The sequence below is a fragment of the Callospermophilus lateralis genome, chromosome 2, assembly GCF_048772815.1.
Source record: "Callospermophilus lateralis isolate mCalLat2 chromosome 2, mCalLat2.hap1, whole genome shotgun sequence".
Classification (NCBI taxonomy): Eukaryota; Metazoa; Chordata; class Mammalia; order Rodentia; family Sciuridae; genus Callospermophilus; species Callospermophilus lateralis.
This window is the reverse complement of record NC_135306.1, coordinates 32,534,857-32,595,804: the sequence shown is the minus strand read 5'-3', so window position 1 is coordinate 32,595,804 and position 60,948 is coordinate 32,534,857. Positions and strand designations below refer to the sequence as shown.

The 60,948-nt window shown below is 48.3% G+C and overlaps 1 protein-coding gene and 1 pseudogene across 1 annotated transcript; both read left to right on the top strand.

The window, feature by feature from the left end:
• Positions 1–416: 416 nt before the first annotated feature.
• On the top strand, positions 417–30,817 carry Galnt12 (polypeptide N-acetylgalactosaminyltransferase 12). The gene is made up of 10 exons (XM_076843250.2): positions 417–799; positions 10,608–10,777; positions 14,288–14,477; positions 17,806–17,991; positions 18,809–18,926; positions 20,143–20,319; positions 22,748–22,879; positions 26,163–26,276; positions 27,990–28,136; positions 30,166–30,817. The coding sequence occupies exons 1-10, from the start codon at positions 417–419 to the stop codon at positions 30,304–30,306; spliced, it is 1,758 nt and encodes a 585-aa protein (XP_076699365.1). The 3' UTR covers positions 30,307–30,817.
• A 17,283-nt stretch (positions 30,818–48,100) lies between these two features.
• On the top strand, positions 48,101–48,555 carry LOC143385610 (oligosaccharyltransferase complex subunit OSTC pseudogene; annotated as a pseudogene).
• The last annotated feature ends 12,393 nt before the right edge of the window (positions 48,556–60,948 follow it).

Genomic DNA, 60,948 nt, shown 5'->3' with positions numbered 1-60,948 from the left:
AAACAGGGTGGTATTGGGCTGGCCCTGCGGGAGTCAGCGAGACAGCCTCACTGCGCCTCAAGTGTCCTTCTCATCTGTAAATGGAGTTGACAATCCGGGTGACCCTCTTAAATGGATAGTGTAAAGAGCAGATGAGATAAGGGCAGTAAAATCTTCAGCGCTTTGCGACTGCGGAGAGCAAAGCTAGGTCTTCTTCGCCGACCACCCTAATTACGAACCCCAGCGGGAGAAGGAAGCGCAAGTTCGCCCACGTGGGGGCCCATTCAGGTGGGGGTGCAGCATTGGCTGCCGCCGGGAAGGGGCGGTGCGCAGGTGGGGCGGGCCGGGGGCGGGGCGGCTCGCGGTTCCGGGATCCGGGTCCGGCCTCCGGCCGCCGGCTCGGGGCGCGCCGACCGCTGGCCGCAGCTGGCGGGCGCATGTTGGGGCGCGCAGCGCGGCGGCGCTGCCCGCGGGGGCTGCGGCGCGGCCGGGAGGCGCTGCTGGCCGTGCTGGTGTTGCTAGCATTGGCCGGGCTGGGCTGGGAACTGCGGGAACGACGTGGGCCCGTGGCTGGAGCCGGGGCCAGGGACACCCAGCTGGGACCCCAGCGCATCCCGCGCACGGGGCGGCGCGAACCGGTGCTGCCGCGGCCGCCGGTGCCCGATGACGCGCTGGGCGCGCGTGGCGAGGCGGTGCGGTTGCAGCTGGAGGGCGAAGAACTGCGGCTGCAGGAGGAGAGCGTGCGGCTGCACCAGATCAACACCTACCTCAGCGACCGCATCTCGCTGCACCGCCGCCTGCCCGAGCGCTGGAACCCGCTGTGAGTCCAGCGGGCCGCGGATGCGGAACCTGGGAAGTGGCTGCGGGAACCGGCGCGCGTCCTATCGAGTCATCCTAGACCGAAGGCAGTGGAAGGAGTCAGATGGGGTGCGGTTAGGCGGGAAATTGAAAGACACGGACGTGGGAAAGTCTCAGAAATTGACGAGTCTGTTATTAGCTGGTGCCTTGGCTCCCTGCTCCTGGAAAGTTGTCATTCTGCTCTGCAAAGGGTGGGGATCGGGGTTAAGCGGACAGGTTTAAGGTGAGTACAGCTGGGCCCCGAAGGATGGCCGCACCTCTGCACACGTAGCCGCTCCTGGGGCAAGCCTGGCTCCATTCATTTCTGTGGGTCTCACCCACAAGAATCTGGAGAGAGGAACACGGCAGGGGAAGTGAAAGTGGCTGAAAGACGGAGTCTGAAAGCCTCCTTCCCTCTCCTTGGGAGTTGGACTCCTGAGCTTTGGGTGTAGGCAGGTGGAAAGGAGCGCTTGATGGGAAGGGCACCTTTGGCCTTGGTCCAACCCTTGCTTGTTCTTGTGGGTGGTGCGGTGTGGCCAGTGTGATCAGAGGCCTAGTTCCTGTTGGAGCCGCTGACCCAGCTAGTTGTGCCCCTTTGTAAATGGGGGAGGGAGGCAAGAGAACACGCCGGAGGAAAGCCAGGGGGCTGTCGCCACTTGGCCTCTGTACTTTGAGTCGTCAAGGATCTCCAGTTCCCACTTGAACCTCCTCCTTTCAGACTTTACTGAAAGAGGGCCCTGGAGGTTTCCTGTTGGAGCCAGAGGGGGCAGACTGGAAAACAGACAGAGAGGGTCGGTGACCCTCTTAGCTGGAAGATGGGGTAACTAGGCCTGGGGGACTGTGACCCTAGGGCCCTCTTGGCACTGTGCTGACCTCAGGCAGTTTTGATGGGCTTGAATTTCATGTCCTCCCTGTTTTTCAGAATCTGCTCACACCTAGCCCCCTGCTTCTGCTGAAGTCATTTTTTTTTTTTTTTAAACTGTTGATTTTGTTGTTGTTTTTGAGTAAAATGCTCTTGGTCTTGATAGCTGCTCCCCTCCTTTGGCAAAGCTGCTTAATACATGCTTAGCTCCTTGAAACCCCAAAGGTGCTCACAGAAACCAGGTCAAGGGGAAACTTCGGGTCACACCCAGGGTTTAACCCTGGCACCTGTGAGATAAAATCCTGGCTTCTTTTGCTTACCAGCTCTGTGATCTTAGACAAGTTATTTAGGCTCTCCAAGCCTCAGTTTCCCCATCTGCAAAAGAGGAAACTCATTAAAGTCAGTATCCACACACTGAACATAAAAGTGGGCAGAAAGAACATAACCTTGAACTTAATAAGATTAACATCTGGGAACACACTGTGTACTCATTCATAATTTTTTCCTCCTTTCCGTATTGCTTAGAACATACTCAGGAGGTTGCTTTTGAGAATTATCCGGAAACTGCTCATAAAGTTTTTCTTGTATGGGTCTAACTTCCTTTATTGTTTAAGGTTGGTTGTGAATGTGGATGACCTGTGGGGCTTATGGTGTCCTGTCTCCATGGTGATGCAGCTGCCCCGTGTGTTCAGGATTGGCGAATAGATCCTGCTGTTGTATTGACCCTGGGAAGTTAATCCAAACCCAGCATGATGGGCCTGTGAGTGTCCCTGCCTGTAATTCCTGCTGCAGAACCTGTTTCCTTATTCTCACCTAGCCTGAGAGAGGGGTGGACTTGAGTTGTCTGAGTCTCAGCTGGGCCAGACTTTGAGGCAGTTTCTGAGTGGTCACTAGGTTCAGGGCCTTGAATAAAGTCTCACTTTTATTATATAGTAATTCCTCACTTATTCTCAGGAGTAGGTTTCCAGATCCTCAGTAAATGCCTGGAACTGAGGATAATAGTGAACCTATATACTAAGCACTGTGATACCCAAGAACTGTAATGGAGATGGCTGCTAAGTGACTAATGGGTGGGTAGTATATACAGTGTGGATGCACTGGAGGAAGAGATGATTCATGTTCCAGGTGGAATGGGTTTTCATCAGGGTACTCAGGAGGGCATGCATGCAGTTCGAAACATGAATTGCTTATTTCTGGTATTTTTCATTTAATATGTTTGGACTGTGGTTGACTGGCTAACTGAAAATGAGACCACAGATAAGAGTAGACTCCAGTCAATGAAATAGTGAGAAGCGACTCAGAGTGTTGCTGTTAAGCCTGAGAAACTAGCATGGCAGATTGTTAGTTAACAGTGCAGGGGTGAGATCCTTGGTTGTCAGTGGAGGGAGGGTCCTAAGGGGACATCCAGTCAAACCAAAGGAAAAGCCATACCCCTAAGGTCACAAAGCAGGTCCGAGATAGAGCTGTCCTACAATCCAGATCTTTTGTCCATTTTCCCCTTTTTGGGTGAGGACAATTATTTATCTGTTTAATTATAATGTCAATATTTGCTCTAGAAATTTTAGTATACATAAAGAAACAAAAAGAAAAAAAAATCATCAATCAATTCACAATTCAGGGGGTCTGCCCCCTTGGATGGGGCCAGACCAAGAAAGAGATATCTTAGAGGTTGGCTATACTCAGACCCATGTAGAATCTGATCATTCACATGCCTTTGGATTAGAGCACAGTTTTATTTCTATCTGTCACAGTACTGACTTGAGAGGGTAATGATGGACTCCTTGAATGATCATGTAGTAAATATGGGGTTTGTACCACTGTCACAAATATCCTCTCCTCTGATCCTAGTGAGGAGGGGGAACTTGTGCTCTGAGATGATAGCAAGCCAAAGTGGATGCCTGATAGCTGGGGGAACTTTTTAAAGACATTGATGCCAGGAAACTTGGCTGGAACAATTAAATCAGAATTTAGGCTGCATGTGATGTGCAGCGAGGTCGAAAGCTGCTGATCTAGTGTCTGTGGATTTCTGACTCGGAAGATTCAGGGTGGTGCTTTGGCTGGTGTGGGCAACACGAAAGTTAGAGGGAGCAGGGATTAATAATAAGTCAAGTGCCATTGAAACTAGTGGTAACAACTCCGTCATTCAGGAAGTAGGCCACAAGCAAGGGATTATAAATGATGTTGTACCTAAATTTAAAACATTTTTAGTTTTCATAAAATACAGGAGCATTGAGATGATCACTGAGATAGTGCCATTGCCCATAGCACTCTGACCCATGTAGCCAAAGAACAAGTGGAGAGGCAGTGGGCCTGTAGCTGTGCATTTCACCCTGTGCAACTCCAGGAGCACAATGTGTGTGAACACCAGTCTTCTCTTCTGTGCACCATTGGCCAGGAACGCATGTGCTTTGTGGTTCTTGACTGCTTGCTCTGATTTTAATCTTGTTAATGTTACAACTGTGGTTGTGTGCCTGAGATCAGGGATTGAGATTTTGGATGACAGAGTCTCAGAGTCGCTCTACATAAGTCATTCAGCAAAACCAAGTGTCCTGCTGGAATCAGCAGGAGGGACTTGGACAGGATTTCTCTTTCTGCAGAGAGTTAGCCTGCTTGTCTGTTCTCCTAACAAAATTATCTTTGTAAAACATCTCACATGGTATGGATGTCACTTTTGCTTCTCCAATGAGGATGTAAACCGCAGGGTGTTTTGTTAATTCTTAGTAGACGCATCCCATGATATCAGAGAAGCTTGCTTTCTCTGAGTCAGTACTTTAGATCCAAAGAACCGGTCCAGTTTTGGTCAGCGTTTTCATTATAACTTTTCCCTTCCCTGTTCTTCCCCTCTATCCACCTACTTGAGGAGTGTTTTTGAAAAAAATGTTGCTCCACTTTGTGTTGTCATTAAAAAAAAAAAGTTCTAGACTGACAGTCTTTGACTTTTAATTAGATATTTATGTCTATTTGTATTTATTGTGCTTACAGATATCTTTGGATGCCATTTTAGTTTATGCTATTTGTTATGCTCTTCTTAATGTCTTTCCCTCTCTTTTTTCTTATCCCTTTTTGAATTAATGGGGCTTTCCCCCATCTCATTCCATTTTCTTCACTACTAATTTAGCAGTTCCATTATCTATTTCTGATCTTTTCCTAAAATCCTCTATTCATTTAAAAAAAAATACTTATCCTGTATATTAGTCAGGATTCTTTTGGTTGACAGTGACCCAATTAAATATAAAGAAAAGAATACTGGCTTCTAGCCCAGAAAAAGACAAGGGTCAGAGGCAGGTTTATGTTATGCTGTGCCTTGGATTCAGGGATGCAAATGCTGTCAGCTGGAAAATATTAATTGGACAGGTTTGAGGTAGGAGTGTGTGTGTGTGCGCAAGATCATGCACTGGTGTCTGTCCAGCCTACTGAAACCACATAGACTGAGAGTCAGGAGGTCTGATTCCTGAAAGAAATCAAGGTACAGCGTCATGAAGAAAGGAGAAAGAATTCAGGGCAGGTAAAATGCATTGTTAGCTGTCTCCGGCCTGTTCTGCAGAGGATGTGAGTTTCTGTTATTTTTCTGGAAGACAGTTATGTGATAACCTTAATATAAAGATAAACGATATGGAGACACAGTAATACCAGAGACAGTGACAGAATGGCTTGTGATTTCACATGGAATTCAGCTCCGAGCTTCCTCTTGTCTCAAGGCAAAAGCAGAACCCTCACGCGATGCCTGGCTGTCCCTGTCTCATGGAAGGATGCACAGCTTTTTACCAAAATGCAGCTTCTATCAGTCAGGAAACAGAAAAAGTGTTTTCCTTCTGAAAGCAATTTTGGAGACATTTGTAATGGTGAGTGGCTTTAGGGGATGTTTTGCTTTTACTTATTTATTTATTTACTTATTTATGTTTTGATAGTGGGGATTGAACCTGGGGCCTCGGGCATGCTTGGCTGGCACTCCACCCTGAGCCACATCCGCAGCCTCTCAGGAGATGTTTTAGAGAAAGACCCAGAAACTATACCAGGCCAAGGAAAAAGGAGAGAGCAGAGTATTAAATTACTGCTCAATGAAGGCATTTGACAAAAAATAACTTAGCTTTTAACAAATAAACTTTCTGTGTGATTATAAAAATAGTACATGTTTATTGTAGAACAACTTTAGAATGCAGAAAAAGAAAAGAATTAAGTAAGAACCAGTGGTCATCCCACTTTTCAGAAATCACCATTGATGACATTTTGGTCTTGGTCTTTCTACTCTTTATTGTTTTTATGTGAGTGCACACACATGCACCCATTGTTTATAGAATGGGCTATTTACAGACCTGCACCCTGATTTTTTTTTTCTTAAGTGCTTGAGCAATTTTTATTTGTTTCTTGTAGATGGACTCAATGCTTTTAATTTAATTTAATTTTATTTTTTATATTTATTTTTTAGTTTTCAGCGGACACAACATCTTTGTTTGGTGCTGAGGATCGAACCCGGGCCACACGCATGCCAGGCGAGCGCGCTACCGCTTGAGCCACATCCCCATCCCCAATGCTTTTTATTTTATTTATTTATGTGGTGCTGAGGACCTAACCCAGTGCCTCACACGTGCAAGGCAGGCACTCCACTTCTGAGCTACAACCCCAGCACCCCCTACTCTTTTGATTTAACATAATGTCATAATTTTCTTTTTTGTGGGGAGGACGACCAGGGATTGAACTCAGGAGCACTCGACCATGGAACCGCGTCCCCAGCCCTATTTTGTATTTTATTTAGAGACAGGGTCTCACTGAATTGTTTAGCCCCCTGCTTTTGCAGAGGCTGTCTTTGAACTCGTGATCCTCCTACCTCAGCCTCCCAAGCTGCTGGGATTACAGGTATATGCCACTGCACCTGGCGATCATTTTCTTTTATCATTAAATAATCTCTGAAAAAGTCATTAAAAAATTTTTGTAGTTGTAGATGGACAGAATGCCTTTATTTTATTTGCTTTTTATTTTTATGTAGTGCTGAGGATTGAACCCAGTGCCTCATGCATGCTAGGTAAGCGCTGGGGCACTAAGCTACAGCCCTAGCCCTGAAAAAGTCATTTTTGATGGATGTATAGCATTTCTTCATGCAGCCCTTTCTCTGCTTCTTTCCTGCTGGACACTGAGACTGCTTACAGCTTCTTGCTGTTATAAATCATGTTATAAAGAATTTTTTTTTTTAAACAATGAACCTACTTGATATCAGATTGTTTCCTTCCGCAAGACATTCTAAAATATAGTGATACCAGATCCAAGAGAAGAGGAACATTTTGTAGATCTAGATATGTACTGCCAAGTTGGCACCCAACCTGCTTGTGATTTGGGTGACACAGAGTCCAGCTAGACATTCTAGGATGGTGGCATTACATCTTTGATTTTCAGTAAGCAGTGAAAACCCAAACAAAAAACTGAAGAGAGCTGACAGTCAGTTCTGACTTTTATTTGTCCAAGCTGAGAAGAAATAAATTTTAATCCAAAAGAGTAAAGATGCAATATCAGACTAAAGGACGGTTCTTGACATTGAATAAACTTTACTTGAAGAACCTCACTTCACTATCTTTCTTTTCACCCATTTCTCTTTGAAACTGAGCATGTTCAAAACTAAGTTTTTTTTTTAAGAATCTGTATTTTTTTTAATATTTATTTTTTAGTTGTAGTTGGACATGATATCTTTATTTTATTTATTTATCTGTATCTTTTTTATAAAGATTAGAACACATCCTTAGATTTCACAAAACACTTTTTTTTTTCCATGCAATGTATTAAGCAGCTTTCCATTGCTGTAACAAATAACCTGACATAAATAAACTTACACAAAGAAAAGGTTTATTTTGGCTCACAGTTTAGTCCAAGATTGATTGGCTCCATTGCTTCAGGCCTGTGGTGGCACATGTGGCAGAGCAAACTCCTTACCTCATGACTGGGAATGAGAGATGAAGAGACTGGGCCCCACAATCTTCTTTGAGAGTGCTGTCTCAGTGACCCAAAACCTTCCATTAGGCCCCAACTCCTAAAGGCTCCATCACCTCTCAGATAGCACCAAGCTAGGGATGAAGCCTTTAACACATGGGCCTTTGGAGGACAGTCTGGATCCAGACTATAGCAGTAAGCAATTAATTCACTCCAAGGCGCCTTGTGTGCTGCACCTCGGCACTACACAGATATTCTGTGCGTCTTATCGAGTACCCAGGGTCTTAATAATCCAGATACACTTGTTAACGTTTTTGAACTTCCACACGTTTTCCACTTGCTATGACATGTGTATGGAGCAGGGGAGTGTTTTGGTAGATTCAGGAAAGAATGAGATTAAGGAGAGCTTTGTAAGGACCACTAAGGTTGAGGTACCGATCTATAGGCCAGAACTGACTTAGAGCTTGGATACGCTCTTTGCAGTGCTCCAACTTTTTTCTTTATTTTTATATTAAGCTTTTAACTTTGAAAAATTCATTATTGGAAAAATTGACAAGAGTAGCACAATGAAGTCCTGCAAATTCTTCACCTAGATTCCCTTATCATTGTTATAATTTTTCTCTTCCAACATGTTTACTAACATACTGTACTCATTTGGGCGTAAGTTGCAAAGATGACAACCCTCACTTATTATTTCTTTGGCATGTCTTTTCCAGGAACAAGGACAATCTCTCATGATACTATGATGTAGTTGTCAAAGTCAGGAAAGTTATATAATATCAGGTTTCAAATTTTTTTTCTTTGAGGTCTTGGGGATTGAACCCAGGACCTTGTGCAAGCTAGTAAGCCTTCTACCACTGAGCTGTATTCCCAGCCCTTTTTATTTTATTTTGAGACAGGATCTTGCTAAGCTGCTGAGACTGGCCTTTAACTTGCTATCCTTCTGCCTCAGCCTCCTGAATTATTGGAATTAATCTGACCCAGAGGTTCCAACTTTTATAGCAGCTTTTTTTCAAAGTGAGAATCAGGTGTGACCCCGATGTTATTATGTCTCTTTGGTCTCCTTTAGACTGCAATAGTTCCTCAGCCTTTGTCTCTTATGGCATTGAGAATTTTAGAATAGATAGCACCATTGGTTTATTAAATGTCTCAGTTTGAGTCTCTCCGATAGTTTCTTGTTTTATTTAAAGGTGTGTATTATCACAAAGCTTAATGACTTAAAACAACAATAAGCAGTTATTATCCTACATAGTTTCCATGGGCTAGGGATTTGGTCTGGGTGGAACTGGCTTGGAGTCTCTTAGGAGGTCACAGCCAAATGGTGCCTGCGTCTTTTATCATCTGGAGGCTTGACTGGGACCACAGGTTCTGCCTACTCTCATGGCTGGAAAGTTTGTCCTGGGTATTGGCAGGAAGCCCTGGTTCCATGCCCCTCAATTCCTCCACTTAGCTGCTTGAGTGTCCTCACAACATGGCAGCTGGCTTTCCCCAGAATGAATGGAACATTCCACTGAAGGAACAAGAAGGAAACATTGATATCTTCTGACCCACTCCTGGAAGTCACATGTCTCTGCTGCCTTCTTGAGTGGTGGTTTTAAACATGTCTACAGATTCTTCAATGTCCTTCCTTCCAAAAGTGGAGCTGAATTCTTCTCCCCTTGAGTGGGGACCAGACCTCCCCTATGTGGAGCACAAAGCCTTCCTCTGGGTCCACGCTATTTAACGTTTCCATGGTGTTCGAGGACCTGGCTCCCTCTGCCTAGGTGCCCTCTGCCTTCATGACACCAGAATGTCCCCTGAAGGTAAGCTCCATGGGAGCCGGGACCTTGTCACACTGACACATGGTAGGTGATGGGGAAGTACTTGGTGACCGACTGATTCAGTACAGGTCCCCTGGTGCAGTGCTTGGCACGTAGCACAGTCAACAGACGTTAGCGTCACACCTTGTCCCCTCTAGCTCTGCCTCTCCTCTCCTGTCCTCAGCTTGTCCAGTGAGGTCTTGCCTTAGCTGCCCAGGTAGCCCGGCTCACCTTCAGCATTGATCCCCTTCTCTTCTCGATACCTTGCTGATCCCCCGGCCAACCCCCATATTTTAAACCCTGGTTCTTCTGGTGACCCATGGTGTCTCCCTATCTTGCCATCAGGCACTTCCTGCTGGTAATTGCCAACACTGCCCTTGGTCAGTCCCATGGCACTGGGAGTTTGTTGTCCGTCATCCATGACAGGATAGAGTTCTGTCAATCAGGGAACCTTCAGTGCAGAGTGACAGCAGAGGCTACCCCACAAAGAAGGAGCTTATTGGTTCCCATGACTGCCCATCAGGGTGCAGTGGGAGGGCTTGGACCCTGGGGAGGTAGTTGTGCCCTCTGCAGAGCCCTTCTCGGGATGTTCGTGTGTTCTGACCACGATTCTCATTTGTGCCCATGTGACACACGGTCACTGCTGGGGGCTGGCGAAGGTAGGGAGGGGCACAGCATGCAAGCAGGAATACTGTGAGCGGCTTGTGGAGCGGAGAGGAGCTGGGTGCTGGAGGAGCACAGGGCCCAGCATCTGCCCCAGACAGGGTTCCCAGAGAACAGGGCCGAGCTGCTCTGGAAGGAGGGGGAGTTTACCAGGTAGAGAGGAAGGAAAGGGAATTCCAGGCCAAGGGAACAGGCTGAGCAAAGGCCTGGCAGTGGACAGATAGGAGAGCTGAGGAGTCGGGGGAGAAGTGACAGTCTGGTTCCCTTCTGGTTCTGCCTGGTTTGTATGTTGCTCAGATCTGTAAATTGCTTTCCAACTTGAAAAGCAGTATCCCACAGGCCAAGGTTGCTGGGTGTCATGGTGAGAAGCTTTCTTAGGATCTCCTGGGATTCCTTGTGGCTCGTGGTGGGCTGCGGGTCATCCTCCAGATTATTTCCCATTCCCCAGAGGGAAGCCCAGAGACATGTCCCGTGTCCCCTGAATAACCGCATTCCCCAAACCAGCCTGGGCTGGGCTCTTGATTCCTAAAGTTGGATTTTTTTCTTTGCAGATGCAAAGAGAAGACATACGATTATGAAAACTTGCCCAGGACATCCGTTGTCATAGCGTTTTATAATGAAGCCTGGTCAACACTCCTTCGGACAGTTTACAGTGTCCTCGAGACATCCCCGGACATCCTGCTAGAAGAAGTTATCCTGGTGGATGACTACAGCGATCGAGGTAAGCCCCCACATGGGCTTCCGGAAGGGTCTGGCCTGCTGTGGCAGTGGTGGGGGCGAGAGTGTGACAAAGGAGGGGTGGATAGGCTTCCTGTGTTCCCTGTGCCTATTGAAGACCTCAGAGAGAGCAGGCCTGGCCCAGAAACAGCTAGAACAGGAGCAGCTGGAGTGAGCATGGGAGGTGACATGGGAGAAGAGGCTGCAGGAGGGTTGGCCACATCAGGTTAGGGCCTTGGAGGTCACCCGAAGGCATTCAAACTTAAAGGTGAGCCCAGCAGGGAGCCACCAGCAGGTCTTAGGGGGACAGGAAGGCCCGGGTCAGTCTGAAGAGCCTGCTGTGTGGAGAATGGCCAATGGTGGGGGTGGATCCAGGCTACCAGAGAAACTGGGAGCAGGGAGGGGCTTCTGCGGCCCCTGTGCAGCCCCAGCCTTGACTTGGCAGGGACTCTTGGGTGACTAGCTGCAATAGAAGCAGCTGAGCATAATCGTGGGGAAGTGTCAAGGTCTCAGCGAAGGTAGAATCCTGGGCTTAGAGGTTTGAGCCTGTTTCAAGCCACACTACCCTCCCTGGACCCCCCATGAGGGTTAGCAGTCCCTGCTTGTTGGTATGGGCCCCGGCAGGTGCTGTGTCTAGCCCGTCTGACTTCAGAGCTGGCACATATACGTTCTAATTGGCATGTGTGTTGGGCTGTCAACACAGAGACTCAAAATAACAGTGATTCACGCAAGGTAGAAATAGCTCTCCCTCGCACACCCCAATCTGAGGCAGTCTAGGGTGGCGTTCGGGCTTGGTGCTGCTCCAGGTTCCCACCTTTTCCTTGGCTCCTCACCCCCTACTCACTCTGCTCAGCCCTGGGGTCTGAAGGGGCAGAGGGAACACCCTCTCTGTCAGCGCACTGCCTGGAAGTTCCCAACGTCCCATGGAGCAGAATGTGGCTGCCTGGCCACATCGAGCTGCAAGGGAGGCTGGGAAATGTCGTCTTTATCCTGCTGGTCATGTGCTCAACTAAAAGTCATGGGGAGAAGCCTTAGGGGACAAGCCGCGGTATCCATGCCAGCCAGGAGTCTAGTAGGCACTGAGCTCCGGGCTGCTAGGTCTGAGGTGACCTTTGCCTTGATCCAGCCATGGCACCTGTGTGTGTCCACCACACCTAACTCAGGGAGCTGTGGTGAGGAATAAACAAGGTCATGTGAAGGATAGAACCTCATGTACCCACCAGCACACAGTAGGTGCTCATGTAGTAGCCCCCACACAGTAGGTGCTCACCTCCATTTCCTTTGTCTTTTCCTCTGGGATTGTTTCATGTCTACCTGTGTAGACACTGGTGCTGGGCCACACTGTGAGGGCTTGAATCCCTCTTCAGCACCTAGTGACCACACGATATTGAGCGATGATCTTACCTGGTGTCCACCTTGGCCCCATCTGAGCTTCAGCCCCTATAAAAGGGGAATAATCCTACCTTCCTACCTCCTAGGGTCATTGGGAGGATTAAATGAGATAAGATGGGTCATGTGTTGGGTCAGTGCCTGGCAGATAGTTAGCTCTTGTTAAATGATAACTTCTAATTTGATGAAATAATATGAAAATTATAAAGTGAAAAAACCCCTACCCTTTCTAATAGCAATAGCAGATTATTTTATTTATTTTTTATACCTTATTTTATTTATTCATTTTTATATGGTGCTGAGGATCAAACCCAGGGCTTTGCACAAACTAGGCAAGCACTCTACCGCTGAGCCACAACCTCAGCCCCACATTATTTTATTTTTACGGGACTAAATGGCTGCTCAGTGGCAAGAGCAAGGTGTGGTTCACGCTCCCTCCACACAGATGTTGTACTCTGGGAGGGCGGCGAGGGGACTTTTAGAGTCGCTGCCCTGGAGGAGTTAAGCAGCTGCCTCGACCCTGTTTCTGCAGCGACCCTGTTTCTGCAGCGTCAGGAAGAGCCTGCCGCAGGGCGCCAGCCTCTTGCAGACCTAGGAGACTGGCTCAGGCAGACGTGAGCTCAGCGCCGACGCAGCCCACCGAGAGTGCTGGGGCAACCGTGCATGTGCGCATGCGTCTGCTGGCTCTGCCCCCCCCTCCCCAAATCACTTTGCTTGCAAATCACTCCCTCATTCCTGCCATCGGCTTATTTGCATCATATTTAGGATTTAAAAATAAAACCAACCAATGAATTTTTTTAAGTGTCAAGGATATTTGGAGAAACATTTTCATAAATTACAAAGCAACCTAGAACAGTTTTCTCCTTGGCAGATGGTGGAGGACCTGGGGCCAAAGCCCACGTGGATGGGGAAGCCCTCTCATTTTTCCTTTGTCTGCGTGGGTTCCCACCTGCCCCACCTGACCCACTGAGGGTTGTGAATCAGCCTCTAGTCCCAGAGTCCTGTCTGTAGATTCAGGAGACCCTGGGGGCCAGCACTACCCGAGGGCGTGTCCTTTCCACGGTTTGCCTTTTCTGCAGATGGGCATGAGCATATCTTTTGACAAGTTTTTGACTTTTAATAAAGATGAGAAATTGCAGGAGAGAGTTCTGGTAGGCAGTGTTAAGCCTGTGGCATCTAGAACACATTCCCTGGGTTTAAATTATGGCTCTTTGGCTTGCTTGCTGTATGACCTTTGGCAAGTTACATAGCCACTCTGACCCCAATGTCTTCCTCTATGGGATGGGAAGAGTACTAGTATTTACCTCATAGGATTGTTAAGGGGTCAGATGAGTTATTGATGAATCATTTGGGAGAGCATAGCACAGCAGCTCTCTTTAATGCTAGCTGCCATTACTCCTGCTCCTGCTATATAAACTATAAAGTGCTCCTCAGAAAAATTTTAGTAATATAATTACTGTTTTAATAACAAAAAACTCATGTATATTTGTCAGCTTTTAGTCACTCTAACAAAGTACCTGACACAGGCTACTAATGAAGAAGAGATTACTTTAGTTCACCGTGCTGGAGGTTCAAGGGCATGGTACAGGCTTGGACCCAGTTCTTGACTTCATCATATCATGGCAAGATGGTCTTGTCAATAGCACATACAGAAGCAAGTGACTTTATCTCCAATTAGTAGCAGAGAGAGAGGCTAGGGTCCCACCAGTCCCTCTGAGGACGGTATCCAGTGACTTAGTAAGGACTTCCCATTGGGGACCCCCTCCCAAAAGTCCCACCCTTCCCAACACACCACCCCAGGGACCAAGCTTTAATCACAATGCTCCCTTGGGGGACACAATGGTTCTTGTATGTGTTTATTTTTTAATGTTCTCAAGTCAAGCTGTGAAGTTCCTTTCCGTACAGTTTTACTGAGCTATACTCAGTACCAGGCCATTCACCCCTGCAGAGCAGAGCATTTGACAGGCGTGGGTATCCTTGGCCGTGCAAATGGTGCCGCGGAACCTCCCCCGCCCTGACCTCCTTCAGAACCTTCCACCCCTGGTTCTGGGCATCCCATAGCAAAGCAGAGCAGGGAGGCCGCGGGCGGGTCCCAGTGACCCTTGCTGCTCTGCTTGCCTCCCAGAGCACCTGAAGGAGCGCTTGGCCCAGGAGCTGTCGGGCCTGCCCAGGGTGCGCCTGATCCGCGCCACCAAGAGAGAGGGCCTCGTGCGAGCCCGGCTGCTGGGGGCGTCTGTGGCGAAGGGCGAAGTGTTGACCTTCCTGGACTGTCACTGCGAGTGCCACGAGGGGTGGCTGGAGCCACTGCTGCAGAGGTGTGTGAGCTGCCCGCATGGGGAGGGGTGTGGCCGCGGGTGACATGGGGACAGGCTCCGATTAGGGGCCTCCAGCAAGTTCCCCGTAACAGGGGCACAGTTACGCGGTGAAATGCCCGGGAACCGCGGGAACACACCCGCTGTTATGGGTGAATCACTTGGGGGAGCATAGCACAGCAGGGAGGTCCTGCACGGTTTGCTTTTATGGTTACTTCCCATCCAGGTTTATGGTAGGTGACCCAGGAAGTACCATCAAGAAACAACTTTTAAAAGGTTGTCATTACACAGAATCACAATTTCTACAGAACATATATTTTAACATTTTTAAAAATATATATATATTTTTTAGTTGGACACAATAACTTTTTTTATGTATTTATTTTTATTTGATGTTGGGGATCAAACCCAGCTCGCCAGGCGAGTGCTCTACCTCTGAGCCACAGCCCAACCCCTTGACATATTTTTTTCAGGCAAGACTCACTTCTCCATTATCTCAGTGAGTGTGATGCTTAGGGCCATTGAAACCCAAAGACACCCAAAAAGTGTTTTCTGACTTTTTTTTTTGCAGTGCTGGGGACTGAAGCCAAGTCTCTTGCATTCTAGGCAAGTGGTCTATCACAGAACTGCAACTCCAAGCCCCCCAAAAAGGTTTTTTATGTTCATTTATTTTAAAATCAGAAGGAAAAAAATAAGTATTTTAAGTATATAATAACGAGTCTAGCCTGGATTATATTTGTCTTTTTGCCAATGTAAAAGATCCTTTTTTTTGAGTCAAGGTCTCACTAAGTTGCCAAGGCTGGCCTCAAAATCATGATCCTCCTGCCTCAGCCTCCTGAGTAGCTGGCATTACAGGCATGTACCACCATGCCTAGATCTACAACATAAACACACACAGACACACACATGCATATATATATATATATATATATATATATATATATATATATATTTATGGAGGAAGGGAATCATAAACCATTGTGCATCCCTGTCGTCACGGTCTTTCCTTCTGCTGCCCCACAGCCTCAGGCCCCTTTGTCCCCCGACCCCCACCATCCCTGCCTCCAGTCTCTCTGTAGGTCCTCTCGATTCTGCGTCACAGAAGGCAGGAGCTGGGCTGAACAACCAGGAGCTCCCCTGGGAGGCAGGGGAAGGTGTGGGGGTCTGTCTGGTCCCCCTCTGTGAGTCAGGGTAACTTGCAGTTGAACATCCTCCCACCCACAGCCTCCAGCAGCTGGTTGACCATGTTAATCTGCTAGTGTCTCGCGTTCCTTTCCAGGTGAGACCAAGTGCTACTCTGCTACTTTTTGCTGTCCTGGCTCTTTGTCCCCTGGGGTATCATCGCTATCTCTTTCTCCTCCTCCCCTCTAGGAGCTTCACCAGTAAAGATTCAGGGCTTCTCAGACGGAGTCTGGGGCTGTTTATCTGGTGGTGTCTGAACCTGGACTGGTGGGTTCCTCACTGTGTGCACAGGGGCTGCCTCCAGACGTCTGGAGTCCAGGTCTGAAGAGGCCACTCTTCCTTTTTAGCTAACCTCAGAGCCCTCTGCAGCCCACCCTCCCCACAGCCAAGGCCTTGCTCTGTCTACACCTGTGGGTGAGGGGATTGTCCACCTGTGTGTCCACTGGGAATACCCTAGGAACTGTGAACACCAGTCCCTGTGGTACAACATCTGGACTGTACCACGGTACTCTTAGGAGCAGGACTTAGCTTTTGGATGTTTCCAGGGGCTCCGGAGTGCAACAGAGCTGAGGTACATTGAGCTGTATAGACTGTGGCCTCGGTGACCCCAGCTGGGAGCCTTCCCCTTTTCCTTCAGTGGCTTTGGGGAAGGAGTTTTTGATTGTCATGTCCACCAGGGAGTGCTTCTGGTATTTTGGGTGCTAAGATGCCAACTATCTTGCCTTGCATAGGTCAGGATGGTTCTGCCCAGGTGCTGGGCACATCCCTGTGGGCACACACACACTCTCCCCATGAGTCAGAGTCCTGTGCTCCTGTGATGGCCACCAGCCCCCAGTCAGACTCCCGATCTGTACAGACCAGCTGCCTGTGGTTCAGTAGCTTGATTGCAATCATGAGTTTCCGGCTTTGCAAAGCCAGGCAGCGTCTCCGAACCTGCCCCGCAGATCTGTTTGGGCCTGCTCAACTCTTCTACCAATATCGTTGATTTATTTGAAGAAGTGCTTGCGGGTGGATCCCCAGTCTCCAGCTTTCTCAGTTTGGTGACCTCACGGGTCTTATCAAACTGTCGTGAATGGTTCAAGCTCCCCTAAAATTGTAAATCTTACTGTGGTACTTAAAATCCCCTTCTGTCTGGCTTTCTGGTGTTAGGCTAGAGCCCTTCTAGCTCAAGGCTGGTTGGTGTCTGTGACTCCCAGGACTTTGAGGTCTCAAACTTGAGATAATAGCCCCAAAATTGTAACTCAAAGAAATCTAGTCTTCACTCGCGGTCCTGTCTCGGTTCATCTTTGCTGTGGGGTATCAACCAGATGCCAAGAAACCAGAGCGTGTGGGCATTCTGAGGATGGTTTGTGATAGTGTTTGTGGAGACCGTGTGACACACTCACACAGCAGGAAACACACACAGGCTGATACCCGCAACAGGAAATTACAGCATTTTTTACCCAACAACAACTTTTAAAAGAAAAGAATAGTAGTTCCATTTTTTTTTGGCCAGGCATTTTACAGACCGTCCCTCAGGGAATCCTCACCTGAGCCCTGAGCTCTCACTTCACTTTACCAATAGGTAGCAGGCTCTAAGAGGTTAGGTAACTTGGCTCATGTCACCCAGCAAATAAGGAGCAGGATTAAAATTTGTAATCTAATTGCAAAGCTGACTCTTCACTCTTCTGGGTGCCTCTCTTTCATCTTTGATTTTTTTTTTTCAAATATTCTTTTAGTTGTAGATGGACACAATACCTTTATTTATTTCTTATGTGATGCTGAGGATGGAACCCAGGGCCTCACACATGCAAGGTGCATGCTCTACCACTGAGCCCCAGCCCCAGCCCCTCATCTTTGATTTTTACACGTCTTAATTTTCATTAGAGGGATTCAAGTTTAGCCAGAATGTCCATCGATGGAATCAGGGAATTATTAAAGTGATGGGACTTTTCCTATTAAAGTCTCCTCCTGGCCTCTTCAGTGTCCCCCTGTGGTGATCACCTGTGGGGGCTCCCATCTGGCTGTGGGCCCCTGAATAAGGGAAGCAGGCTTCCTCACACGGGTGTCCTCCTTCCTGTGAGAAAGACGAGAGTTCATTCTTGAACTTGGTAATTGTCCTTGGGCCACCTGCGACAGAGGAGAGATGAGATGTCCGGGGTGTTGGCAGGATCCACGAGAAGGAGTCTGCGGTGGTGTGCCCCGTGATCGACGTGATCGACTGGAACACCTTCGAGTACTTGGGCAACTCCGGGGAGCCCCAGATTGGTGGCTTCGACTGGCGGCTGGTGTTCACGTGGCACGTGGTTCCTGAGAGGGAGAGGATGCAGATGCAGTCCCCGATCGATGTCATCAGGTCAGGGCCTGCCTGCTGGGGGAGTGTTCCTCATTGCCTGTGGCCTGGTTAGGGTCACTTAGCTCCTGGCTTCCTTCCCGGCTCCCTACTTATCCCTAGGGCATTTGTTTCTTTTTATTAAATATCTTTGTCATACGAATAGATTGTATATTGGTGTATTTTAATTAATTAATTTAATTTTAATATTGGTGATAAAATATGTGCAACTTAAAATTTGCCTCATTTTTTTTTTGCACCAGGGGTCAGGGTCAAGTCCAGGGCCTCACACATGCTAAGCCAGCACTTGTTCCTCAGCCCTTATTCTCTGTGATTCTGAGAGGTCTAGAGGGCTGGGGGTGTGACTCAGGGGTACGTGCTCAGTGGCAGTGCCTAGCATGTGCAAGGCCCTGAATTTGAGCCCCAGCACTAGGTGCATGCATGCATCAATCACCAGTCAATCAAAGGGCCAGGGTTTCTCCCGCAATTGGCTCTTCTTGGCCAGCTCCCCTGGTCCCAGAGACTTAACCTCCTTCAGGAAACCCAGCCCTATCCTCCCTACCCGCTGCCCTCTTTGTGTCCCCCACAGCCCTGGCTGACCTTAGCTGACACGTGTGTCACAGCCAGAGGACTTCTTTGTTGGGATGTCCATGAGCTTTCTCCAGACGGGAACGATGAGGTGCATCTGTGCCTTCAGACCCAGCTTGGAGCCGGGCACAGAGTGTGAGCTCAGGGTTGACATGGATGAATGGATGGAAGGGCTCAAGGCAGGAAGGAGTTCCACCAGCTGTAATGGTTTCCTGCTCTTTATATTGAAATATGGCTATCCCTCTTTTTCTAGGTCTCCAACGATGGCTGGTGGGCTGTTTGCAGTGAGTAAGAAATATTTTGAATATCTGGGGTCTTATGATACAGGAATGGAAGTCTGGGGAGGAGAAAACCTCGAATTTTCTTTTAGGGTAAGTATTCCAGTCTTCTTTGTGGACTTGTTCTGAACCTGGTCTCCCCTGCCCACCCCCACCTGGAGTTGTGACGAGAGCCAGAGGTTTGGCTCCGTGTTGGCAGTGTATCCATGATCCTGCGCCTTGTACATCCTGTAAACATGCCTGCCTTCTTTTTTGACTTTCAGAAATGTAATTTTAAAGACGTGAGGCTGGGAAGTCACCTAGTTCTTCTCTTCCCTTCTGCAGAGGGGGGGAACTGAGGCCAGGAGAGGGGAGGGGACTTGTTCAAGGTCCCTCAGAGTTGGTGGCAGAGATTGGACTAAAACTCAGATCCTGCCTCTGGGAGCCTTTATTCACTAACTAGGAAGCAGTCTTTATTTAGCACCATGGCTTTCAGACACGGACCCCGGGAGAACGGTTGGGGAAATGTCAAGAAGACAGGTGGACAGGCACAGTCTGTGGACAGTCAGACCTGATAGAGCAGGGTGGGGCCAGGATGCACTTCCGGTACCAACCCCACTGTGGATTCTGCGGAACCCAGCCCACCTCAGCCCCTTTGAAAGATCCTGAGCATGTCAGTAGCTTTTCCCGTTAATGGAATCCTACATTTCTAAGTATCATATATCTTATCTGGAGTCCTGTTCTCATAAAAAGAGTTAATACAGATGAATTCGGCCTTCCACCGAGGACTCACGCCCTCCATTAAGGATATCAGAAGCTGTTTTTTGTTTCTACCATCCTTGGAAAATTGAATTGTTGGTGACCCTGGACGGCTTCGCCAGGGCAGTCTGGGATGTGTCTTAATGTCTTTCTGCCTCTCCCCTAGGTGTCAGGCTTCTCTGCCTGCTTCTAGAAGCCCTTCCTCTCTCTCTTCCAAACCTCTCTCCTCCCTTGCTGCTTTCCTATCTTCTGTGGCTAGGCGATCAGGTAACCAAGCTTGTTCCACATAACGAGTGAGTGGGTTGCCGGTGACATCCCCGGGGGTCCTCCCGCACACCTGGTGCCTGAGCATTAGTGCATGGACTTTGGGGTCTGGGTTGCGATGGCTTGTCCTTTGTGCTCTTAGTTTGCCTTCTGTGTTCATGAGCATGCTGCATCCGTGGCCTCCCGCCTCGTGGAGGCTGAGTCTCTTGGCGATGCCCATCAGGACTTTTGTGTGCCCAGTAGACACTGTGGACAGGCGGCTCCTTCCTTGCTCAGGGCTCTGGCGTCCCCTCTGCTCCGTGTGCAGATCTGGCAGTGTGGCGGGACTCTGGAAACACACCCCTGCTCCCACGTGGGCCACGTTTTCCCCAAGCAAGCTCCCTACTCCCGCAACAAGGCACTGGCCAACAGCGTCCGCGCAGCCGAAGTTTGGATGGACGGCTATAAGGAGCTCTACTACCACCGCAACCCCCGCGCGCGCCTGGTGAGTCCCCGCCACTGTGTTCCATCTGGCCTCGGCTGCTGATAATTGATCTGGCTTCAGAAATAGGGACAGGTTGGGCCCTCATGATACATGCCTGGGGAAACTCTATTCCTCCATGTGTAGTACTAATGTACAGTCAGTTCTGTTTACAGTAGCCACATTCCACAAAGCCACCGCAAACACGGAATTAGTGAACTTGAGCCATTGCTCGTAGGGGACATAGGAACTGGGTTCCTGCAAACCCAGGTCACAATGGTCTCGTCACTACAGAACTAAATTGGTGTGTGTTTCTGTTTAAAGACACCCTGTTTACATACACTGTTGATTCAGTGCCATTGCACTTGGGGCCAAGCGTGGTGTAACTCACACCTGAATGAATCTCCGACAGGTATTTTCCCCATAAGGCACAGCCCAAACTTTCTGCCCGTAGGAACTCTAGAGAGCGCTTTGGCACTATGATCGGGCTGGTTTAGAAGGGCTTTGTTTTTGGGTTTATGAATAAATTTTAACAAGTAGGTGAATTTGCACATACAGAGCCGGTATGGAATACCGAGGCTTGACCGTGCCCACGAAGCCAGTCTGGAATACACAGTGTCACATGCGGGGTATGTTACCCACGTCATAGCTTGTCCCTCCGTAGCCACTATGGTTGAGTCCCCACCCAGGATACAGGCTAAGGCGTGGTTCTTCATGTGAGAGCTGTTGCCCAGGAACACTCCCACCTCCTTAGACAGAGGTCTCTTGTCTCCTGCTCCAGGCCTCTTCTGAGCCTTCTTGAATTGTCCAAGAACCCCCGAGGCTTATTCTTCTGCTTCCATTTCCAGACAGACAGACTTGGACCCATGCCTCCCTTCCTCCCAGATGTCATGGCTGGGGAAGGCAGGGCCTCCTCCTGACAGTGCCAGCCCACCTCCCTCCCCAAGGCCTTGCTGAAGTCTCTCTGTCCGTGGCAGAGGTGTCCCCGTAGTGTGCTGAGGTTTCAGCTTGGTTGGTTTTCTCTTAACAGATCCAGCCACACACTGCGAGACCCTAGATCCCCACAGACCCCAGCCACACAATGCTGAGACCCTAGACCCTCACAAACCCTGACACACGCTGCTGAGACGATCCCATGACCCCCACAAACCCCGGGTGCACACTGCTGAGACCCTAGACCCCCACAGACCCCAGCCACACGCTGCTGAGAGGAGCCCATGACCCCACGCCAGGCCCTGTGAGAGCCGGGTTTCGGCCAGCCTGTTTCTTCTTAGGTGAGGCTTCTCAGGGGCTTGGGGCCTGCCTCAGACAGCGCCCCGTTCTGCCTTTGTTTCAGAGACCTGTGAACAGGGGATCTGCTCCTTCTATCCCACAAGGTCTTGGGCCTCAGACACAATGCGGCCATGACCTCTGCATGGCCTGTCAGAGGCCAACTTTGCATGCCCCAGGCCAGGGTACTGTGTGTCCCAGCTGGGGCCTCTCAGCCTGGCCTCCCGCTGGCCCGCTCCACCTCGGGGGCTCCATGGTGGTCAGCCTCTGCCTCCTCTCTCTTGCCCTTTGCTTCAGAATGAAATATGTCCTCCTTACTTCACTAGTTCTGGAGCCCACAGTTCCTATTCCTGAGGTTTCCTGGAGAATCTCCTTGAGGGTGTCGAGTGTGCCTTTAGGCTCAGAGGGCTGGCTGCTAAAATGGATTTTCGGTTCAAGTTCAGGGAGGAGGGTAATGGTGACTCCCATCAAGGAAGAACTTCCAGGAAGTAGTGGGAACCTGAAAAGTTATTCCAACATTCACTTCTTATTGCAGTTTTATTCCACTTGTCAATTTTTAGTAGTTTAACACCACACCAGAGGGACAGTCTCAGCCCTCATCTTTGTTCTTTTGGCTGAACGTTTACTGCACTGCATACGGGCTTGCTTCATTTAATTATCTAAGCATCGTGGACTGCAGCATGTGGCCCTGGCCGTCATGCGTGTGCATTTATCCTTGAATACACTGAGCACACAGGTCCTCACTCGTGATGGCATCTGGGACACACGCCTGTGTTTGAAAGTGCGTATTCAGGCAGTAACAGTAGATCCAGATGCCACGCGGCCTGCGTCGTGAACAACACTGGTTTTCCTCTGGTCGGGTCTGAGGATGACTCTGTGCTGATGCACAGCGCCAAGGGTGCCCCTGTGGCCCCAGGGTTTATTTCCTGGGCTCTGTCAGCAGGAGCATTGTCTCCTGTCCTCATGTGCTGGGTTGCATGTCCCCGTAGCTAGAGCACCTGGGGATGGGATTTTCTGTGTGACAGACTCTCTTACTAAGCAGCCTCCAGGATGGAGGCTCCTCTTCCCAGTGCCCACCATGCGGTAGATGCCAGTAAAATGGGAGGTTGTTGGCACCCGTGAAGAGGGGCTTTGACAGGAACCTGCAGGACCTGCAGGGACTCACCACTGTGTTGTCTTCCAGGAACCCTTTGGTGATGTGACAGAGAGGAGGCAGCTCCGGGATAAACTCCGATGCAAGGACTTCAAATGGTTTTTGGAAACGGTGTATCCAGAACTGCATGTGCCTGAGGACAGGCCTGGCTTCTTCGGGATGGTGCGCAATGTGGGCCTTGGTGGGCATGGAATTCCCTGGCCCCGGGCCTGATCCTGGGCAAGGAAAGCCCCTTTGTGGGGACCTGGGACCCCTGCATCCCACACCCTTCCCACCTTCTCATCCTCTGTCCTTTTCTTACCCTGGGGTGTCTGAGCCTTGGGTCCAGAATGTCAGAGCTGAAAGTCACCTGGAAATTGGCAAGTGTGAGTATTCCGAGTTATAGATGAGGAAACTGAGGCTTACTTGGGTGTGTCCATGTCCTAATTTTTACTAACATATTACTTCTGGTCTCCACGGCCTGGCTAGCTGGTCATTCCTAACTTGTGAGTCCACAGAGGCAGCAGTGGCCGCTGGAGAGTCACTTCTAGTCTTTCAGAAAACCTTAAAGAAAGGTTTCTGGAGCGAGGCCAACTGAGGTGCCCGGTGTCTGGCTTTCGCTAGGAATCGCACCCTCTCCGTGAGGTCGCCTGGCTAATGTTTTTTACCAGAAGTGCCGGCATCCTGCTCTGGAAGTCCTGGATCAATAACACAGCAAGACGTTACTGTTCAATTCTGTTTTCATTCGGAAAATGATGAATGATAACCCCGTCCCTGGGATTCTGGAATATTCCAGACTCTGCCTCCCGGCTTTCCCTCTTTCCTCCCCCCTCCATGCTTTATGCTTTTCTCTTTTTTAAGCAAACCCCAGCATTGTGCCTTGTCACTGCTGTGCACTTCTGAATATAGCTTCATAAAGTTGGGACCTTATCTTACAAACCCACAGACTCCGTCACACCTGGCGAAGAAAACACTGATTTCTTGATGTCCTTTACTCTCGACTCTAATCCATATTCCCCTGATTTTTTCAAATTTCTCCTTGGGTAGTTGGCTGATCCCAACAGGAACCCCAGCAAAGCCCCCACGTGTTTGGCCATCACATCTTGTTTCCTAAGTCCCTTTTAACCTAGGTCCCCTTTCCTTTTTCTTCTTTCATTGTTAATACTTTTAAGTTGTTGGGAAAACACAGGATTGGTTGTGTGTGCAGTGCCTCACTCCGAAGGCCTCCTGGTTCCTCTGTGCCTTCTGGAAGTCGCTCCTCTCTCCCCACGTTTCTTTACCAGGGGAGTGAAGTCCAAAGGTTTGACTGGAGTCAGGGTCAACCTCTGGGTGGAGAACCCTGGTGGGAGCATTCACATTGTGCCCTATCAGGAGCACATAAGGTCCAGGCATTTTGATAAGGTGCGTCCATGGGTCCATGGGGGAACCACAGCCTGGATGATCCATTATGAGACCCGCTGTCCGCCTCTGCAGAGTGGTTTTGGTCGCCTTTGATAACCATTGCCTGGATCTGTTATTTCCAATGCCGTTGCTAAGTGATGATTTTTCTCATTCTCTCATTTCTTGTGCACTTATTAAGGTGTTGGTATCCACACGGGAAGGATTCACACAGAAGAGGCCTGATAAATTCTTATGCCTTTCTCTTGATTTGCCTTGTTATTTTCCTACAGTTGCATCCAGTGGGTTTTGTTTGTTTGTTTGGCTCATTTGTTCTTTGGCTCTTTCTTTTCTTGTGTATCACTGTAAAGTAGTGAGCTATACTAAGTACTTGTGGGGCTGGGTAAAGCCCTTACCCTTCTGCTTTCCACCATGTGAGAACATAGTGAGGGAGGTCCTCATCAGACACTGGTTCCTGGATCTTGGCCTTTCCAGTCTCCAGAGCTGTGAGAAAATAACTTTCTGTTATAAACTACCAGGTCTATGGTATTCTGTTATAGCAGCACAAAACAGACTTAGATACCCTGTGTGTCCATATGGCCAATGTGTTTCAATCAATTCAGGCTTCCTTTTTAGTTTTTTCAATATTCAAATTGTCCCATCTTTGGCTAATGGAAGCCTTTTTTATTTTGGCTTCTGTGATCTTTGACCCCAGGACATTGGCCTTGATAACTTGCTAAGTTATCCCATGTTCATCTTAAATATTTCCTTCCTCTCCTCCCAGAAGCTCTGTCCTTTGGCAGGAAACTGTATTCCCAGTCCACATGGGTGCTGTGGGGCCAGTCTCACTCCAGGTTGCTATGGCTTCTAGACCAGCGGTCCCACATACACGGAATATGAGCCAAAAAATGAGTCATTTTGAAAATGTTAGCAGCCCTATTAAATGAAGAAATAAACAAAGTTAATAGCACATTTAAACCAGCTTATCAAAAACCATTAGCATTTCAATTTCAACATTGTGGTTAATATCATAACTAATTTAAGAAAAATTAATTTCTTATTCTTTTTAAAATATTAAGTCTTAAAAATCTGGCATGTATTTTCATACATAGAGCCCTTCTGGGTTTGGATTCCTTCCATTTCAGTGACCACTGGACGCCACATGGGACAGTGGCTACCATGCAAACTAGTATAGGTCTGAGCTTTTTCAGTGGCTCAGAAAGGACATACGTATCTTTGAGGAAAAAAAAAAATCACAATCTTATTTGAACATCTTAAATTCAAATTTAATCTTACAAGATTTTGCTTCTTTGACATAATACTTGTATTTCTTTCTTCTTATTCAGAAAACCTTGATTTCTAACAATATTAACATCCTTACTTGCCAGGTGTGGTGGTACACACTTGTAATCCCAGCTACTCATGAGGCTTAGGCAGGAGGATCTCAAGTTCAAGGCCAGCCCAGGAAACTTACTGAAACCCTGTCTCAAAATAAAAAATAAAAAGGCTGGGAATATAGCACTCTGGATTCGATCCCCAGTATTCCTCACCAAAAACAAAAAACACAACCCTGATTTGCTTTATCCCAAAATAAATCGTTTCCAAACAATGGCACAGTATCACATGGACAGTGTTAGACTAAATGAGGTTTTATGTTTTCCTTGCAGATCTATTTGCCTATTGAATATATTTCACTGAGGAAATGTTATCAAACACACTGTGCTCTGAAGTCATTTTTAAAAGTCCTTTCCTCTCTATCACCATCTTGATTTAGTTTGCTTAGTTAATCTCAGGTCAAGGCTATAACCCAGATGTATTTGGACCAGTGCAGCAATAAGGCTGCTATTGAGGGTCCTGGAAAGGTTAATCTGTCCATCCTCAGGTTGATCATCTTAAAATGGGGTAAAGACTCCTTTGACAGTTGAGATTGGGAAGATCTGTCAAACGGGACCGTGTCTTACAGGAGAAAGCTCTTGCCCGCGGGGCCAGGGTCTGCGGCAGGCCCTCATGTTGTGGACCCTCCTCTGAGCTGGCTGTGGGATCTATTGTCTGCATCTAGATCAAAATGCCGCCTTTATGTCTGCTTTAGCTCCAGAACAGAGGAGTGAAAGACTACTGCTTTGACTATAACCCTCCCGATGAAAACCAAGTGGCAGGACAGCAGGTCATTCTCTACGTCTGTCACGGCCTGGGCCAGAACCAGGTAGGTGTGGGCCTTGGAAGAGGAACCTGGGGGCGAAGATCTGTACTTTTTAAAAAAGTCAAATGTCTGATTTTGGGGGGTGGGGGTCATAGCTCATGTGCTAGCATGTGTGAGGCCCTGGGTTCAAACTCCAGCAGTTCAAAAAAATTTTAAAAACTTTTTTGATTGTTTTTCTCATGATCGAAGTAGATATGCTCACTAAGGAACACTCGGGGGAAATTTAAAAAGTAGAACTATGGGGTGAATGGCGAGCCCCAGAGAGACCACAGCTACAATTAAGACACATCTTCTTCCTGTTTTTGTCAATACACAAGCTTTATATTGTGTCTTTTAAATGGTTGTTATCGTAACACCTATATATTTGATAATCTGTTAACTTTATTGTACTTATGTTATTAGATGTTCCTTGAGAACATCATTCCCCAGGATATTTCATTGTGTGCCTGTGTTACTGTTTAGTTAACTGGTTGTCTTCCTGTTTTTGTAATTATAAATAATCTCTTCCACTAACATCTTTAGTTAGAAAGAAGGAGGAATAAAAAACAGATTTGCATTTTGGATGATTTCCTTAGAATGAATTCTTAAATGGAATTATAGGTTTTAATAAATAGTGCCATTCTTCAAACTGCAAGGAAATTGTCTCAGCTGGGGGCCCAGGTGGATCTTTCTGGATCAAGTGCTATTCATTACACGGAGCAGGGGAGACAGTCCTGGAGGGTCTGAGGACCTGTTGGCTAACAGGAGGGTCGACTGTGGACCACCAAAGATTTGACTCTGCTAAGGAGTATCAGGCACCTGGGGATGACAGGAGGGGGGAGGTTCAGCAGTTTTCTTCCAGTCCAGAAGAAATCACCCGATTCCACTGGACCACCAGTCCCCTTATGTTCAGCAGTAAACTCGTCGTCGTTTGGGCCACTGCCACCTTTAATTACTGAGGCTCTTCTCACTCCTTGGAACACTGTTCCTCAGAGCTGATGGCAGCTGACTTGTACCATCAGCTTCCCAGGCCCATCTGCCCCACTGAGTCCCAGCCTCCTGCTCTCCCAGCTCCCGGGGAGGGAGACATGTCTGAGAAGCTTTGCTCCACAGGCCTTAGGACAGACACTGTGTCAGTGATGGTGGGGCAGGTGGGTGTCATGTCAAAAACGCAGCTCCCTAGGCCCATCTCAGATTGAAGGGCTATCCCTGTCTGGGGTGGGGCCAGGAACCAGTATTTTCCCAAGTGCTGTAGCTGGCTCTGGGTGCGTGGATGGGCCGTCTTCCCCAGCAGTCCTGCTGCCTGCCCCGCACAGTACTTTCTCGTTTCCAGGCCCCTTTATATCCGTTATATTGGAGTGGGGGATGAGACCGAGGGAAAGGAGAGGGAGTGGCCAGTCCAGGTCACAGACAGCCCCCAAGTGCTAGCACAGGGACGTGTCCATTTTCTTTCCTGACCTTCCACACCAGCCCGTCCTCATCATCCAGCAAGCAAGATGGGCACCAGCAGGGGCCACTCACTGGTACCTGTCACACGCTCCAGTAGAGGTCAGTTGAGCTACAGAAGAGGCCGGCTGAGCCCTGGGGCCCGTGACAGAGCCCGATCAGACAGGTGATGGCTGTTGGTGAGGGAGAGTGCTTGACCCCAGCCTCACACCTGCCTTGGCCCCAGGTCCGTGGTCTCCCCTCTGTCCAGATCAGCCGGTAGCTGACCTGTGTTGCTTGCTCGGTTTTTAGTTTTTCGAGTACACATCCCAGAAGGAGATCCGCTATAACACCCACCAGCCAGAGGCCTGCATCGCCGTGGAGCCGGGGACCGACGTCCTCATCATGCACCTCTGCGAGGATACTGTCCCCGAGAACCAGAAGTTCCACCTGCGGGAGGTCAGTGAGCGCTCAGCCCCTCCCTGCTCAGTCTGGGGCTGTCGGGAAGCATGGAAGTCGGAGCTCTCCCTGGCCTAGCCCTGGGGGTCTCGGGCGACCTACCAGGGCAGAGCAGGAACATCACTGTGAACCCGAGGAGGTGACCCCAGCATCCTGTATTGGGAGCACTCCCTTCTCCCCTTCCAAGCCTTCCCATTGTACCATGAGCGACAGAAGCCCCTGTGGGAAGTAGAGCTCTCGGGGTGTCATCTGGAGATGGAATGGGGTTAAACCAAGAGAAGCAGCCCAAGGGGGAGGATCTGAGGTTAGGTGCAGATAGTAGTCACTGTACTTCTCTAAGCCTTTCTTTCCCCAGCTGTAAAATGGGCATCATAATTGCAGTCTTGTTTTTAATCTGAAGATTTGATGTGTACCCAGAAACCTTCTTTGGCAGCGTTGAAGCGTTGACAAGTTGTTACTGGGGGTATTACAACCAAGAAAACAGGCTGGGGTGCAGTTGGCTTTCTAAACACTCCCTGCTGACTCAGAACTGGGTGTTGTTTTCAGGCCCAGAAGTCACTGACGTTGACGCCCTGCAACAGGACTTTAAAAAGCACTCAGAGAAATAAATCCAAAGAAAATAATTTGATGGAAAATATTAGTTATGTTTTATCTCCCTGGGAAACTTTCATTCCCAACCTGGCCTCAGGGAGGGAAAGAGTCTTCTGTATGGCTTATAAATGGGTTAACTCTAAGTATGACGAAAAGTTGGAATATGTTTTCCTATAGAAAAAAAAATGTTATAATTAGCGATGGAATGTGCAGTCTCTGCCCAGAAACGCCAAGCACTACAGTGCTGTCTATTTGATATAAGAAAATAGGAAGAAATACTTCAGCCTGTCCCCCAAAGCCAACCGTAAGCTGAGCTAAGTCCCCGAGGAGAAGTAATGCGAACTAGAAGCAATAAAATTGGTTTGACGTATCATTAAAAATTTTATCTTAAATCTCAGTGACCATTTAAGGAGAAGTGAGTTTCGAAGGGTGAGCAGGGGAGACTTTATTTAATTATTTACTTTTAAGTTTCACTGAAGGCAACTGCGAGCTCTCAGGGAAGGATTCCAGGTTAATAGCATCGAAATCCTATTATACATTGGATTTTGCTTCCGGGGCTTCTCCTCCCTTGCAGCTGGCAGGTGACTTGTTCCCCCTGTTTGCTGCTGGACCATGATTAACCTCATCGCAAGCAGGGCCTTGAGCTCAGCCAGAGACAGCAGACTGGGGCTGGGAGAGAGGCTGGCAGAGCTAGCTCAGCAAGGGTGGGGAGAGAGCGCAGGGAAGGTCCTGAGTGAAGATCACTGTCCTCTGACATTTGGGGTTTAGGACTGGCAGAGCCACGGCTTCTCACCCAGCCAGGTAACAGGTGAGGAACTAGGTCAGGTGGCCAAGGGACTTACTGCTCACCCAGCTGAGCTGTGGCTGAGCTGGACTACGGCCAAGTATCCTGACTCTTTTTAAATACATAAGAGAGATCAGGGCTGCGGCTGGGGCTCACCGGTAGCGCACTTGCCTGTCATGTGTGAGACACTGGGTTCAATTCTCAGCACCACAAATAAATAAATAAAGGTCTATCAACAACTAAAAAAATATTTAAAAAAAAAAGAGAGAAAGGATCACTAGGGATGGAACTGGTTGACCTAAGGGAAGTGAAAGAGATAAAGGATCTTTGTTGTTTCCCTGAAGCAAGCAAAACAGAATAGGGATGAAATGTAGGGTCTGACAGATCCAGGCTGGTAGCCAGCAGGTGGCGCCATCAGCCCCACCGCGCGCAGGGCAGCCCCTGAAGTCTGTGCTTGCCTTGCTCTGTCCGTAGGGGGCAGTCTTGAGTCGCTGTCACCCCGCAATTCATATTGACAGATGACCCTGCAATAAGTATTTTTGAAATGATGAAAAAAAATCATACCCTGAGCTCTTCAGAACCTGTTTTTAGATAAAAGAGACTTTTCCGAGGGGCCCCTTGTATTGAACAGTCGATGTCTGTTTTCCTTTGTAGGATGGTTCCTTGTTTCACGAACAGTCCAATAAATGTGTCCAGGCTGTGAAGAAGGAGTCGGGCAACAGTTTCCTGCCACTCTTACGGGACTGCACCAACTTGGACGATCAGAAATGGTTCTTCAAGGAGCGTATGTCGTGAAGCGTCACTGTGCCAAGCAGCCTTTGAGGGCCTCTGGACTATGCCCAACAGAGACTTGTCAGTATGGTGACCAGAGCCCACCACAGACTTGGCTGCTGTGCTTTTTTAAGGGACTTTGCCATTTGTGAATATGTTGGATTTAGTAAGAAATGTGAATAAACTTTGTACTGATTCTGAAAACCTAAATGTTCCCAAATACCCATTTTTCAAGGGTAATCATAAGAGGTTGGTATTTGGAAAATTAAAACTTTATAATATTTTTTCTATCCAGATATATATTCTATTGTTGTACTTTTTATTCTCATTGGTTAAAAAAAAAAAAAAAGATGAATCTTTTATTTTGGTACTTACAGAGATACCCAGGTATGAAGAGATTTGCATCGGACTTTGCACAAACTGGCCTGACCTCAAATGTTGGGTCAGTATTTTCTCAGTGTGGAGAGATGGACGCAAGAGCATTGTATTGATTCCTTTCGGTCTGGAGATGGTCTCGATTTATTTAATAAAGAATGCTTTGGGTTATGTGTTGCTACCACCGTCAAAACTTTGTAATGTCCATGTTGGCCGGAGGGGGACTAACCAAAGCCGAAATCTCAAACAGTTTAGCTTTGCCAAGGTAAATATCAACTTGAAAGGGGACTCCCAACAGAGCCTAGCAGGGGGGGTGTCTGGTTGCTTTTAGTAACTACCAGTCTGACTTTAAAACCTGTTCCTGTCGTTTACATTTTTATCACACAGTCGCGTCGGTATGAAATTCACTTCTCAAGTGTGTGCGTTAATAATATTTGATCATTTAAATCAGTGTCAGACTCGGGGCTGCAGCAGCACTGCGGGCGTCTATCTCAGTAATTCTGATTTCAGAACGATCCCGGATCCACCTCATCACCTTCGTGGAGTCAACATGAATGATTAAAAAAAGAACCTATGGGCCAACACCGACGGCAGGTCTGGGTTTTTGTGCCAGGCGATGTGAGAGAATGAAGACCCATGTCTTCACTGATCAAAGAGCTTCGCCCTGGGTCTCAATCTCTTTTAGGAACATTCTCCTCCCTGAGAGATCCTAAGGGTTAGGGTTAACAGTCATCCAGAAACAACCAGTTGGTCTGGCTGGGATCCACCTGGTACATCGTAACTACCCTGAACTTCAGTTTCCTATGAGATCAGGATCCGGGTGGTCGTGAGGATTAAGTAACAGGGATCAGGCGAGGGCCTGGTCTAGTCCCTGGCACACAGCACAGGACTGTTAGGAAATGTGTTTTATTTATGGGGTCGATTCTGGATTTCTTTATGGGCTGAGTGTCTGTTAAACTGAAGTGTTCTATGGCTTCTCTTTTTCCCTTCTATTAAAATAGTGCTTTTTACACTTTCATGTGCACTGTTTGAAGGGAGATTTGGATTCCACAGGTCTAGGATGGGGCCCGAGGTTCTGTGTGCCCCACAAGCTCTTAAGGACCCGTTGCTTCTTGTTTGTGGAACATATTTTTGAGTAGCAAGATCTTTTTTTTTTTCTTCTTTTTTTTTTTGGTGGTGGTGGGGGCTACTGGGGATTGAACTCAGGGGCATTTGACTCAGCCCTATTTTGTATTTTACTTAAAGAAAGAGTCTCACTGAGTTGCTTAGGGCCTCACTTTTGCTGAGGCTGGCTTTGAACTCCTGATCCTCCTGCTTCAGCCTCAGGAGCCACTGGGATTATAGGTGTGCACCACTGTGCCCAGCTTGTGTAGCAAGAGGTTAAAGATGAAGTGAGAGGAGAGAGCTCTTGTTGTCCTGCAGGCCTGTCTTCCTTGAACGACACACTAGGTGGAGGTGTTGGCTCAGGAGATGTGACAGTGCTTTTGTGGGGGCCAAGTCTGTTAGCCCAACAAATCCCCCAAGTCAGAGAGCCATGGGATGGGAGACCTGGGAGGCACCCAGAGATGACCTGGTGCCCAATGTGGCTGGTGGGACAACTGAGGCCAGCAAGGGAAGGGCTTTGCCTGAGGTCACACAGCAGGATAGGGACAGCGTACTCTTTGCAATACTTCACCATGTAGCAATCAGTGTTCTGAATTTGACCTGGATTTGTAGTTTTCCTTCAAGTGTTAAGATGGGCCTCTCTCCTTTTAAACTGTACCTTTAAAATGTTTGCTTTGCTCTACTACATAAGTTATAAAGTCATTAGTTTCCAGGTTTGATGAAAACTTCTAAAGCTGGGGTTGTGGCTCAGTGGTAGAGCGCTTGCCCAGCACATGTGAGGCACTGGGTTCAGCATTACAAAATAAAATAATAATAAATAAAGTTATAAAAAAAGTTTTAAAAAACATTCTAAAGGCTTGTCCACATGGCTTGGTGTATCAAAGCCACAAGATAAGACAAATGGAAATACCAAATTTCACTGTCTCCTAATGTTTATAAGACTTAATACATTGTGCCCCAAATTTCTCATCTTTATACACAACTTTAGAAGCTATTTTAAAAACAAGTATCAGGCCGGGCATGGTGGTGCATACCTGTAATCCTAGCCACTCAGGAGGCTGAGGCAGGAGGATCTTGAGTTCAAAGCCAGCCTCAGCAAAAGCGAGATGCTAAGCAATTCAGTGAGACCCTGTCTCTACATAAAATACAAATAGGGCTGGGGATGTGGCTCAGTGGTCGAGTGCCCCTGAGTTCAGTCCCCAATATCCACCCCACCAAAAAACAAAAAAACAAAAACAAATGTCAGTTTATCTGATCTTGTAAGGTGAGTTGGTGAGGATGGTGGCCTCCCGTCAGTGGCTGCTAATCGTAATCATAACAGTGACAATAATAATACCAGGAACTGGGCACTGCTCTCACGCGTGAATGTGAGAACTTCATTCTCAGAACACCCAGGGACACAGGCACTGGTCCACACAAGACCCGGGGTTGAGAGGTGAAGATGCTGGGGTCCAGGGAGGGTAGGGCACTGCTCTGAGGTCACACAGCTAGTAAGTGGCAGTGCTGGGGTTTGCCTGTAGTCTTACTCCAGGGCTCTGTCACTGCTCTGTCCTGCCTCTGGGAGCGGGAGAGGGACGACTCACTGAGTCCCGCAGCTCCTACCCTGACCCAGGGCCAAGCCTCACTCTTGGCCTGCTTACACAACATGCCACCACGGCGTGACAGTGAAGGATGAGCTGTCCCCTTGCAGGGCACGGGAGGCCGTGGCTGATTTATATCTCTGGGCAGGCACACTTTCTTCTGCGAGTGTCGACCAGGGACAGTGGGCCACGTGCAGAGCTTCTGGGGGAGCTGACCCTGCCCTCCGCGACGTGCTTCTGTCCAGGTGGGACTGCGTTTCGGCCCCTGCCCACCCTCCACCCTTTCTCTTTAAAAAGGGGCGGTTCCCCCTGTGAAGATTCCTGCTCTGTCACCAGAGAGGCCACAGTCAGGGACCAAGCCAGCTGCAGCTGCTCCGCCCAGCCCTCATCCGACTCCAGATGCTCGGTACCCGGGGGACGGAGGGTCCTGCCCAGCGGCAGGATGGTGATTTCTCTGTGAATCATCTTGAGCTTTCTTCTGCAGGGCAGGGGTCAGCGGAAGAGGTGGTGCCTGCGAGGGTTAAGATGGCTATTTCAGCCTCCCTGGAGGGACTTGCCAGATGGGTGTGCCTCTGGGCAGCTCGGGCTGATTGCAGGCCCCACTGGCTTCCAATTGCCAACTGTTATAAAAGAAAGCAAGTCACTGGGTTTAGGCTGTGCGGGGACTTCAGGGGGGGGCCACGCTCACCTTCCTCCCGGTGTCTCGCTGACCCCAGCTGGTCCTCTGCCAGGAGGGGAGCTCGTCCCTTGGCACGCCACCCCATCTGCTCCTGGGCGGCTTCCTAATGAAGCTGGATGTCACTGCAGCTGCCCTTATTGCTCTGGACCCCTTTGGAGGCCACCCAGCAATGTCTGCCCTCCCTGCTCCAGGACAGCCCCTCCGAGAGGGTGTGTCCCCGAATAGCCTGTGCCCCAGGCTGGCCACCCCAGCGTCTTCAGACCATCGTTGTGGGGTGTGGATTCCAAGGGGTCGGGAGGGAGTGAGGGCAGATGTCGGTGTAAATTCTTCTGCATGTCACGAGAGGGGCAGGCTCCGTTCTGCGTCTCGGCAGACATCCAGGCCAGCCCAGGCTGACCCCAGATGCCCACCTCGTGGCTGATAAAACCTCCTAGGTGGGCTGTCGGATGGGGAGAGGTGGAGGGTGTGTGTGTGTGTGTGTGTGTGTGTGTGTGAAGAAGGACGTAGCTGATGGCTTAAGAGAACACAACCCTTCATTTTCCAACGCAGGAAGTTAGTAATAATGGCCTAGAATTGGAAAATTCCAAGAAAGGAGGGTTAATAATTGAAACACAAGGCAAATCCAGGAAGAAGTAGTTGAAAGAGTCGAGAGTGAGGCGTCTCTCGGGAGCCCAGTGTGGGGTGACAAGGGGTGAGGAGACGTGGGACAGGGGCCTGTTGATTTTATTATAAACCTTGAGAACGATTTGGCTTTTTAAGCTCAGTACACATCTTCCTTTTGTATAAATCATCTTTAAAAATTCATCCACGTGGAGGCTGAATCCAAATTCTTATTAGTAGTGTGTTAGTCCGTTTTCCATCTCTGTGACAAAACACCTGAAGAAAAGCAACTTAAAGGAGGAAAGAGGTATCTTGGCTTATGGTTTCAGAGGTCTCAGTCCATGATTATTGGGTCCATTGGTTTGGGCGGGAGGTGAAGTAGAACATCTTGGCTGAAAGGTGTGACACAGGAAAGCTGCTCAGCCCATGGCAGCTAGGTGAGAGAGACAGAGAGAGAGAGAGAGAGAGAGAGAGAGAGAGGGAGAGAGAGAGAGCACCAGCCAGCCAGAGGCTGGGGACAGGCACGCTCCAGTGACCTACTTCCTCCAGGTAGGACCCACCTTCTAGTTCCCACCACGTCCCACTGGAGCCATCAGCTGGGGAACCAAGCTTTTCACACTTGAGTTTTGGGGGGACATTTACGACCTGAACATGATGAGTAGGCCAACAGCTAAGGACTCAGAGCTGACTTTTGGGGGGCATGAGAGATTGAGAAGAAGTCAAAACTTGCAGAAGTTCAGACTCGGACATGAATTCTGTTTGGCTGCTTGGACTTGGGGCAATTGGTGCCACGATTGCCCAGTGTCCCTCTAAGAGGTCACCAGTCATGAGATACGAGGGCCAAGCTGGGAGCACGGAGCAGCCGGTAGCATCGGGGCTCAGGGACGGAGCAGACGAGGACTCCAGGTTGCCCCGTTCCCAAGGCGGTCTGGGGACCAGAGCCTGCAACGGGAGAAGCCTGTTGCCACCAACAGAACAAAAGAGGGCTCCGCGGAGGCCGCTGCTGTCCCCTCTCTCCCTCTGCAGGGACCAACTTCTACTTTGCCTCTGATCATTAGCTCTGCTTTCTGGGAAAACTGCCTCCAAACTGCAGGCAGCTCGCGGGGTCACTTCAGGGCGACCTTTTCGCTGTGGAGTTGGGGACGCTGCGTCCTGAGAGGGCCACCGGAAGGGACTATCTCATCCTTCATGCCTGGAGACCCGCGCAGGGCCCTCAGCCACTGCAGACTCTCGCTGGCCACAGGGTCTGGAAGACTCTTTGGAACCAGAAACTGGAGGGAATAAAGCTGCCTTTTCCAGGGACGATTCTGGACATTTCTGGGAACTTGTCTGCAGAACAAATTGATTTATGGGGACCCAGCTGTGAGGAGCTGTGCAAAACAGGAATCGGAGGAGATCCACTCCAGATGTGGCCTCATTAACACAGAGGGGGGACGAGAGGGTCCAGGGCTCCTCAGGTCTGATGGGCTGTGGAGACCTCGAGGCCACGCAGGAAGGAGGCCCAGGGCCGGGGCACCAAGCTGCTGACTCGTCCTGAGGGGGCCCTGAAGGCCCAGAGAGGGACGGCACTGGCCCAGCATCACACTGGCACTGGGTCCAGTGTCTGTCCCATCACCCACCTGTCTCCTGCTCCTAGGGTGTGCCCTTTAGAACCCAACTCAAAGCCGTTTTTGATCAGAAGTCCAGGGAGGCTTGTCTCCACACGTCCTGACAGTGAGATGGGCCCTGCTGTGAAGGGCAGGGCCAGGCCGCACTGCTGCCACCGGAGAGGGAGCCTAACTGGCCCTCCCTGAGACATGGCTCCCAAGACCTTGACGACACCTTCTGTGGGGGCTCCTTTTTGTCCTCCAAGGCCAGGGCCGGGTGGGCTGCAGGGAGGGCCCTGGGGAGCTCTCCTACTGCGCCCGTCTCTTGGGAACATCTTTCGGTTTGGGAGAGCATGGCAGCTAGATCCACACTGGGACAATCTCTTGGAGCTGGCTTCCCACTCTCACCACAGTCCTTATGTGCATGGGGTGGGCAGGTGAGGGGCGGATAGTGGTTCACACTTCCTTTTCCCAGATTTTATTTATTTATTATTCATTCATTCATTCATTCATTATTTTTTGATTCTAGGGATTGAACCCAGGGGCATTTTATCGCTGAGCCACATCCCCAGCCCTTTTTATTTTATTTTTTTATTTGAAGACAGAGTCTCACTAAGTTGCTTCCAGCCTCGCTAAGTTGCTGAGGCTGGCTTTGAAACTATAATCCTCCTGCCTCAGCCTCCCAAACTGCTGGGATGGACAGGCATGTGCCACCATGCTCAGCCTTTTCCAGATTATTTTAAAAATACAAGCTCACTGCTGAAAACCTGCAAACTATACAAGAATACTACACAAGATGCTCCCTAAGTTCTCATTATGCAAAGACAGAGCTGTTTGGAAGCATTTCTTCCAGCTATTGTCATGATTCCTTTTATTTGGCTAAAATTGGTACCATGATAGCTTTTGCCCAGGGAACGCAGTTCTATCCCTCTATAACAGGGGCTCAGGTGCCTGGAGTCAACGTGCATCCCCAGATATCCAGTCCTGGGAGATAACTCAACTTTACCTTACAAGCCAAGGTTTATGACAACCCATTGCAATTATTACCATATTCTAAGTGCATGGTGCCGGTAAGATACTATGCTGATTATCATACATTACCTTGTTTAATTTTCATGACAACTAATGAAGGAGGAACTGAGATTAAGAGGAAATGGTCCCCATTTGGGCTGATGGGAACTGAGTTCAGTGAGATTATGGCCTCCTTTAAACTGACTGCTCTGTCTCCATTAATGCAGCCAAAGGATACAGTTGCTTTCATGACAGCTCATCAAGACGGCCTCTTGAATGGCATTCATGCAAAACAAGCCTTTACATGGGTGGGTGACAAATTCATCTCATTCATCCTGGCTCCCAGCTATCTTCGTTCCTTTATGAAATCTGAAGCAGAATGACTCACACAGAATTCCTAGCAATAATTTTAAAACCCAGTACAGCACCTGGCACAGAACACACACCCAATAGCCGGCGGCTATTATGATATAAGGTGAGTGACATTGTTTGGTGCCCTTGGCTGGAACAATGTGCTAAAAGTAGCCTCACACTAAAGAGGGTGCGTCCGCTGCGGTTGGTCTCTGAGGTGGCTTCCAGAAACATCCTTCCTCTCCAGGAACTAGCAGAAGCAAGAAGTCAAGAAGATGCTTGGAGACTTGGTCCATCTGTCCCCTTCCTGGCCCTGCTCTCCTGGGGGCCTCATTGTCCCCTACTGGCTGGTGGTATAGGGAGGTCTGTCCCTGGGGAGGAGATGACCCTTCCCCCAGACCCCAGACCCGGTCCTGCTGCTTCTCCCGCTGCCGAGGAGGACCACGTGGCCCAGAGGAGACCGTGCCTTTGGCGGGTGGAGCTGTTGAAACGGATCTTAAAATACGGGTTGGATTTTCATTTTTGGTTGTTGGCTAAATTTGGTCCCAATCCTGTCTTCTGGGTCTAAAACGGGAGGAAGGAAGCGGCTGCCCTGGGGGAAGCCTCGGGAGGAGAGAAGGCCCCGCCCCCCCCTCCGCCCATCTGGTGTTTCCAGAGCTCCAGGAAGTCGCTGGGTGGGGGGGGGGCAGGTGTGGCCCTGACGATGCCCACGGTCTCCGCGGCTGGGAACTCGGTGTCAGGCAGTATCCACAGCCATGACAACTGGTCTCCTCGAGTGCCAGGCCCCCTGGGGACCAAGACCCACTAGGCCCCAGGCGATTGTGGTTCCAGGTGGGTACAGAGAGGTAGGAGGAGGACCCTGGAGCAGGGAGTGACCCTGTCTTCGTTCTTAGGGGTGGCACGTGTCCATCATGAATGGCCGAGTAGCCTGTGGACAGGGCGGGGAAGGTGCCGTGGGCAGTGCTGTTCCTGGAATGTGGGAAGGAGATCAGGGAGGGGACGCGCAGCCTGGCTGGGACCACATCCTGGAGCACGGGTGACGGTGGCAACCCAAGGAGTTTCATTCCCATCTTGGAGGCCAGGAGGGGCAGTGGCCTTCCTGGTGAGCGCAAGGCTGCAGCTGGCCCAGGAGTGTCCTCCCTTCCATCATCCTTCCTGTGGGGTCCAACCCCCTGGGCAGACTGCAGAAGGCTGGGATGCTGTCACACTGTGGTTTGGCTTCTGTCCCCAACCCTGGACCAAGCCTCCCCCACCAAAGTCAGGGACCTCTCATTTGCTCAATCCCTTGAAAAAAAAAAATTTTTTTTTCCTCATGTTTCTGCACCTCCTTGCTGCATTTGCCCCCATTTATCATTGTCCCCTGTTGAAATTCCCTCCTCCTGTGGCCACCGCATCTCTTGGTCCCCATCCACCTCTAGACCCTTCCTCTCAATCTCTTCTGTGGGCTTCTTTTCCAACATTTTTGAGCCACACTTCCCAGGAGGTCCTTGCTGAGTGACCGCAGACAGGTGTGGCTCCCACACCGACAGCTGCCTGCGTCTATCAGGAGGATTTGGACTCCGCTGCAAGTATCGGCAACCCGAAATGCAGCGGGTGGACCAAGGTGGAGGCTTTATTTTTCTTAGGTGAAGGATGTTTCCAAGTTCATGCTCAACATCAACATTGAAGGACTTACTCATGCACTGAGGGGAGGAGGAGGCGGTGGGCGCAGTCTCAGCTCATGTCATGTTGCCTCTTAGCTTCAAAGAAGGCTGGGACAGGAGGTCTTTCTACCTGGCACCTTGCCATCCTAGGCAAATGCAAGGCATTGCTAGGAAGGAAGAAGGGGACAGTAAGTGCTGAGTAGGGGCACTCTGGCAGGACTTTTTTCAAGAGTTGTCATGGTAGAATGCATGCACAAGGCCCTGGGTTCAATCCCCAGCACTACAAAAACATCATAGAAAAAGTACATGGAATAAAGTTTTAAAAAAGAAAAAAGATCATGAAGAGCCCACCCTGGCTTACAGGAACACTAGAGACGTTTACCACCCTGTGAAGTTGCCGGGACACAGAGACAGGCAATGCCACACCCCAGGGACATCCAAGACTTCCCTGGGCCGCTGAGTCTCCATCTCCCATTGCCATATTTCTTCCCAGTATGGCCAGGGGTCCCACTGCATGAGGAGCATGAGGAGGAGGTTACCAGGAGAAGTGCAGCAGTGGTCACTGTCATTCCCGTTTGGAGCTGCTGGTCCTGTGTCCTGGCAGGTGTTGGCCCATGCGATAACCAGAAGACACTATGGGCCCTGCAGGGCTCTGTCACTACCCCCGTGTGAGAGTCTTGCATAGATTGCTTTCATTTACATTATAGTGACTAAATTACTATCACTGCTTCAGTGTTCAGGTTTCACCACCAACTCAGGCAGTGGAGGGTGCAGAACAGTGTCAGACCAGAAGAGAGAGCTGGTGCTGTAGGATGCAGGCCTGGCATGGCTCACTTTGGGTGAGGCTGTTCCCCTGCCTGATCCTAAAGAGCAAGGGGAGGGAGCAGGAGACTTCCCTGGAGCATATTCGCTGTTCATGCCACAGGGAGCCAGATGGGATGTCGTTTTACACCTCCCCCTCGTCACCTGGACGTGCCCATTCCCCATCTCTCTCCAGCCTGCCTCTCCTACACTGCTGCCTGCTGGCCATCTCCTGCTGCCTGCCGGCCAGCTCCCTCTGCTCCTCCCACAGATGCTGCAAACACAGCACGTTCTAATCTGGACTCTTCATCTTGTCCTCCCCTAACTTTCTGTTCTTCCTCCCATGTTGTCCTCAAAGCCAGGGAGATGTGGTTTGGCTGCTGGCGTTTACTCCCTTTAAAAGTCCAGCGTTTCCGGGCCGTCCACCCCTTCCCCCTGGGTCTCTGTGGTGCAGGGTGGAGCTCGGGGCTGGGGCCCAGTCAGTCAGCACAGCTACAGTGATTGGCTCAGGAGTGAGCACGTGACCGAAGCTGGTCCAATCAGAGCCGCCCTCGGAACTTTCCTGGGCCTGCCCAGGCTCTTGTTTGCTTTTGTTGGATTTGAACCTGGAGGGACAGAGCTCGGGAGGTGCTGGCTGCCATCTTGAGACGCGGTGGAAGAACCACCAAGGATGGCGTCAGTACCGGGTGCCCAAGCCAAGAAGGGGAGGGAACTCAGGGTGACCTGGTTTGAGGCCCTGGATCCCGGGGTGCCTGAGACCCACCCTCGGGTGTTCAAGCGTAGGAACCAGTGCGCTCCCCTTTGTCTCATTTGAAGGGTCAAGTTGATTAGGTTTCCAGCCCCTGGAGACTAAAAGTTGCTGTGTCACTGAGGGCAGCACTATTTATTTAGGATCCCAAAGCCCACCCCTCAGCTCGCTGTCCACCCACCCAAGGGTCCCGAACCGCTCTCAGGCCTGCCACCATCTCTTTACCAGGCCCCTGCCCACCATGCCCATTGCTACTAGCTGGGTTCAGGACTGTATCCTCCTTTGCCTGAGCCATGGACGGTGACCATAAGTGGCCTCTTCAGACTTGAGGTCTCCATCTCTGCCTCCCCGCAGCCTGGTCCTTCGAAAAGCAGAGCTGCCTCTGGCACAGCGTTCACTGTGACTCAGCTCATATGTTCAAGGAAGGCCCTTGGTGGCTTGGTCCCCAGCTCAGCCTGTGGCCTCGCCTCCTGGCCCCTCCATCCAGCACCCGCATGTCCCTGATAGAGGGGTTGCCCTCACACTTCTTTCCCCTCTTGGAGCCTCAGTTTCCCATTCTGACATCTGCAGACAGAGCCTGACCTGTCTGCCTTACCAGGGCTGTTGTAGGAATCAAAGGAAAAGCAACGGAGTGTGTAAACGATCTATTAGACCACGAAGTGCTCTTTGGAGGGGTGTCAGGGTGCCATCAGTGACTCATGTTTCCAGATCTCCAACACTCCCAACCATGTTGTGAGGAACGAGGGTTCCCAGGTCCAGAGCTCTGGGAATTCATGGTCCCTGTGGGGTACATGGGTGAGCTGACATGTTTCCATGCCCCTAAGCACACCTTCCAAGCAACAGTCTTTCAATTGCCGATGACAAAAACCCAACTCAAACTGGATTTAAAATGGAATTCATTGTCACAAAGAAGTAAAAAGTCAAGGGCTTCAGGCATAGTTGCAACCAGGATTCCAAGTCAAGGGCTTGGTCTCTTTTTCTTTCTGCTTCCCTCTGCTGGATTCATGTGAGGCAGGCTCCCCATTCCAAAAAGTGACCCCAGGAAGCTCCAGGTTTCTGCCATTCTCATAGCTAGCAATCTCAATATTTTCAGCGAAAATTTGGGAATTGAGTTTCACTAGGATTTGGGGAGATCAAAGACCCATCCCTGGATTCTTCACTGTGGTGAAGGACACTAGGTGGAGATGAGTTCCATTTCAGCCCTGGGCTGGAATGGAGTCAGCACTGGCTGACCGGGAGTGGGGAGAGGTAGCTGAGTAGAACAGGGAGGAGGGATGGATGCCAAGAAACCAACTAAATGCCTGGGCAGGGTGGGTGGGAAACCATGAAGTTGGGGGAGTTCATCCTTGGGGTGCCTTTCCTCCTCTTTGATGCTGTCCCCCCACCAAGGCACATTCACTCAGAGTGGCACTGAACTGCTTAGAGGTGCCCCATCTGCAGACTCTCAGTTCAGGGAAGGAGCCAGGAGGTCAGGCCCAGCTCAGCCCAGCAAGCCGGCATTACAGAATGGCGGGAGGAGGCTGCGAAGTCCTGGCCGTCCTCTGGCCCCCTCCCTGATGCCAGCTGCCTGGCTGTAGCTAATTCCAGAGGAGGGTCAGTTGGAAGATGAGGCTGAGGCAGCTGCTGTGAGAGGAAGGGGTCCAGGTGGGGCTCAGGAAAACTGAGGGTTAGGCTGAGCTGGGTGCTAACTCACGGTGGGATTGGCTCTAACTGGACCACTTTGGCAGTGTACCATCTGAGTCCGGGCTTGTGCTTAGTAGGACCCCTTGGAGTTTAATGGTCTGCTGTTATGCCCTGAGATTCTTCATACTCTTAAACAAGAAGCCCCAATATTCATTCAGCACTAAGCTCCAAGAGTTACGTAGATGGTTCTGGTCTCCGTCTCCCCCTCTGGGTCAGAGGTGATGGAGTGGAGGACCATGGAGTTCGAAGTAGACCCTGCTGAGGGCAGAAGCTGGAGGTCGTTTAGCTATTCTGGGACCCTCGGTAGGTCACCTAGAAAACTGCCCAGCGTTGCCACCGTGTCTCCTCCTCCTCCAAAGAAGCCCCTGTCCTTGGAGAAGGGGCAGAGGAGCTAGAGCTGGGACCCACATCAAGGACACCAGACTTTCCCTGGTCGCTCTCTGTCTGGCCCCTTGCCACTCAAAGTGTGGGCCATGGATCATCCACCTGGATGTCCACTGAGCCTGCTAGAAGTGCAGACTCTTCAGCCCCGCGCCCCCCCCCCAGACCTACTGATCTGCATTTTAGCATAAGTCTGAGATGCTCTGAGGAACCTGCCCCAGCTTATTCCCGGGGCCTCAGCACTGGGGCAAATAGCACCCAGGTGCCAATGAAAACGCAGAGCTGGAGAAATACAGGGTGCACTCACTAGGACTACCATGACAAGTATCCCAGACCCACTGTCTTAAACAACAGAAATTGGTTTCCTCACAATTTTGTGGCAGGAGTCCAGGATCAAGGTCATGACAGGGCTGGTTTCTTCTGAGGCCTCTCTGGATGGCTGGTGGGTGCACCTTCTATCTCATGATCACGTGGGCTTCTCTCTGATCTTCCTGGTGTCCCAATGGCCTCTTTTATGAGGACTGGATGAAGGTTCCCAGGGAACCCACTTAACTCACTGACCTCTGTAAAGAGCCTATATACAAACAGTCACATTCTGAGGTTCTGGTGGTTGGGACCGCACTGTATAAATTTGGATGTACATAAACAGGATGTACATAAAAATGCGATAGAGAGCAGAATCCTTTGAGCACCTACCCTGTGCCAGGTTTGGAGCCAGGCATTCTGCAGATTTTCCTCACTTAATCTCCAAACAACTCAGACAGATCTAAGAGGAGCCTGGAACACTGTTAAGGTCCCTTTGTGTGTCCGGAAATGTATATAGGTCACTTCACTGAGTCCCCACTGAAAAGTCTCACCCTCACAGACATGGAAACTGAGGCCCAGAGATGGGGAGGATGAGCTTGAGGCTATTTAGGGCTGGAAACTGGGCTCAGGTATCTGCTCCCCAAGTTCATCTCTCTCCCTCTACCTCCGCAGTGCTCCTTGGGAATAGCCATCATACAAGTCACATGACCCGTGACATCCTAGGAATGGGAGGGTCTTTAATTGTGAAAAATAAAAAATAAAACAGTGGAAAACATACAAAGGCACCTGCTGTCCTGGCTCAGACGTGCTTCCGTTTCTCTGTGTTCTCATGAGGGGTGGTCCCCAGAACAGCACCCCAGGTGCACGCAGTCTGGCCAGCTCTGGACACGTGTTCTAGATGTCAGCCTTCACGATTGCAGCTCTGGGGACACGCGTGTAACACCGCAGATACACTGAACTGGAGTCAACTCAGACTCCAGATCTTCTGTGAACAGCTGCCCAGTCTTATCAGAAGGGGCCTGACCCCTCAAGTTTCCAAGAGCAGCCTCATCTGCTCAGTGGAACTTTTGGGTAAGAAATGAACTGCACTGGGTTCAAGCCATGATTATTTGTGTTGCTCTGCTCAGCCCTGTTATGGCCCAACCCATGAACTTCCTCAAGGCATTTTAATTCAAAGAGGCAAGTAGAGGCTCGGGTGAATAGGAAAGCATAGAATTTGCAAAGACCCCGAAGAGATCTTTTTTCTCTCTGCTGTTTCCCTTCTCTTTTTCCATTTCTCCCTTCTCTTCCACCCAGTCCGTAAACATTATCTTCCTCTTATCTACCTGGCTGGATACTGAGATCATTAGAGTGTACCACCTTCTGGAGAGAGAGAGAGAGAGAGAGAGAGAGAGAGAGAGAGAGAGAAAGGAAGAAAGAAAAAAATAACTATTCTCCAAGTCCAAGTTCCAAGATCTCCGTGGAGGCCTTGACAGGTGCTGACAGATGGGTAAACCCAAAGAAGCAGCTACACTGGCCTGGGAACCCAGGAGGGCGGGAATCTGGGGGCTACCATTTGAGCTGATCCAGAGTGGGTTAGAGGTTTTCAGAAAGAGACAGCAAGGAAGGACATTCCAAGCAGAGGAGACTGCGCATGCCACATCTCGGAAGTGAGCAAGAGCTTGGAGCAGGGGGACCTGTGGGTTCGGGTCACCTCACTGGGCTTGGGTGGGTGGGCATGGCAGGGGAGGGTCAGGGAGGGACTGTGATGGCAGTGAGGGCTGGAAAAGGGAGCTGGTCACGGATTTGCATTGCTGCAGAGTGTCACGCCAGAGGTCGCCTTCCTTCTGAGGAGGGCTGAGCAAACAAACACCTCTTGTATTTATTTCCTCTGTTTCCTCGCATCTCCCAGTCTCTCCCCTGAATACGATGCCTCCTGGTTTCACTTAATTTCCACAGGAAACTAGAAAGAGCAACATCCGACAAATTCCCCCTAACTTGCTCCAGATTTCCAAGGTCAAGAATATGGCCCCTGAGAACAGAGTCAGAGGCGATGGCCCCAGAATTGGTGGGCTTGTGACAAGCTCCTTGTGGCAACAGGGTCCCCACTTCAGTTCCCTGCATACTACAGATGTTCAGCAGGGATTCTGCTGGATGCATAATTAGTGGCTAAGGCAGCCCTTGGAGAGGGGAGCCTGGGCCTGTTCCCACGGGCTCCTGCCCAGCACGACAGTGCTCCTGAGTTTCATATTCCTGGGAGAGGGGGCGGCTGGGCAAGTCCTCCAAGTTCCCAGCAGCTGTTTCTGCGCGGAAGGCTGCCCTGGCTCTCCTCACATGGCCTTGGGACTTTGGCCTCCCAGCCATAGGGACGTTCCTTGCTTTGTTCACAGCTGCACAATCACAGGAGACAGCTTGGAGCTGACTTAAGGACTGGCTTCTGGTTCTTGGGAAAGCAGCTCCTCTCCCTGAGCCTCAGTTTCCTCATCTGTAGGATGGCCCGGTGGCTCCCACAGACTCAGGAGATAAGCAGATGAGGCTTGAGTCCTCCCGGAGCCACTTGGTGGCTGCATGGTCCTGGGCAGTCCCTAACCTTGCTGGCCAACAAGTTCTCATCTGTTCATGAGGACGAGGGACCAGGTAGCTTCAGGTCTTAGGGCCTGGTGATGACAGGAGCATCCCCTCCACCAGGATGCTGAGGTCTTACGTGCTCTCTTATGACAAGAGTTTGAAGTTCTTGCCCGTGGGAACTAAGCAAGTCAGTGCAAAAGATCCAGCCTTTACCCCTGCCCAGTCCCTGTCCCCAGTCTCCACAGAGCGAAAGAATGTTCTTCTACAGTGTAACTGGTTGGCTCCTTAGAGGTCCCCGGGGCCTGTGGGATCCTGAACATGCTCTTCCCTCTCACTTATTCTGGCTCCTTGCCTTCACGGGACCCTGCCCCAGGGGCCGCGCTGAGGGACGGTTAGGGCCAGAGTCGGGTGGGGTTTAGCTTCTCTAGAGGTCCATCTGCTTCCCAGGCCTCCATCCAGGGGGGAAAAGGGTGTCAGTACAGGGTTGTGTCAGTCCCCAGGACCCCCTTTGAAGGTGCTGCCTCCAGCCACTGGCCCCCCCAGGGAAGTTCCTGCCTCTTCCAGCTTTCCAATGGCTCTTTCCCCTCTTTCGAATGTGAGTGTCCCCTTGCCTCTGTCTGCGTGGCTTTCCCAACATCCCGTTGGTCTCCTGCCCTCGTCTCTCCCAGCCCCTGGCTCTGTCTCTTCAGAGAACCCACCATGTTTGTGACTACATGTGAATCTTGTACTTTCCCATGTGTCACCAACTCTTGCAGTGAGTTATAAGTGTGAGGAGGCCAGAGGTGGCACCCTGGCCTTGCCTTGCCAAGTACAGCACCCGGAACACAGTTGAATAATTGTTGAATACACGAGAGAATGACTGAGTCACCACAAAGCCTGTGGGGCATATGCGAACTTTGGGGCCAACATGGTGGGTACAGACCCTGCCCTGCTCTGGGCTTTGGAGGACAAGCTATTTTCCCCCATCCTGGGGCAGAGGATGACCATCAGCCCCCTGGGGATGAAGCATTTCTGAGAGGTCACGGAAGAGGGGGATTATGATGTGCCTGTTGGACTTGACCATGGAAGGTCACAATGACCTTGAGCAGTTCTGATGAAGTAGAAAACCAGGCTGCAAGGAGTCCAGGAAGTGGGACCTGGGAGTCGAAAGGCTATCTCTAGACACCAGCCCAGGGATGGGAGGGGAGATGACATTAGCTATTTCTGGCCAAGCAGAATCACATCAAAATTAATTTGGGAAAGTTTCTGAATAATAAAAGTGATTCATCTGTGGGATGGTTAGCAAAATAAGGGATCTCAAAGGCCAGTGGACTCCAACACTGCTCTCTTATTCAATCGAGGAGGTGCCTGAGGCTCAGAGAGGGGAGAGCACATGGTGGGCGAGAAGCCGGCCATGTTTGAACTCAGGCTTCTGTCTGCCCCGCTCAGAGCTCTCTTTCCATATTCCATTTCTTTCTTTCCTTTGTCCTTTCTAAACAGCTTTTACTGGCTCCAGGAAATGGAAAGGATAGTTATTTTTAGTTTATTCAAAATGAAAAAAAAATGGGTAATGGGGTTTTCTTCCCTTGTATATCAAATCCAAAGTGCGACTTACGTAAGAGCTCAATGGCTGAGAAATGGCTTCACAGGAGGAACAAAGATTCCTTTGAATATTAACAGCTCCAGGGGGAGCCCCCAATTGGCCCAAAGGACTGGGCTCAGCTCTCCTCTCCTCCCTGACTGGGAATGCTGGGCAGCGCTGCACGCGTGAGCGTGTGTTGTGTTTGTGCATGGGTGTGAGTGCACAGGTGAGCACGCAGCGGTGCATAGCAGGGCCCCTAGTGGAGAGATTTCCACGGCACCCTGAACCTGAACCTTCTCAATGCTGATTATGGTGACTCTCAGTAACTGATGTACTTATAGAATCAGATGTGCCATCTCAGTCGTTTCTAAGTGCTCAGGGCAGCCTTAAGCACGTTCACATGGGCATGCAACCACCGCCACCATCCCTTTCCAGAAGTCATCTTGCAAGACTGAAACTCAAACCATTAGCAATAATTCCCCCTTCCCGTCTCCCCCACCCCTACCACCACCATTACAGATTCTGTCTCTGTGGGTCTGGCCACTCTGGCTCCCTCCTTTCATAAGTGGGGTCTCACGGCATTCCTCCTTCTGGGACGAGCTTGTCATACTTGGGGGTGCTCCCTGTGCCCCAACCCCACCGCTAGAAACCATCTGCCTTCAGGGCAAGCGTCCCTGGGAAGAAAGCACTTCACACCTTGTCGTCACTTTCTCTTTCATGCCAATCAGTGGGTGATTTCTCAGGAGCAGGTTGTGATGGGGGAGGAGTGGCCCTGATTGAAGGCCCTGCTTGACTAAGGGTGGGAAGAAGGAAAGACATTAATGACAGAGGGGTAAAATCATCCTGCCCTGCCACCACCAGCATGGAGACTTCGTGTAGAGTCCCATTCTTAGGACTCAAATGTCCCAACCCGTTAGGTGCACAAGCCATCTGCCATGACAGTGCTTGCTCTCATGCTGTCTTATTTCCTCACCACCAGAGGAACAATGTGTGGCGTTATCGTTGACCCTCCAAGTGTTGGCTTTATGACTGATGATCACGGGCATCAGAGGCCAGTAGCTTCCTTGGCCTACAGAACAATGGACAATATATTATGGAGGGACTTGCATTCAGCTTCCTGTCTACAATGGGAGGCTTAGATTTCAGAATCCTGGACCAATTCAATACACCATGTATTCCAAAATTCTTCTTCTATTTACTCGACTTCTATTTGCTTCTATTTCTTCTTCATCTACTGGACTCTTCTTTATCCTACTGAGTTTTTTCGTGGTTGGTGTATTCATGAAAACAGAGCTGCTGGGCTGTCTGACAGATTAAAATTCTTTTAGAGAAGAAGTCAATGGGGACGGGATGTCTTCCTGTTGATGAACTTTTTAAAGACTGTACCCATCCTCTACTATGAAATGTGGAAAAGAATGAAGGGCAACAGTAAAAGAAGTATCAAATGAAAGCAGGAAACATATTAAAGCTTGGACCAGAACTTTCTTGGTATTGGAGACACATTTATCAGAGTATTTTTCCTACTGACCCATCTGATGTACCAACAAAGTTAAGTGGCCTGTTTGTGTTAGTTTCTCATTTCTTAAATATTTTGCACTTCTAAAATTACAGTATTGGATAAAGTGATTATTTTTTACAACTCCCTTGACATTTTTTGGAGATATTTCTAATGTTCAGAAATTAATGGCTGAAAGATCCCATAAAACTCCAGAACCCTGGTCTACTAATCAGCTTCCTTGATGGTGATCTGCCTGTGCCTTTAAACAGTGTGTGTGGTAGCATGTCATTTCATGTACGGATGCAAGACTGTTTCTACTACAGTGAGATTTATGAAGGGAGAAATTAAAAATTTTTCTAAATAAGAAAAATGCCTGAAAAATATTGTTGGGATCATTACAATGAACCTAAGGGACAGCCATTAGTTTTATAAGGGACTCCTGCTAAATTTCTGTCTCTAGGTCTGTTGACCTCATGTCTTGCTCTTGACTTGAGTCCCTGGGGCATTGAAACTGAGGGGCCCTCTAATGACTACTAGCAATACTCATGATAACTCTCTAAAACTCGGGTTTCCATCTTCAATTTAAGATGCTCCTTTATCTCTATTATTTTATTTGATTAAAATGACAGTAGCATATGGAATCATGCAGGTGGGGAAACTGAGGCTCAGTGGGCTGAAGGGCTGCTCAGAGCAACTGTTCACTTACTGCTCAGGGTCATAGAATCACTTGTGATGGCACCGGGTGAAGAACCCACGTCTTTAGTCCAGAGTTCTCACCCAGCTCAGCAGTGTGCTGGCATTTATTAATGTCAAATTTCTAAGGGGAGCTTGCACATGCCGGGTTCTCTCCCACCTCCTGCTAGACCTCAGACCTGACCCTTCTCCAAGGATGATGCATCATCATCCAGATGCTCAAATTATCTGGGAGTCATCCTTGACATTTCCCTCTCTCCTCATCCTTAGCCAATCTTCAATCAGGCCCTGGGGTTTCAAATTCCCAAGAACCACTTCTCTGCAGTTCCGGACCATCACAGTGCAGGCCTCTCTCTCACCTGGAGTGCACCTTTCCTGTTCTGCTGCTTCTGTGATTTCTCAGGAAATGTGGATTTGAGCAGGTGACACAAGTTTCTGGGTTGTAGGATTTCTTAGAGCCTTTGGCGTGCTAATAATAGGATGACTTGCCAATGTTGGGAGTGTGCGTTTGGCATGTCCCAAAACTTCTTGATCATTCCTGCACCCTGTGCTCTTTGCCTGTCCTCTCTCATCTGTTCTCCACATGCAAGCCACACAGACCTTTACCAGCTGCCAAGCCCAATGTGCCCCCGTTCCCCTGCTCCTTCCATACTGGCCTTTCGGTTTCTGATATGTCCTAAGATGTATCAATTGTCCCCACCCTCCAGGTCCCCTTTGTCAGGTGGGTGCACCCATTCCTGGCCACAGCAGTGTCTGCTGCTGAATCTCACGGCACCCATTTCTGGGGAGCCACCTCACCAGGGAGGTCACAGTTCCCCAAGCTCCAATGCTTAACTTGAGGGGTGTGTTCATAAAAGATCACCCCACCCTTGCTCCAGCAGAGAAACCACTGTGCAATGCGTGCTCCCGACTTGCCAGGAGACCACATTCTTGCTTGGTCCCCTCCCCTGCCCTTTTCTGCCTCCCCCATTACTTGAAAGTTTTTCCACTTCCATGAGCCAGATTGTGCGTCTCAGAAACTCTACCTAAGGTAAGCGTCATATCTCAGCCATCAGAGCTCCCCTAAGGGTTGTCACGCACTGGAGGGACCAAGTCTATTTCTGTCTATTACTTCATCCCCCATGCCCGATAGAGGTTCAAGATGCCACATGAAGGAAAGTTAGAAACACCACAGATATTCAGAGTGCACATGAAAAATATTTGTAAAATATGTCAGGCAGCAAGTTAATATCTAAAATATGTTAAAGTTTTTGCAAATAAGAAGAGGCAGACATCATAACACAGAAAGAGTCCACCAACAAACCACCCACACACATAAGGGGATGAGCCTTCAGTCTTTGGGAAAGTTTGTTTCTTAAATAATAACAAATTAGAATAAAAGTGAAAGAACATTTTATTTTTCCTGACTATTGAGTTGCCAAAGGTTGACTTTTGTAAAAATATCATCATCCTGGAGAAGAGGGAAGGAGCCAGGGATTCTTATCCGTGCTGATGGGGAGATAAGTCGGCACCACCCTTACGATATGGTTCCCCAGGACAGAGTTGGTCTCTGTTTTCCCCCTCACCCCAGTGACCGGAACCCAATGCACTTGGGTACTCAACCAACATTTCTCAAACAAATGAAAGGCAATTTGGCAATATAGATCACAAGCCTTTAAGTTTTTCATATCCTTTCATTTAGTAATTCTGCTTCCTAATGAGACCCTTAGAGATCAGGACAAAGATATTTGTTTGTGTAAGAGTGTTCCTCGCATTCATTTATAAACCCAGAAAATTGGAAACAACCTACATGTCCACAGGCTGGCCACCAGTTTAATTATAGCACATCCACAAGAAAAAGACAGATATAATTGATAAAAATGACATATTTGAAGAATATTGGGAATATAGGATTATGCCATTTTCAAATAATAAATGAAAAGAACTTAAGAAATTAAGAAATTAAGCATAATTTCAATTTTTTATTAAAAAAATAACAATTACTAATTGTGAGTTGTTGTTTTTTTTTTTTTTTTTTTTTTTTTGCAGTTTTTATTTGTTTTCTTTTTTCCCCCCAAATGTCAACATGAACAGGCATTACTTTTGTAGTCAGAAAAAAGAAGGTTTTGAAAAGAAAGCATGGCTAATCACGAAATTGAAACCAGCCAGGAAAAGTGGTAATAACTTGTAAAAGTATTTTTTTATTAATGCTTCATAATAGATCATTTTATGATGGCTTAAAGAACACACCTCCTTATTAAATTGGCTTTATTTAGACAACAATGAAGATTAAGTTTTGTGCCATTGGAGACACTTGGGTTGTTCTCATGATCTTAGGGTATATTTTTCCATGACCTGGAGAATCTTAAAACACTGGCTCCATTTTAAAAAATAAATTTCGCAACTCCTTTGACTGGAATTGATTTCTCCTGTGGCTCCAGGGCCTGTAAAAGGCATTAGGATGCGACATGGCATTGACCTTTATTCTTCTCCCTGGGCAGAGAATTTCCCTATGACTGGCTCAGGATTTCCAAGAGGAAGGCAATTAAATGACGAAGTACAATTGCAGGGGCTCTGAGCTTATCATGATTAGGAGGAAGTGGATGTCTAGAGGTTCCAAATTTAGAGCATAGAAAAGAGCCAGATGTTTGAGACTATGACAAACATTAACCCATTGGAACTTTTGCACCACTGGTGGCTTCTTGGTTTGTCACCTTGATGCACAGCAAAGGGTCGTTTGGATTCCTCTTCCAGGAAATCTGTCCCAGCTTCCAGGTCCACAGAAGCCCATTTCCCTGCCAGTACTGAAAGGGGCCCGGGCATTCCCCTCCTGGAATCTTTGCTGGCTTCTGCAAAGCTTCCTTTCTGTAATCCTGGGATCCCAAGGCGGGTGGTCCACGCTCTTCATGACCTCCCCTTGTCTCCTCTCCTGCGGATCATCCCCACTCCTGAGAGAGCAGCACTTAGGGCAGCAAGCTCCAGAGGCTGGATGCAGACATGGCCCCGGCCTGCAGGAAAGGACAGACCAGGGCCAGTCAGGAATGCAGCACGCATGCTCTTCCCTACCTGGTAGAGGTCTGGTTTGAAGCCTAGATGGGGTTCTTACTAGCTGCATGACCTTGGAAGAGTTATGTACTGCCTCATGGCCTCAGCCATCTCATCTATCAAGGGGGGTGATATCGATGTTAACACCGCCAGACCCAGAAGGTGAGCTTTCCATTATTTGGTGCATGCAAAGCAGCCTGCAGTGCAGTCAGTGCTTACGCCATGTTGGCTCCTATTTCATTTACTCATTCACTTGGGAGAACGTCTCTGAGCTCTGACTAGGTGCTGTGCATTGTGCCAAGGGCTTCCAACCCAGATGGGAATGAAGCACAGTCCCTTTCCCTGATTCCAAGAAACCCATATTTTAGGAATGGAGACTTAAGAGGGAACAGAACAATGCAACACGCTGTGGCTCCTTGTTCCAGAAACCTGGTCTCCTCTCCTTGCTCCAACTATCATGCTCCTGCCTGCCTTGGCTCCATGTGACTAAAAGCCTTTCCCTCCTCCTCAGCCATTGGAGACTTTCAAAACACAGCTTAAATGTCATCAGCTGGACATGGTGAAGCCTTCCCAGACCCCCGGGCCAGAAATGTGAAGGTGCCTGTGTCCCCATGATGCTCTGCACGAGTGTGCTGACTCAGCTGCCCCTGTGTCATGGCCACCATGGGGACATCCATCTCCCAATAGACTAGGAGCTCCTCGAAGTCAGGTTTTGTGCTTGACTGATCTCCATGTTCCAGTGTCCAGCACAGGGTTAGGCACACTCTAGATGCCTAAGAAGAGCTCGTTGGTTTTTCAATGGATGGATGGATGGATGGATGCTTGGATGTCATCATAGAAGCCATTGCTGTGACATTAGTGAGGCTCCCTCTCCACCATGATATTTTATGAAAAAATTTGCACTGCTGATAGTTGGGTTCCTCCTACTAATTCCATCTGCAGCCATGAGCAAGGTGGAGGTACTTTGTCAGGGAGAAGGTGCCTGCTCGAAGGGCTGTCCTGAGCGCAGTTTTCAAACATCAGCATTGTCAGGGGCAACCTGAAAGAGTAAGACCCTTCTGCTGATGCTGGTCTCAGGCTGTTCCATTTGCTTTTCGCTGTGTGGGAGACCATTTAATTGAAAGCAAAGTTTCTGAGGCCAACGTTGCAACAGACATAATTGAATGTAAAACCACATGTGCTTTGGAAACTGGGACACAGAAATTTAATTTTAGTTTCCTCACTTACTTGTTGGGTGATCTAGGGATGGCTCCTTCTCCTCTCTGGACCTCATCCATGAAATGCTAACTGCAGGAAGGGAACGGGTTTGGTTGAACTGACTAATATCTAAGGTTCCCCTGGCTCTGATATGCCATGCCTTTAACTTCCAGGATTGATGGAAGGCCATCTGATTCCGTCTTGCTGGAAACTGATGTGGATGGAGTTCTGAGAGAGGTTCTCAGTCTTCCTGAGGTCAAGGCATGGTTTAGAAACTAAAATGCTCTGAAAATCACAGATGGCCAACTCCACCCACTGAGGGTCAGCTCATTCTTGCTGAAAATTGCAAACTAAAAACAGACTTTCTCTGACTTGTGTGGGGGATGCATAGCTAGATCTAACCTGGGTGGTGGGTGCACAAGGTGGTGCATCCTCACAGGAGGTCCATAGCTGGCACCCTCATCATAAAGTGAGAGGCACATCCTTGGCTAGCCCACTCTGAACTTTGAGTGGGTCTTGCTCAGGTTCTGTGCCTTAATGATACCCTAAGGAGTCCCTTTAACTCACTATTTTATAGAGACCATGTCTGGGTAGTTGAGGAGAGCTGAAGGCCACTCTCAGTAGTGATTTGCAGTTTATATTTTTGGAAGAAAATTGAGATATAATCCACATTATGTAAATTTTGCTCTAATAAAGGATACAATTTAATGACTAGTTTCTAGTATATTCACAAGGATCCCTGCTGTTAAATTCCTAAATGTTTTTATCACCCCAAAAGAAATCCTCTATACTTAAGTAGTTATTTCCTCTTCTATTCTCCCACCCTACCCCCAGCACTGTAGAGCCAATAAACTACTTTCTGTTTCGGTGGATTCGCTTTTTCTGGACTTTTCATATAAATGGAATTATATAACATGTTTTATTGGGTCTGGTTTTTCTCATGTAGCACCACGTTTTCAAGGCTCATCCATGCTGACCATGTTTCTTGAACAATTAAAAACCGTATATGCTTATTCACCTTCAAATAGAGTCAGGTAGAACCACAGTGAATCTCTCAGATCTTCCTTAGTTTGTTATTTACAGTTCAATTTTGGCCTATTCAAAACTATACACGTGTTTGAAATTAAGAGTAAGATTCATCAATTTTTTTTTGGGCAGGGGTACTAGGGATTAAACCCGGGAGCACTTAACTACAAAACCACATCCCCAGCCCATTTTACCTTCTTTCTTTCTTTCTTTTTCTTTGAGACAGGATCTCAGTAAGTTGCTTATTTTTAATTTTTTATATCACTTTTGCTGACAGGTTAAAAAGCCTCAATCACCTATACATATTTTCTTGTGATACTTTCGCTGCTTCATTTTTAAAAAAACATTTATAGTTTAAATTCACATGGAATTTGTGAATGGTGAAAGACAAATACCTAATTTTTGTTTTTTTCTCATATGGTTGACAAGTTGCACCACCATACAATTTTTTTTTCTCATAGATTTAAAAACAACAGCAGTAGCATGTATTCCTTTGGATCTGTAGTTGGGATTATTTCTGGCCTTTCCTTTCTGCACTAATCGTTCAGTCTTTTCTTCAGCCACTGACATACTCTTTTTTGTTTAATTTTTCCAATTATTTTAATTACGTATACATGACAGTAGAATGCGTTTATGCACTTTGATATATCATACATAAATGGGGTATAATTTCTTGTTACTTTAAGACACAATTTAATATAGTTACAATGAGTTCATATCAATACTCATTTTAAAAAATCCTTGATTATTATTACATGTATATGATTCTAACTTTGCTTTACTTGTCAATGTGATATTTTTATTTCGTATAATATGTGTGATTCTCAAGGGCACGCCCCCAGCGACCTACTTCCTCCAGCCATACCTCACCTACCTACAGTTACCACCTAGTAATCCATTTACATTACTGATACATTAAATGGATTAATCCACTTATAAGGTCACAATGCTCATAATCCAATCATTGCTACATGAACCTGAACGTGATCTTGACTAATATTGCCCCTAACTTCATTTTTGTGCTTGGTTGTCTGGATCCGGATTTACAGGACAGTGTCAGTAGCATCAGTGAGAGTGGACGTCCTTCTGTCTACCGACAGGGATGGGAAAGAACGCTGCTGGTATGTCACCATATTAAGCATCCTGCTGAACTGGGTTTTACATGCAGTACATTGGTCACTTTAAGGAAATACTCTTCTCTCCTCCTCTCTTGATGACAACAGTGATCATAATGATGCTGGTGGAATGTTGAATTTTCTCAACAGATTCTTGTCATCCATCAAAAACAATTATATGGTGCTTCTGCTTTGATATGCTGACCTGATGGATCATCACCCTAACAGGTCCTTCTAGTGTGGAAACAAATGTGCACCTTCAGTTTCCTCTTCTGTCTCCTCTGATTTCTTCTGTACATAGGAGCTCTGTTAGGGCTCTCAGCTGGCTCTCTCCTCAACTTTTCTTGCACCCTTTTAATCTCTTTAACTATGTCTCCTGAGTTTTGGGAGAATAGCTTACATTTGTCTTCCGACTTTTTGCTCTTTCGAGTATGGGTCAGAAACCAACAGCCTCAGCATCCCCTGAGAAATTGTTCAAAAGTTCTTGGAGCCCACCCCAGACCAACAGAATTGACATCTGCATTCTAGGAAGATTCCTGGGTGATTCACATGCACAGTAAAACAAGAGAGGAGCTAGGAGAGTCTGATGGAAGGGGGAGCCTTTCTAGGTTCCCAGCCATGGTACAGACTCTGCTCCCTAACCCCCGGCTTATGACAGCAGGTTGATTATTCCAGTGGGAATTTGGAAGCAGAGGCAGATCAACACAAGGTTTTGGACCACCATCCGGGACTTGAATCTACGGGTTCCCTAGCAGAACACGAGGAAGGGCAGCCAGCCGCTGTGTGTGAGGACATGAAATCAAAACAACAGTCCAAAGGTCACCAACATCTCCACTGAGCATTGTTGGTCCAAGAAAGAATCCTTCTGTTGCATTTCTGAAGGGCCACCCTGTTTCCCCCAGCAGGTCTCACCCACACTCATTTCTTTGACAAATTGATAACTGATATCTACATGAAAGCCTTTTGTGGTGAGCTGACTGATAAATGAAGAGATCTGGCAGAGTGGTGTGATGTTAGAAGAAACTTCGGAGGCCACCGAGGAAAGGGACCTGCTCTGCCCCAGCATTGTGCCTGGGGTAGAAGGGGGTTTTCACAGACCCAATCGCATGAGTCTTTCCATGTGGAGACAGATATTCTGCTAAGAGAAAATCAAACTTTTTATGTCCAGTTCTCGTCAGTCATGGCAGGAAAACATCTTGAGAAGGCACAGAAAGCTATGGAAATGGTTCCAAAGAAAAACAATCTTTAGGACCAATTGGCTCATTCCTTATTTATTGCCACCAAGCCCTTTATTCCCTGGAGAATGTTGAAACAATACCAGTGGGTAGCTCTCATTGTGGAGTTGGAAAACATCCTACCTTTTAGAATGGTTTTGTGAAGTTGTTGTCTCAACAGGAAATTCTGGCCATTGTCACATATTCTTCTTGTTTATTATTAGTAATAATAACTCTTTGCATCATTGTTGGCTCTAAACCTTAACAAAGCTTTTCCATACAAAGTGGCTCATTGGTCTTTCTTGACAGCCCCATGGTCTAAGCGGGGCGAGCAGGCATTGATGTGCCCACTACATAGGTGGTGGAACGGAGGCTTGGGGGACTTCCTGGACTCTCTCACGGGCACACAGACAGCACACGGCAGCTGCCAGCTTTGACTTATATTTCCGTCCTGCAGGGGAGATTTTGAAACTTTGCCAAGTGCCTTTGATGCTTGAGTTCCCCAGCCTAGTCATTTGGCCTTTCTGCCCTGCTTATGCACACACCAAGGATCATAATCCCTGTGCCAAGACCATCCCCAGAGTTTGATGCAGAGATGCAGTGTGTAACTTGGGGAGGTCGCCTTCTTCAGCTTGCATTCCGGTGGCTGCTGAGCTCAGGCTCCCTGTGCAGTGTCTGGGTGACTCTGTCCCTATTAGCCACACACCTTTGTTAAACTTCCTCTGGGAATGTATGGTGGCCGGAAATAAGGCATGGATCATTTCAAATCAGGAGCAACTATTTATGTCCCCTTTTATTTCCTAAATGTGATTCATCTCATCTGATGGGGAAGGGGAAGGCATCTTATGTCTGCCTCTCTGTAATCTATGCTTTGACTCATCTGTCCTCGTGGAACAATCCCATATTTCCCCCACTGATCTGTTTTATTCCCCAGTTCAATGTCCTTGCACATGTTCTCTCTATTAAAATAGCCTCATTTTCCCTGCCTTCTCCACCTTCTCCACTCTTCTCATCCTTAAGGAGACCCAGATTAAAAGTGATTCCTTTGGAGCATCTTTCAGACCCAAAGTTAGAAATACCTGAACTCAGCCAGGTGCAGTGGTGCCTGCCTGTGATCCCAGTACCTAGGGAGACTGAGGCAGGAGGATCACAAGTTCAGTCTTAGCAACTTAGTGAGGCCCTAAGCAGCTTAGATCCTGTCTCAAAATAAAATATAAAAAGGGCTGGGGATGTTACTCAATGGTTAAACACCCCTGGGTTCCATCCCTGGTACCAAGAAAGAAAGAAAGAAAAGAAAAGAAATATCTGGGCTCTCAAGCCAGGTCAAATGTCTCTCTGCCATCCTGAGGGAGGATAGAAGAAGCAAAAATGAAAAAGGATCAAAGGAAGGGCAAGGAAAATACAACTTCTGAAAGGCTCGTGTTAAGTTTCTCATACCTTCCCTCCCAAGCCAGTTCTCTCTCACAGGTCTGTCATTTCCAAATTTCCCAGAAATTTGCAAGTCTTCAAGTTACTGGAAATAGACCCTCCTGTGAAAAAATTGCCCTGTGCACTGTTAGCCCAGGAATACATGGGTTTTTAGACTGTATTGAGCAAAGGGAGATACAAAATCTATGACATGGGGTGCTTTCTCAGTGTTATCTATTAATCAGATAATGGAGGAGACGTCACTAAGGATCTCGAGGATTGCTAGACCACCATAAACTCTCTGTGATCACCAGACTCATGTAGTCCCCACGCACCTTCCCATGCCTGCCCCTCATCAAAATTTCTTTCAAAGAGGAGCCCGTGAACCCCAGAAGCATCTCTTACTCTTGAGATGGTGTTCTCCCTTGAATGCATATTCCTTGTTTTCCTAAGTAAATCTCTGCACTTCAATATCTTCCCTATGGTGTTTGTCAAGGACCCCATGGTCCTGAGTTGAGGTCTCCTCTGTGGGGCCTCCTTGGACCGCCTCTGGTGATGGACCTATCACAGTCTGAAGTGAATGTCATATAGCCCTGTGTATCCTGGGAATTTCAGCTAGGTTCGGAGTTGCTTTGGGGCAGGAATGCCCACCTGTTCTTCTTTATATTGCTGCAGCTTGGAAACTCCCAACCCATAAGAATTCACTAATTCCACCACCTGATGTTTCATTAGAATTTAAAAAAGAAGAGATCACTTTCGTTTCTCAGTCTAGGTATTAGGAAAGTCTTAAAGGGGACTATTCAAACTAGGCACGTGTGATATGTCATAACCAGTCATTGTAAAGGACAGGAATACGACTGAACTTGACTCATTAATTCATCTCGGCTTCTGTTCCTTTATGTCTCCCAGGTGAGAACCACATCAGTGCAGAGTTGCTTTATCAACATCCTCTGTGACTTTGTCTAGGACAAGTCCACCCAGAGGGGTTCTGAGTTTTCTTTGATACCAGAACATTTTTTTCTCCAGCTCCCTTCACCATTTGGAATTTAATATTCAATAGTTCTCAACCTTTGCCATACATTAGAGTCACTTAGGAAACTTTAAAAAATACTGGTGTGGATTTTGCATGAAGCTCCCGTAAGCCTTTCATGACTACTAACTTGGGAATGCAGAGATTAAAATGCAGAAACCTGGTAGGAAATAGCTACTGGAAGACAGCGAGCCCAACAGATTCTGTCCACAGTGCTGACAGGTGTTGAAATTGTGACCTAGATACAGCTCATTGAATCCTCTGGACATTCTGATGAGACCTAGAATAAAGCTAGCAAAACCCAAAACCATGATGCTCCTTAAAGAAAGATAATATAATCCAGACTTTTTCCACAATTTTTTATTGGTACATTATAGTTTTACGTAATGGTGGGATTTGTTGTTACATATTCATTCATGCACACACTATAACAATATAATTTGGCCAGTATCACTCCCCAGCACTCCCCACTTCCTCCCCACCCACTCCTTGGTCCCTTTCTTCTACTGATTTGATTTTCATGAAATTCACCCCCATCTTTGTTTTCCTTTATCCTCTCTAGCTTCTGCATATGAGAGAAAACATACAACTCTTAACTTTCTGAGTTTGACTTATTTCATTTAACATTGTGGTCTCTAATTCCATCCATTTTCCTGTAAATGCCATAATTTCATTTAAGGGTGAATAAAACTCCATTGTGTATATAGACCACATCTTCTTTTCTTTTTTCTTTTTTTAATATAGTTGTAAATGGACAACATGCCTTTATTTGTTTAGTTTTTTAAAAATTTTCTTTATTTAGTTGTAGATAGACACAATATCTTTATTTTTATTTATTTATTTTTATTAATTTATTTTTATATAGTGCTGAGGATCGAACCCAGGGCCTCACATATGCTAGGCAAGTGCTCTGTCACTGAGCTACAGCCCCAGCCCCCACATTTTCTTTATCCACTCATCCATTGATGGACAACTAGGCTGGTTCCATAGTGTGGCTATTGCTAACTGTGCTCCTATAAACATGGGTGTGCATGTATCCTTGTAGTAAATGGCTTTAATTCTTCAGGATAAATACTGGGGAGTGGTGTAGCTGGGTCATCTGGTGGTTCCATGTCTAGTCTTTTGAGGAAACTTCATACAGATTTCCAGAGTGTTTGTACTAATTCACAATCCCACAAACAGTATAAAAGTGTTCCTTTTTCTCCACATCCTCTCCAGTATTTATTATTATCTGTATTCTTGATGACTGCCATTCTGACTGGTGTGAGATGAAATCACAGTGTAGTTTCGATTTGCATTTCCTTAATTGCTAATGGTATCGAACTTTTTTCATGTAGTTATTGGCCAAGTGTAGTTGTTCTTTCGAAAAGTGTCTGTTTAATCTATTTGCCATTTACTAATTGGTTATTTGATTTTTTTTGGTGTAAAGTTTTTGAGTTCTTTATATATGCTAGATATTAATCCTCTGTCAGAAGAGTAGCTAGCACAGATTTTTAAAATTTCTTT

What these genes read in the sequence shown, in the direction of transcription:
- Galnt12 (XM_076843250.2), top strand. Translation starts at nt 417, where the DNA reads ATGTTGGGGCGCGCAGCGCGGCGGCGCTGCCCGCGGGGGCTGCGGCGC. An exon ending in GGATGACTACAGCGATCGAG is followed by an intron (nt 10,778 to 14,287) that starts GTAAGCCCCCAC and finishes CTTGCCTCCCAG; the next exon opens with AGCACCTGAAGGAGCGCTTG. An exon ending in ACCTCGAATTTTCTTTTAGG is followed by an intron (nt 18,927 to 20,142) that starts GTAAGTATTCCA and finishes CTCCGTGTGCAG; the next exon opens with ATCTGGCAGTGTGGCGGGAC.